General features: G+C 38.0%; 8 protein-coding genes and 1 pseudogene across 9 annotated transcripts; 5 read left to right on the top strand and 4 right to left on the bottom strand.

Annotated features, from left to right (window-relative positions):
* The first annotated feature begins 624 nt into the window (after positions 1-624).
* LOC117629025 lies at positions 625-9,541 on the top strand (annotated as a pseudogene).
* An 820-nt stretch (positions 9,542-10,361) lies between these two features.
* On the top strand, positions 10,362-18,133 carry LOC117627103 (ABC transporter C family member 10-like). The gene is made up of 12 exons (XM_034359016.1): positions 10,362-11,111; positions 11,502-13,593; positions 13,685-14,005; positions 14,086-14,172; positions 14,963-15,538; positions 15,631-15,795; positions 15,954-16,248; positions 16,351-16,565; positions 16,646-16,951; positions 17,129-17,192; positions 17,261-17,500; positions 17,596-18,133. Exons 2-12 carry the CDS (start codon positions 11,527-11,529, stop codon positions 17,715-17,717), a joined length of 4,458 nt encoding a protein of 1,485 aa, XP_034214907.1. The 5' UTR covers positions 10,362-11,111; positions 11,502-11,526; the 3' UTR covers positions 17,718-18,133.
* Positions 18,134-21,161: 3,028 nt separating this feature from the next.
* On the bottom strand, positions 21,162-21,711 carry LOC117629023 (cell wall / vacuolar inhibitor of fructosidase 1-like). The gene has a single exon (XM_034361554.1). The coding sequence runs from the start codon at positions 21,681-21,683 to the stop codon at positions 21,162-21,164; it is 522 nt and encodes a 173-aa protein (XP_034217445.1). The 5' UTR covers positions 21,684-21,711.
* A 15,756-nt stretch (positions 21,712-37,467) lies between these two features.
* On the top strand, positions 37,468-39,520 carry LOC117627922 (6-phosphogluconate dehydrogenase, decarboxylating 3, chloroplastic). Its single transcript, XM_034360239.1, has one exon. It carries the CDS (start codon positions 37,484-37,486, stop codon positions 39,272-39,274), a length of 1,791 nt encoding a protein of 596 aa, XP_034216130.1. The 5' UTR covers positions 37,468-37,483; the 3' UTR covers positions 39,275-39,520.
* A 1,105-nt stretch (positions 39,521-40,625) lies between these two features.
* On the bottom strand, positions 40,626-41,702 carry LOC117628358. Its single transcript, XM_034360786.1, has one exon. The coding sequence runs from the start codon at positions 41,608-41,610 to the stop codon at positions 40,687-40,689; it is 924 nt and encodes a 307-aa protein (XP_034216677.1). The 5' UTR covers positions 41,611-41,702; the 3' UTR covers positions 40,626-40,686.
* A 1,651-nt stretch (positions 41,703-43,353) lies between these two features.
* Positions 43,354-47,164, top strand: LOC117628586 (BTB/POZ domain-containing protein POB1-like). Its single transcript, XM_034361071.1, has 6 exons — positions 43,354-43,686; positions 44,550-44,684; positions 45,024-45,145; positions 45,230-45,293; positions 45,462-45,741; positions 46,136-47,164. Exons 1-6 carry the CDS (start codon positions 43,419-43,421, stop codon positions 46,932-46,934), a joined length of 1,668 nt encoding a protein of 555 aa, XP_034216962.1. The 5' UTR covers positions 43,354-43,418; the 3' UTR covers positions 46,935-47,164.
* Positions 47,165-57,626: 10,462 nt separating this feature from the next.
* Positions 57,627-59,311, top strand: LOC117629022. Its single transcript, XM_034361553.1, has 7 exons — positions 57,627-57,899; positions 57,992-58,158; positions 58,244-58,346; positions 58,445-58,561; positions 58,646-58,816; positions 58,957-59,080; positions 59,159-59,311. The coding sequence occupies exons 1-7, from the start codon at positions 57,627-57,629 to the stop codon at positions 59,293-59,295; spliced, it is 1,092 nt and encodes a 363-aa protein (XP_034217444.1). The 3' UTR covers positions 59,296-59,311.
* LOC117628191 lies at positions 58,907-60,121 on the bottom strand. 2 transcript variants are annotated; one of them, XM_034360577.1, is made up of 4 exons: positions 59,912-60,121; positions 59,511-59,649; positions 59,317-59,414; positions 58,907-59,185 (listed from the first exon to the last, which is right to left on the bottom strand). In XM_034360577.1, the coding sequence occupies exons 1-3, from the start codon at positions 60,073-60,075 to the stop codon at positions 59,358-59,360; spliced, it is 360 nt and encodes a 119-aa protein (XP_034216468.1). In that variant the 5' UTR covers positions 60,076-60,121; the 3' UTR covers positions 58,907-59,185; positions 59,317-59,357. The 2 variants fall into 2 exon arrangements, with proteins under 2 accessions (XP_034216468.1, XP_034216467.1); XM_034360576.1 differs by having other exon boundaries at positions 58,907-59,414.
* A 260-nt stretch (positions 60,122-60,381) lies between these two features.
* On the bottom strand, positions 60,382-64,244 carry LOC117628817 (uncharacterized protein At5g41620). Its single transcript, XM_034361350.1, has 3 exons — positions 63,823-64,244; positions 62,982-63,116; positions 60,382-62,374 (listed from the first exon to the last, which is right to left on the bottom strand). Exons 1-3 carry the CDS (start codon positions 64,231-64,233, stop codon positions 60,875-60,877), a joined length of 2,046 nt encoding a protein of 681 aa, XP_034217241.1. The 5' UTR covers positions 64,234-64,244; the 3' UTR covers positions 60,382-60,874.
* Between the last annotated feature and the right edge of the window lie 5,759 nt (positions 64,245-70,003).

Here is a 70,003-nt window from a genome sequence, read left to right as displayed (position 1 = left end):
TTTTCATTGATTCTACATCCTAAAAAAATCAAGGGAAATGGGTTTTGTGAAAACAATTTAAGACCTAAGGGGGTGTTCATGTAATTTTTAAAATCTCAGGACCTTTGTGAAAACACCGAAAACCTCAAGGATGTTAGTGTAAATAACTCTTAAAACATAAAATGTTACTTCTCAATCATTATTTTTTGTCTTGGTGTAACATGTGTTAGTTCTCATCTTAATTCTCATGCCAACGAACCAGACCATATGGTCCATACTTGAACAAAATGGGCCAGAATAGGAAAGCAAAAGATTCTTGAGGATGAAGATATTCCACTATTGCGACAGGCTGATTGAGCTCGAACATGGTACTTAAAATTTATGGAGCAATTGAACAAAAGGAAGGAAGGAAGGAGGTTCATCTGATACTAAAATTAAAGAAATAAAAAATAAAAATGAGTATCGCCGTGCGGCTATACTATTTATACTCATTTTTAAATATAAAAACAGATGAACCCCATCCATTAGGCGCCACGTGTCACCACAAGGTCCATTTTTAAAAAAAATAAAACCTTGGGTATAGCCGCGCGGCTGTACTATTTTAAAAAAAAAAAAAGAGAAGACCCTCTCTCTATTTTGTCCATAATGTTTTATTGCCAGAGGGGAGAATTTTTTATTTCTGGGCTATACGCACTGATCAAGATTCTCACAACCACAAGCAGTCCACTGTTTCTCATGGCCTTCATTAAGATTGTTGAAGGCAATGCAGCTTTTAAATATGAGGGTTATGCACTGACTCTTGCTCTCTTCATTGTGAAAACCTTGGAATCACTGTCAGAGAGGCAGTGGTACTTTAAAACTAGATTGATCGGGCTCCAAGTGAGATCATTGGTGTCAGCAGCAATATATCAGAAGCAACTACGACTCTCTAATTCTGTGAAGATGGCTCATTCGCCTGGTGAGATGGTGAATTATGTCATAGTGGATGCTTACAGAATTGGTGAATTTCCATACTGGTTTCATCAGATGTGGACCACAAGCCTTCAACTATGCCTTTCACTACTTATTGTTTAGTTCTCAGTGGGGTTGGCAATTGTTTCAGCTCTAATTGTAGTCATATTGAGTGTGCTGGCAAGCTCTCCATTGGCCAAGTTGCAGCATGAGTATCAAACGAAGTTCATGGTGGCACAAAATGTTGAAATGTAAATTCTGTTACTGGTTTAAGTTTGTTAGTTGACAGGTGTAAGGCTTAGATTTGTTTCTAGAGTGTAGGTCTCATAGGTCCTAGCTCATGCCAAGTGTGCAGCTCATATTGCTGACACTAAATTGTATGGCTGAGATCATATTCTCTGTTGTACAAAAGGAATGTTCTGTTAGAAATGAATACAGTGTGCTGATTACATTCATTTTGCCAAACAGATTCTCTCCCTCTCTTTTCTCTCTAAAACCTTGTCCCATATACTTTGTGTGCAAGAAATCTACTATTCTATAGAAACTTCAACATGGTATCAGTAGCGAAGGTTCTGATCTGAGACTGGGCGTAGTGAAATCAATCCAGTTGAAGGTAGCATTATCTAGTCTCACATGGCTGGATCTAGCATGAGTGAGCTTCGTGCTCCCATCTTCAATGGAAGCAACTACGATTTCTGGAGAATAAAGATGTGCACAATCTTCAAATCTCACAAGCTGTGGGATATGGTTGAGAATGGGTATGAGCAATCTGTGAAGAAGGAAGAAGGAGAAGATCTGACAGCAGCTCAAAAGCTTGTTTTGGAAGAAAATATTGCCAAAGATGCTAAGGCATTGGGTCTGATCCAGAATGCAGTTTCTGATGATATTTTTCCCAGAATTGCTTTGAAGGAATCAGCCAAGGAAGCATGGGAAATCCTGCAGCAAGAATTCAGAGGAGACAAGAAGGTAAGATCTGTGAAACTTCAAGCTCTTAGGAGAGAATTTGAATACACTCGTATGCATGATGATGAATCATTGTCTGGATATGTCACTAAACTACTTGAGCTAGTAAATCAAATGAAGGCTTATGGTGAAGAATTAACTGAACAGAGAATTGTTCAGAAACTCTTGATTAGTTTATCCAGAGAATATGATTCCATTGCTGAGGTTATAGAGGAGACAAAAGATACAGAAACTATAGGGGTTCAAGAGGTTATAGGATCTCTAAAATCTCATGAACAAAGGCTGCAGAGGCATAATGAGAGAGTGACTGAGAAGGCTTTCTCTAGTTTGAATGTGAGCTCTAAAGATCAGTCTAACACAGGGCAGGCAGGGGGTTCCAAATCCAAAAAGAATTGGAAATCTCAGAAAGGGAAGAAGTGGGACTCAAAGTCTGAAAACAATTCTAAAAAGGAATGTCAGACTGAGGGAGCAAAGGTGCCTTGCAAAACCTGTGACAAATTGCATTTTGGTGTCTGCTGGTTTAAAGGCAAACCTAAATGTTATAAATGTGATAGGTTTGGTCATATAGCCAAAGACTGCAAGGGAAAACCAGAAGCTGCTAACTATGCATCACACAAGGAGGAAGAAGGCAACATGTTCTATGCTTGTCATGCTGCTGCCATAGTGAAAAATAATGGTGTGTGGTATGTGGACAGTGCATGCAGCAACCACATGACTTCACAAGCATCCCTTCTAGTCAATATTGACACCAAAGTCACTGCAAAGGTAAAAATGGGCATTGGAGACTTAGTGGAAGCAACTGGAAAAGGAACTTTGGTGATTGACACTAAAGCTGGGCCTAGATATATCAAAGAGGTTATGCTTGTACCAGGATTGGATGAAAACTTACTTAGTGTAGGTCAAATGGTAGAGCATGGCTACTATCTTGTCTTTGGTGATTCTATGGTTGAAATATTTGATGACAGGTCAATGGAGAATCTGCTGGCAAAGGTTTCCATGACAGGAAACAGATGCTTCCCACTGTCATTGAAATATGCAAATTCAGTGGCTATGAAAGCAACAATTGAAGAATCCACTTGGGATTGGCATAGGAGGTTTGGCCATTTGAATATGCAGAGTCTGAAGTTGTTACAACAACAGGAGCTGGTCTATGGTCTGCCTGAAATCGGAAATGCAAACAGAATTTGCCAAAACTGTGCAATTGGAAAATCCCACAGAGAGGCTTTTGGTAAAGAGAAAATTTGGAGAGCTAGTTTACCTCTGGAGCTGGTTCATTCAGATGTTTGTGGTCCAATGCAGACCACATCAATAGGTGGAAACAAATATTTTTTGACTTTCATTGATGACTGCACCAGAATGTGCTGGGAGTACTTCATGCAATTCAAGTCAGAAGTTTTTAATATTTTCAAGAAATTTAAGGCTATGGTAGAACTACAAAGTGGATACAAACTGAAGAAACTTAGAAGTGACAGAGGTGGGGAATATACCTCTGCTGAATTTCTGCAGTTTTGTGAAGAAATTGGGTTGGAAAGACAACTAACCATGGCCTATTCACCTCAGCAAAATGGGGTTGCTGAGAGAAAGAACAGGACCATTGTTGAGATGAGCAAAACAATGATGAAAGAGAAGAAACTACCATACAAATTTTGGGGAGAGGCAGTGAATACAGCTGTCTATATCCGGAATAGATGCCCCACAAAAGCTTTAGATAATGTCACTCCATTTGAAGCTTTTAGTGGAAGAAAGCCTAGGGTTAAACACTTAAAAGTGTTTGGTTCTATATGTTTCTATCATGTGCCTAATCAGTTGAGGTCTAAACTGGAAGATGCAGCTGTTAAGTGCATTTTTGTTGGCTATGGCAAATGTGAAAAGGGATACAAAGTGTACAATTTGCAAACCAACAAGATCACTACATCTAGAAGTGTGATCTTTGATGAGAACTCACTATGGGATTGGGAAACACAAACTGTTGATTCTGTCACAGTTCAGATGAGGTCTGAAGACACTTCCAGAAGTAGTGAAGAGGAGCATGAAGAAACAATGATAGACATTCCCAGCCCACCTCAAGTAACTACAGCTGCTACTAATGTTGCTTCACCAAGTGATTCTCCAAGTTCTACACCTGTAAAGCTTAGAGACATCACTGAGATTTATGCTAGATGCAATATGAGCATCATTGAGCCAGAGAACTTTGCTGAAGCATCAAAGGATAAAGCTTGGCAAAAGGCAATGGAAGCAGAAATGGATATGATTGAGAAAAATGAGACTTGGAAACTAGTTGATAGACCAAGTGATAAACCTGTGATTGGTGTGAAATGGGTTTATAAGACCAAATTGAACCTTGATGGCTCAATACAGAAGCATAAAGCTAGGCTGGTAGTCAAAGGCTATGCACAAAAGCCTGGAATCGATTTCAATGAGACATTTGCTCCTGTGGCCAGACTTGACACAATTAGAACTCTCATAGCTTTGGCAGCTCAAAAAGGGTGGAAATTATACCAGTTAGATGTCAAGTCTGCATTCCTAAATGGTGTGCTTAAGGAGGAAGTCTATGTAGATCAACCGGATGGTTTTGTAACTACAAACTATGAAGACAAAGTGTACAAGTTGAAGAAAGCCTTGTATGGTTTGAAACAGGCTCCAAGAGCCTGGTATGAGGAAATCAATGCCTACCTTGTTAGCTGTGGTTATGTCAGAAGCACAAGTGAGGCTACTTTGTATTGCAAGACTAAGGAAGACTCTGGAACTCTAATAGTCTCAATCTATGTTGATGACATTGTGTATACAGGCAGTAGTGAAGAATTAATTGATGAATTCAAGACTGAAATGATGAGAAGGTATGAAATGACTGATCTAGGCCTTTTATATCATTTCCTTGGTATGGCAGTGATTCAAACTGAATCCTGCATTTTCATAAATCAAAAGAAGAATGCTCTGACTTTGCTGGACAAGTTTGGTTTGAAGCAATGTAAGCCAGTCAGTACTCCTCTGGTGGCAACTGAAAAATTGTGCAAAGATGATGGAAGTGATCCTGCAGATGAGAATGAGTACAGACAGATTGTGGGCAGTCTATTGTATTTGACAGCTACAAGACCAGACATAATGTTTGCAGCTAGCCTATTAGCTAGATTCATGCATTGTCCAACAAAGAAACACTATGGAACAGCCAAGAGAGTGCTGAGGTATATTCAAGGCACCATTGATTTTGGTATTGAATATCAAAAAGGAAAAGAAGCCATTCTAATTGGATATTGTGATAGTGATTGGGGAGGAAGCCAAGATGACATGAGAAGCACCTCTGGCTATGCTTTCTCTTTTGGCAGTGGAGTATTTTCTTGGGCATCAGTCAAGCAACATAGTGTTGCTCTCTCCATAGCTGAGGCTGAGTATGTCAGTGCAAGTGAAGCTACTACACAAGCAATATGGTTGAGGTTTGTTCTAGAGGATTTTGGAGAATTGAAAACTGATGCAACTCCATTAATGGTGGACAACACTTCTGCCATTGCAATGACAAGAAATCCTGTTTTCCATCAGAAAACCAAACACATCAACCGCAGATATCATTTCATCCGAGATGCTTTACAAGATGGAGTGGTGGACTTGAGATACTGCAGGTCTGAAGAACAAGTGGCTGACATTTTCACTAAAGCTCTGTCTAAAGACAGGTTTAACTATCTTAGAGGATTGCTTGGTGTTAAACCAGTTAACAATTTAGAAGGGAATGTTGAAATGTAAATTCTGTTACTGGTTTAAGTTTGTTAGTTGACAGGTGTAAGGCTTAGATTTGTTTCTAGAGGGTAGGTCTCATAGGTCCTAGCTCATGCCAAGTGTGCAGCTCATATTGCTGTACAAATTGGAATGTTCTGTTAGAAATGAAATCAGTGTGTGCATTGCATTATTCCAATCATTTCTCTCTGCAACAGATTCTCTCCCTCTCTCTTTCTCTCTACAACTTTGTCTCATATACTTAGTGTGCAAGAAATCTACTGTTCTATAGAAACTTCAACACAAAATAGGAGGCTGAAGGCCATTTCAGAAGCACCTTCAAATATGAAGATCTTGAAGCTGTATTCCTGGGAAACAAATTTTTAAGAATGTCATAGAAGGGTTAAGAGCAGATGAACTAAAGTTGATATCTCAAGTATTGTCACAAAAGGGATATCATTTGGCAGTATTTTGGTCAAGTCCTATTTTAGTTTCAGCTGTTACCTTTTGGACATGCTATTCGCTTGGATTTGAACTATCTGCTAGTAATGTTTTCACATATCTAGCAACTTTGCGCAATGTTCAGGAGCCAATTAGGCAGATTTCAGATGTTTTTGGAGCATTTATTGAAGCAAAGGTTTCATTATCTCGGATTGTGTACTTCCTTGATGCACCAGAGCTGGAGCACAGACAAACAAGAAAAGCAAGCATTGGCGTAGAATTTGAGCATTCAATTCTTATTAGATCTTCTGAAATTTCATGGGACACTAGTGCTAAAAAGGCCACATTAAGGAACATTAATTTGGTGGTTAAACCAGGAGAAAAAGTAGCAATTTGTGGAGAGGTTGGCTCAGGTAAATCAACCCTTTTAGCTGCAATTCTTGGAGAAGTTCCGCGCATCAATGGCATTGTAAGTAATCATTTCACTTCTAAACAATTTATTAAACTACTTTAGATGGGAAAGTCTTTCTAGTAAAGTTTCTGTCTGCCATACTCTACAGGTTCAAGTGCATGGGAAGATAGCGTATGTTTCTCAGTCTGCATGGATCCAAACAGGAACTATACAAGAAAATATTCTGTTTGGGTCTGTCATGGATCATGTTAGATACCAAGAAACACTTGAGAAGTGCTCTCTATTAAAGGACCTTGAGATGCTTCCATTCCATGATCTCACTCAGATAGGAGAAAGAGGTGTGAATCTAAGTGGTGGGCAGAAGCAGCGCATTCAACTTGCCCGTGCACTCTATCAAAATGCTGATGTCTACCTCTTGGATGACCCATTCAGTGCAGTTGATGCCCATACTGCAACCAGCTTATTTAATGTAATTCATTATTTGCATCTCAAACTTGTAATGGTTTTGTCTCTTTTCTCAAGCTAATATGGAAGTTTTTCAGGAATATATCATAGGAGCTCTGTCGGAGAAGACAGTTATGCTTGTGACACACCAAGTAGACTTCCTTCCATCATTTAATTCCATTTTGGTAGGTTATAAACATGCTAACATTTTTTATATGATTTTGATCTGCAGCTGAATCTCATATTTCAGTAGAATTAGTTCAAGTAATACATTTTTTTCTTCACAGTTGATGTCTGCAGGGAAAATTTTAAAAGCAGCTCCTTATAAAGAGTTGCTGACTTCTTGTCAAGAGTTCCAACACCTGGTCAATGTACACAATGACACTGCTGGGTGTGAGAGGCAAGTTGAATATGCTTCTAAAAGAAAACATAAATCCTCTATTGAAGAGATTGAGAAAGTTAAAACTGAGGTACCGCAAAAAGAATCTTCTGGGGATCAATTGATTAAAAAAGAAGAAAAAGAAACAGGATGAAGGAAGTTGAGGTTCCACCCCAAAACCAATTGGCAATGGGGAGAGTAACCCAACTCCTTATAAGCCCTTGCTAGGTTTCTTAACTTTCCAATGTGGGACTTTTTATCTTCACATTCTCACACAGGAGACACTGGTTTCAGGCTATACATTCAGTATTTGAAGCAGAGCAAGGGATTTTTGCACTTCTTCTCGTCAATTTTTATTCATGTGATATTCCTAGTTGGGCAATTAATTCAATCTTATTGGTTGGCTGCCAAGCTTCAGGATTATAGCGTATCGAGAGTCAAACTATTTGCTGTTTATTCTCTGATCATGAGCATCATGTCATTCGCTTTGTTTCTTCGATTCTTCTTTCTAGTTAACTTAGGATGTGGTGCATCCAAGTCGATTTTTGATACACTACTGAACTCTCTTTTCCGAGCACGAATGCTGTTTTATGACTCAACACCCGTGGGAAGGGTACTTAGTAGGGTAAGACTTAAGAATTTCCACACACAAAAAAAGCTTTGAATGTTCTACTGTGAAGTACCCTAATGGAACTTACATTTGCATGGCTATTTTGTGTAGGTATCTACTGATATGAATATCATCGACCTTGAAGTAGCTTTCAAGTTAGGAATTTCTGTTGGGTCAACTTTGATGACATACAGCACATTATTAGTATTGGTTTCTATTACTTGGCCAATCGTGTTTCTGATTATTCCAACAATTTATGTTACTGTACTACTTCAGGTAATACATTTAAACCAACCTTCTTGTTTAGTTATTTGACAGATGTATTTTAGAGGGCACATAGACAAGTTGCACACCTGAATGTTTTCCTTAAACTTTTTGCCTTTCCTAAACAACAAATCTTCTATTTGATGTTCTTTTCTACAATAGAATTACTACTTTGCTTCTGCAAAAGAGTTAATGCGAATGAATGGCACGACAAAGTCTGCACTTGCAAGCCACATTGCCGAATCCATTGCTGGAGCCTTGACAATCAGAGCTTTTGGCGAGGAGGACCGGTTCTTCTCTAAGAACTTGGATTTAATTGATGCAAATGCTAGTGCTGACTTCAGCAGATTTTCAGCAAATGAGTGGCTGATCGAACGTCTTGAATTTCTATGTGCTATTGTTCTCTCAGCCTCAGCCCTTGCCATTTCTTTGATTCATTTTGACGCCTCTTCCTCTGGTTGCTTCCACCATCAATTTCTTGTGCCTGAAATTGATTTCATGTAACCATCTATATTATATATTGTCTAACATTTTGCTTAAAATTTTGGCAGGTTTTATTGGGATGACACTGTCATATGGTCTCTCATTAAATGTATTCCTAGCAGTTTCTGTCCAATTCCAATGCATGCTAGAAAATTCAATGATTTCTGTAGAAAGGATAGAACAATACATGCATATTCCTAGTGAGGCTCCAAAAGTAATAGATGAAAACAGACCTGCCGACAATTGGCCTACTGCTGGTAAAATGGAAATACATGATTTAAAGGTTAGTATGAGAAAGATATACCAAAGAGTGTAACTCTATGAACAATGGTGCTTGTGTATGATATTGAATGAAACTATGCAGGTAAGGTATAGGCCAAATGCTCCACTAGTTCTTCGAGGGATAAATTGCATAATTGAAGGAGGGTACAAAATTGGGATTGTTGGCCGGACTGGAAGTGGAAAGACAACTCTTATCAGCGTTTTGTTTCGTCTGGTAGAGCCTACAGAGGGAAGGATCATTGTGGATGATTATGACATTTGTAAGATTGGACTTCATGATTTAAGATCGCGTTTCGGGATCATCCCTCAAGATCCAACAGTATTCAGTGGGTCTGTGAGATTCAATCTAGACCCCTTATCAGAGCATACTGATTATGAAATATGGGAGGTAAAGTTTTTGCTTGTCTGTGCTGGTTGTTAATAACTTACGTTTTGGATATTAGGATGTACACTTGTAAGATGATAGAGTTCTCTGAATCTTAATTGAAGGTTTAACAACATTAATCAGTTACTAACATTCTAATAATCTGACTTCCTTTTACTAACTTAAACTTATCATCCAATCTATGTCTAAAAGGTTCTTGAGAAATGTCAGTTACGAGACGCCATTCGAGAAAAATTGCTTTGATATACTTACCCCTTACTTTCAATTAATGATATACCCCATGTCAATGTCATCCCTGTGTTGTTGGTCGACTTTATCAAAGCAGATTTTTCATCTTGCATTAGTGCTTTGGTTGTCTGTGGCACTCACACCAACCAACTATATGATCCCTGCTTCAACTGAATGGACTACAGAATATAGAAAATGAGTTGAGATTTTGCACCCTTTTTTGTCGGTTGCGTTCTTGTAAGTTGTAATACTGAAGAGATCATATCTCATTAACCAAATAGAAAGGGTTTATACGATTACGATGTTGTTATCTTTATTAGTGAAGGAGACGGAATTCAAACTTAGAACCTCTTTTACCAAAAGACCTCATCATCGATGTGCTTACTTAAACGATGTGGGATTACTAGTATTACATCTCTCAATCTTGAAGATGTTGCCTACTCACAACTCATTTTGCTTTTTGATTCTCATTTGAAGACACTTACTAGAGTTTATCAGAAATGATGAGGTCAAAGTCTCAATCGTATACAGTCACCTTTAATTCCAACTTATTAGAGGCCTCAGAATTAAAGGCAACGTCCAAATAATCCATATAGCTCCATTGATGATTAAGAGTGACTGAGAAGGACTGAAGGAGGAACAAAAGCTAGTCGAATTTTCCTGTTACCAAATTGCCTGTGCTCTTTAAGTTAGTTCTGTGATATGTAGCACACAAGTTAACACTATTTTAACTCTGTTAATTGTAATTTGTATTAAAGAATATTATAATAAAAATAATTTTATTCACAAGCACAAATCCAAATTAAAATAATTTAACTCTGTTCATCTTCTTCGCCAACCACCCTACGGATAATTTAACTCTGTTAATCTTCTTCGCCAACCACCCTACGGTGCCAACAGATCCAGATCCAAATATGCCTTCACTTATTGTGGTCCCTTTATTTCAACACACACCCTCCCTTTCTCCCCTCTCTCTCTTCGCACTGCCGCACCAGATCCAGAACCCACATGTCCTCTGCCTCGACAACGCCGGCAAGCTTCATTGCGAGCTCGACATTCCCGCGGCTGCTCCATCGCGACCTCGAATTTCCCATGGTTGCTTCCTCCAAGGAAGAACAATGCATAAGGTTGATGGAGGATCTGAGTCAAAGGACATAAATATGTTCTGTTAGGCTATAAATTTGTTGAGAAAGAGGGGGAAAGGGAGCCTTGGCTGGGTTGTGGAGGATAGGGGGTTGTTGCCGCTGGGTGGTGGTCGGGTGCTGGGTGGCTGTTGCAGTTCGATGCGAGGGCGCTGAGATTTTATTCTTTTACTTCAATTTCTTTAATCAAACATGTATTTTAATATATTTTATATTTTTTTAAAGGGCTGAAGAGAGTTAACAAAGTCTTTGTTTTTTTGTTTTTTTTGTCAGGGAGTTAAATTAGTGTTGACTTGTGTGCCACATGTCTCGGTTATTTAGTCCTAAAAGATGTTCCACGTGTTTAGTGAAGTAGTTGTACATATTTAAAATACGGGTTTAAAGCCGGAGACTTCAAGAGCAATTTAGACCGGGAGGCTGATTTGCTAGTGAGCTTAGCCAGGGTAAGATTTTCTGGGTTTCAGAAAATGTCTTTTTTGTATTCTACATGTCACTGGCTCACTACTCTAGCTATATTGCATATGAAATTACGTTTTATTTATATATGCCAGTTCATACTTACTTGTACTCTATATGTAATGAACATTAAGGTAAAGCATGAATCATGATATAGAGTAGCTTTTCACTAGATCCTAGTTTTGAAGGAGAGATTAATCATTTGCCGGTCGACAGTTTCTTTGAACTTAATGGATTCAGAGATCATTCACCTTCTAAAGGCAATTGTGTAGAAAAGAACCCGGCAGACTATACTACAATAGATCTGCTTAACACCATGATTTAAGATACATATCTTTTGTTTGCTTTCAAACTTTTTTTCCCTTGCAAATCTGCAGATTTTCAACTTCACTCAAACACGACATGGGGGAGGTTTTCTGGGCCGTATTCTGCAATAATTCTGAGTGTTCAACTAAGGCTGGAAATGCATGCAGTTCTGGCCTTTTAGGCATTATCAATCCAGATTCATGTATCAACCATATTTTGATCATTGCAGCTGATATATTGCTTCTATTCATCTTGTTATGCATCTTCATATGTAAAATATCATCAAACAAGATTAAAGATCCATCAGTGTCTCAAAGCTTCTCTACAGTGTCAATAATCTCGGTCATTTTCAATGCTGGTTTGGCTTTGGCCTACTTTGGTTTTGGGATATGGACAATCATTGAGAAAGTAAATACATGTCAGACTGTCTTACCTCTCCATGGATGGCTAGTATTGTTAATTCAAGGGTTCACATGGTTGCTTCTGGCTTTTACCATAAGCCTAAAGAAGACACATAATCCACACCTTGTGATAACGAAAGTTTGTTCAGTTATTGCCTTGTTGATTGCAGTAGTTCTTTGCAGTTCATCGCTTTGGGAAACTATTGTGGATGAGACAGTCTCGTTTAAGATTGCTCTAAACATATTTTATTTCCCTGGATCAATTCTTTTTCTCTTTAGTGCATTTCAGGGAAGTAATTATTCAAAAGGTGAACCAGCAACTCATGATGATGCTTTCTACACACTTTTACTAGGTGCGGATTCTGATAACATGGGTGACCTCAGTTCAAATAACAATGTAACTCCTTTTGCAAAAGCAGGATTATTTAGCAGAATGTCATTTTGGTGGTTGAATCCATTAATGAAGACAGGTAAGCAGAAGACTCTTGAGGATGTAGATATTCCACTATTGCGACAGGCTGATCATGCAAGAACATGGTACTTACTATTTATGGAGCAATTGAACAAAGGGAAGGAAGGTGGTTCATCTGATACCCCTTCTATCCCGTCCATAATTTTTTATTGCCAGAGGAGAGAAATTTTGATTTCTGGGTTATTCGCACTGATCAAGACTCTGGCAGTGACAAGCAGTCCACTGTTTCTCATGGCCTTCATTAAGATTGTTGAAGGCAATGCAGCTTTTAAATATGAGGGTTATGCACTGACTCTTGCTCTCTTCATTGTGAAAATCTTGGAATCACTGTCGGAGAGGCAGTGGTACTTCAAAACTAGACTGATGGGGCTCCAAGTGAGATCATTGATGTCAGCAGCAATATATCGGAAGCAACTGCGACTAGCAAATTCAGCCAAGATGGCTCATTCTCCTGGTGAGATAGTGAATTATGTCACAGTGGATGCTTACAGAATTGGTGAATTTCCATACTGGTTTCATCAGATGTGGACCACAAGCCTTCAGCTGTGTCTTTCATTAGTTATTGTTTACTTCTCTGTGGGGCTTGCAACCGTTGCATCTCTAACTGTACTCATATTGAGTGTGGTGGCAAGCTCACCCTTGGCCAAGTTGCGGCATGAGTATCAAACAAAGCTCATGGTAGCACAAAATAGGAGGCTGAAGGCCATTGCAGAAGCACTTTCAAATATGAAGATCTTGAAGCTGTATTCTTGGGAGACAAATTTTAAGAATGTCATAGAAGGGTTAAGAGCAGAAGAACTAAAATTAATATTTCAAGCATTGTCTCTTAGGGGATGTCATTTGACTATTTTCTGGTCATCTCCTACTTTGGTTTCAACTGTTACCTTTTGGACATGCTACTTCCTTGGATTTACACTCACTGCTAGTAATGTTTTCACATTTCTAGCAACTTTGCGTAATGTTCAGGAGCCAATTAGGATTATTTCAGATGTTTTTGGAGCATTTATTGAAGCAAAGGTTTCATTATCTAGGATTGTGAACTTCCTTGATGCGCCAGAGCTGGAACACAGACAGACAACAAAAGAGAGCAGTGGTGAAGAGGTTGAGCATTCCATTTTCCTTAGATCGTCCGAAATTTCATGGAATACTAGTGGTACAAAGGCTACATTAAGGAACATTAATTTGCTGGTTAAACCAGGAGAAAAAGTAGCTATTTGTGGAGAGGTTGGTTCAGGCAAATCAACCCTTTTAGCTGCAATTCTTGGAGAAGTTCCACGCGTCAATGGCATTGTAAGTAATCATTTCACTTCTAAACAATTTATTTGACTATTTAAGATGGGAAGGTCTTACTAGTAAAGTTTTTCTCTGCTTTATTTTACAGGTTCAAGTATATGGGAAGATAGCATATGTTTCTCAGTCTGCATGGATCCAAACAGGAAATATACAAGAAAATATTCTGTTTGGGTCGGTTATGGATCGTGTTAGATACCAAGAAACACTTGAGAAGTGTTCTCTCGTGAAGGACCTTGAGATGCTTCCATACCGCGATCTCACTCAGATAGGAGAAAGAGGTGTGAATCTAAGTGGTGGACAGAGGCAGCGGATTCAACTTGCCCGCGCACTCTATCAAAATGCTGACGTCTACCTCTTGGATGACCCATTCAGTGCAGTAGATGCCCATACAGCAACCAGTCTGTTCAACGTAATTCATATGTTTTCCTCTCAAACTAGTAATGATATTGTCTATTTTCTCCAGTGAGAGCTAATATGAAAGTTCTGCAGGAATATGTCATGGGAGCTCTGTCAGAGAAGACAGTTTTGCTTGTAACACACCAAGTAGACTTCCTTCCAGCTTTTAATGAAATTTTGGTAATTTACACTCACTGCTACTAGTAATGATAGATTAGTTGTAATCCCTTTTAGTTTTAGGACCCTTTTGGGATTGCTTTTTTTTTTTTGTGGGTCCAAAAACTTGCTTCACTTTAAACAGTATAAGGTGTTTAATAAAAATAAAATATCCCGATTATTTTAAAAGCAGTGGCCTTTTTACAGCAGCTTTTAAAAGCATGCTATGAGTTACTTTTCAAAGCTGCTTTCAAAAGAAGCAGATATGAGCCTTTAATTAATTTTTAAAAAATACCAAAATAGCACTATTAATTTTAAAAAATGACACCACCGACCGCCACTGCCGCCGCCACCACCACCACCTCCACCACCACCTCCACCTCCACAACCGTTATCCCCACCACCACCACTACCCCAACCACCATCTCCACCTACCTCCACCACCACCACTACCACCACATAATTAGCTCATAACACTTTCAACATCATTAGCTCATAACACTTTCAACATCATGTCTATTTTAGTCATTATTCACAGTTATAAAAGTTGTTTTAGATTAAAATTTACCAAACGGTTTTGACACTACTTTTTGTACTAACAACATTTTAAAAATATTGTTTACCAAACATGAAGCTCCTTTACTTTACAACTAATTATTTTCAAAGCAGAACAAAATCAACTTTTTAAAAAAGTGACAGCAAGCCCAAACTAGCCCATAGTGATATCAGTTTTCTAAGTCAATTCAATGATCTGCAGGCTAAATCTCATAATTAACGAAATATTTCAAGTAATAAGTTTTTTTTTTCTCCACAGATGATGTCTTCAGGGAAAATTTTAAGAGCAGCTTCTTATAAAGAGTTGCTGGCTTCTTCTCAAGAGTTCCAAGACCTTGTCAATGCACACAATGACACTGCTGGTTGTGGGAAGCAAAAAGAACCCACCAGAAAACAGAATTCATCCACACAGGAGATTGAGAAGGTTAAAACTGAGGTACAACAAACCGAATCTTCAGGAGATCAACTGATTAAGCAAGAAGAGAGAGAAACAGGAGACACTGGTTTGAAGCCATACATTCAGTATTTGATGCATAGCAAGGGATTTTTGTACTTCTTCTTGACCAGCTTTTTTCATTTGATATTCATAGTGGGGCAATTAGTTCAATCTTACTGGTTGGCTTCCAAGCTTCAAGTGTTATCCAGAGTCAAGCTCTTTGCTGTTTATTCTTGGATCACATGTATAATGTCATTCTCCTTGGTTCTTCGATTCTTCTTTATAGTCGAGTTAGGATGCGGGGCATCCAAATCCATCTTTGATACACTACTGAACTCTCTTTTCCGAGCACCAATGCTGTTTTATGACTCAACACCCGTGGGAAGGATACTTAGCCGGGTAAGACTTGATAATTTCGAAAGAAAAAACCTTAAATGGTCTACTTTGAGTAACCTAATGGAACTTACATCTGCACTGTCTAATCTGTGTAGGTATCTACTGATATGAATATTGTCGACCTTGAAGTAGCATTCAAGTTAGGAATTTATGTTGGGGGAACTATGATCACATACAGCATATTTGTCGTACTGGTTTCTGTTACTTGGCCAATTGTGTTTCTAATCATTCCCACAATTTATGTTACTGTACTACTTCAGGTATGACACTTAAACCAACCTTCTTGTTTAGCATATATAATCATGGGTTGAGATTGAAACAACTTGATCACCACAGCACATGTATGCATTGAAATACCTTGGCCAATCGTGTCTCACTTGAATGATTTCCTCGCACTTTCTGCCTTTTCTACAAACAGAAATACTACTTTGCTTCTGCGAAAGAGTTAATGCGAATGAATGGCACGACCAAGTCTGCACTTGCAAGCTACCTTGCCGAATCTATTGCTGGAGCCTTGACAATCAGAGCTTTCGGAGAGCAGGATCGATTCTTCTCAAAATACTTGGACTTCATTGATGCAAATGCTAGTGCTGACTTCAATAGATTTTCAGCAAGTGAGTGGTTGATCGAACGTCTTGAATGGCTATGTGCTATTGTTCTCTCAGCCTCAGCACTTGCCATCACTTTGATTCAGTTTGACGCTTCTTCCTCTGGTTAGATTCCACCATTCAATTTCGCCCCATAACTCAACACCATCACAGTTTTTCATCATCCGTGTGATAAATTGTCTAACATTTTTCTTTAACTTTTGACAGGTTTTATTGGGATGGCACTGTCATATGGTCTCTCATTAAATGTATTCCTAGTCATTTCTGTCCAATTTCAATGCATGCTGGAAAATTCAATGATTTCTGTAGAAAGGGTAGAGCAATACATGCATATCCCCAGTGAGGCTCCAGAAGTAATAGAAGAAAACCGGCCTGCCCACAATTGGCCAACTGTTGGGAAAGTGGAAATACATGACTTACAGGTTGGTTGACAAAGATATACTAAAGAGTGTAACACGTAAAAAAAAGGTACTTGTGTTTGACATTGAATGAACTTATGCAGGTAAGATATAGGCCAAATTCTCCACTAGTTCTTCGCGGAATAAATTGCATAATTGAAGGAGGGTACAAAATTGGTATTGTTGGCCGGACTGGAAGTGGAAAGACAACTCTTATCAGCGTTTTGTTTCGTCTGGTAGAACCTACAGAGGGAAGGGTCATTGTAGATGACTATGACATTTGTAAAATTGGACTTCATGATTTAAGATCACGTCTCGGGATCATCCCACAAGATCCAACACTATTCAGTGGATCTGTGAGATTCAACCTAGACCCCTTATCAGTGCATACTGATCATGAAATATGGGAGGTAAAGTTTTACACATACTGATCAGCTGTTCAAAACAACCATCTAAAATGAAAGATGTGTCAACAATAATCTTTTATCACGAAAATTTTCAACAGAACAAGCCAAGAGGTAAACATGTTCATACTCTATTACTTTCTTTTACTAAGTTAAACTTGTCCTCCAACCAATGTGTCAAAGGTTCTTGAGAAATGTCAGCTGCGAGAGGCCATTGAAGAAACAGAAGAGGGCCTTGATTCTTTAGGTAAGAAACTGTTTACCTTGGGAGTGTTTTCCAAAGTCCGTGAAACAATAACTAAACCTGCACTGCAGTTGTACAAGATGGAACAAACTGGAGCATGGGACAGCGGCAACTATTTTGTTTGGGACGCGCTTTGTTGAAGAGGAGCCGGATACTAGTGCTCGATGAAGCTACTGCATCAATGGACAATGCAACAGATTCTGTTCTCCAGAAGACTATAAGAACAGAATTTGCAGACTGCACTGTAATAACAGTGGCCCATAGGATACCAACTGTGATGGACTGCACTAAGGTGCTTGCTATTAGTGATGGTAAGCATTGCATTATATCCAAAAGCTCTTGTACCAAGAATTGTGTTGTTTCATTTATTTGGTTTTGTAGCTAATTTGACAAATATGTTGGACAGGGAAATTAGTAGAGTATGATGAGCCAATGAAGCTGATGAATAATGAGGGCTCACTATTTGGGCAGCTTGTTAAGGAATACTGGTCTCGAGCTGCCAATGCTAGCATCCCCTCTGACGATTGATATATAGGGAAAGGTATTCTATATATTTGTAATAATCTCTGAGAATAACTTAGCAGGCAAGGTAAACTGGGGTGTTCTTGAATATGTAGCACAGTCTGCCTGTTTAGAGCCAATTAGCTTTAAATGCACAGTCTGCCTCGAAAATATGAGATATTTTAGAAAGGAACATATGGTTCTTTCAGGTTGTGAACAATGTGAAGTCCTGACTTCAAAAAAGGTACCTGATCCACAACTGGCTGATGGTCGACTTTATGAAAGCTGAGCTTTTTTCATCTTGCATTAGTGCTCTGGTTGTGTGTGGTAGATGTGACTCTGAATTGTTGCATTTTTTAGATTTCTAAAGCCATTAAATCATAATTACAATGGTGTATGTTTTTTCTTCTAGCTATTGGTAATATATTTCCTGGGTTTGATTTTCTGTTTTCTTCTATTGAAATTACCAGCTGATTATTCTTTGACGCCTAATGGGAACTGAAGATGAATCAGCCTAGGGTATTCCGGATCGAGTCTAAGTCCTTCAGTGTGAGGACTGACAATCTCTCTCAAGGGGGAGCTATCCTCATTACTGAAAAGAGTAGAGGCAAGTCTTTTCAAATTTCCCTTGAGGTGGATTGTGTGGTGTGGCTTAGAAACCAACTGCGCGATGCTTTCAAGGGTAGCGAGGCCCAGTTTTTCAGGCAGTTCAAGGGAGTTTCGTTCCAATTTTGGGTAGAAAGACACCGTAACAGTAAGGGTTGGTTTTTGCGTTTATCTAAATGCACTCGTGGTGTTGTGAGATCCCTGGTGATCCCTCAGGGCGAGAATGCAATTGGATGGAGGACTATGGAGGATAGTCTGGGAACTTTTTATAATTTTAATGGGAAGAGGTGCGGGTCCGATACGGGGCGCGACGCCGACGGGGGAGAACGTTAAGGGCGAGCAATTGGTTGAACGGTGGTCTTATTGAGGTCGCATTTTCCAACTGGGAACAAAGTTGGGGTTTGAATGATGCGATGCGAAGGTGGTTAGTTATGGGGGGTGGGTGGCTGTTTCTGGACTGCCCCTAAATTGGTGGACTCTGAAATTCTTTTCACAAGTGAGAGAGGCGTGTGGCGGAATTCTTCAAATCGCTCGGAAGACTGAATGCTTCCAGTACTTGCATGAAGCAAAGATCAAAGTCATGGAAAACGATTCTGGCTGCGACATCAGGGTTGGCAGAGTGGCCCCTACCTTTGCTGTCTCATCTGACAATGAGCTGGACTATAACTCTGTTGGGCCCAAGTTGGCTAAGATTGATCCAGGCAATCTTGGGGGTCCTGTTTTGGGAGTTGGGCCTAGTTCAAGTTTCTTCTTACCAAGTTCCAAACCTTCTCGCCACATTGATTTTGCCTTCTAAGAAATCCTCGGCCTCCAGCTTTTTTTTATTTTCTAAGTATGGTAATCGCAATTCGCGAGGGTGCTTCCAGTCTGCGCCGTCTGGATCCCACATGTTTTGGGGCTTACAAAGCTAATGAGGCCGTCGAATCTAATTGCTTTTCAGAGAATAGAAGATGACTTGAGATTTCATACTTGTAATCTATATGTAATCTATATGTAATGAACATTATTAAGGTAAAGCATGAATCATGATATCGAGTAGCCTTTCACTAGATCCTAGTTTTGAAGGAGAGATTAATCATTTGTCGGTCGTCAGTTTCTTTGAACTTGTAGATTCTAATGGAAGTAAATGTGCGCATTAATTTCATGGCAGACTGGAACTTGTAGATTCTTAAGGCAATTGTGTAGGAATACTAGGAGACCTTTTGTTTGCTTTCAAAATCAATTTCCCATGTAAATCTGCAGATTTTCTAACTCACTGAGACACAGCATGGGGGAAGTTTTCTGGACCATATTCTGCAATAATTCGGGTGTTCAACTAAGGCCAGATTCATGTATCAACCATATTTTGATCACACGGCGATACTGTTTTTGACATGTCAGTGTGTACTGATCGGGTTTGTTTAATTATTTAAATAGTATAGCCGAGCGGCTATACTCGGTTTTTTATTATTTTTATTTTAAATAGTATCGCCACCTGGCTATACTCCGTTCTTTAATGTTTTTTTTTAAAAATAAGTATACCCATGCGGCTAAACTATTTTTGACACGTGGGCACCATGCAGTGCGCGAGTCCCTTTTATGATAAATAGTATAGCCGCGAGGCTATACTCGGTTATTTTTAAATTTTTTTGAAAATAGTATAGCCGCCCGGCGTTACTGTGAATTTTTTTAATTTTTTTAATTTTTTAAAATAAATAGTATAGCCGCGCGGCTATACGATTTTTCACACACGCGGGTCCTTTTAAAATAAATAAATAAAAAGAAGAAGGATTGAGATTGAGCAACTCATTTTCTGAGAGTGGAAGAATGGGGCTAAGGTGCTGTCCACCTTGTTCATTGCGGGGTTTTGCTTCTTGGTTCTTATATCAGAAAAAGAAAATGGATCTCTTTGTTGGGCTTGTTTTTCTGGTTCTGTTGCCAATTAATTTATACTCATGTTTCAATTTGATGGATTGGCAGATTGCCACAAATTATTGTGTTCACTCGTCTTGCAGGCGGTTTTTTAACCATGTGCTGTGAGTTTCAATTGCGTCTACATTTTGTGTTGGTTCACATGTCTTAAAGTTGATCGTCATTCTGCTCACCTCTCACACCAACCTTTTTCAAGCCAAAGTGCTCAAGTAAAAACAATGGGAAAATTGAAAGAAACATATGCTTCAAACAGTCAGTGTCATTTTTTTTTTCCAACTTAAGCTTTGTGGCCTCAATGGAAAGAAACAAGGAACAAGGCAAAACAACAAACAGAAAAAACCAGAAACTAGAAACAAAGCTTGGAAACAAAAGTAAACACTGGATGGGGTAGGCCGTTCCTGTCAAGATGTGAGGCATGAAGAAGGCACATAAGTCAGCATTCTTGTGCCGCGTGGACGAGATATTACATCAGCACTAAAAAGGGTGGCTTGGACAAGAAATCACAGTAAACTCAGTTCATATCAGTATCACTCAAGGAATGCAATTGATTATCAAATTAGTCTGTAGTAATTTGAGTGTATTAACATCATTATGTAAATGATAACGATGAAATAAAGTAAGGCTCCATTTGGAGGGAGGAGTTCGAAATATGTGGATGTAGTGCAAGCATGTCAAGATTTGGACAAGCAAAAAAGGAAGAAAACAAATGGATTTCATATGATTCCTTGGATATAGTTGTTTCAAATCCATTTCAAATATATCGCATCTACTTATTCCAAATACATTTAATCTAATGCAGTTCTTGTTTTTTTAGCAAATTTAGCCTTATTGTCAAACTCAAATCCTTTCGAATCCCTCCATCCAAATGGAGCTTAAGGATTTTAGATCCTGAAATGATTTATTGATTTACCAAGGAAACTAACATAGTTAAACAAACCAACAACAAGAAACATATCAAGGCAATGTCCTGGCAATTGCTGCAGCCACAGCCGCAACATCAAGAAGAGCTTTGTTGTTATCTACCAAAGGAGAGCTGCTTGAAAAACCACTTTCACATGAATCTGCTTCCGTGGCAATATCATTCATGCCTTGCTCTGCCGACTTAGAATCACCTTGAGTGAAAGCTTGACTGCCTTGTGGGACATCATTTTGCAAAACCTCATTGTATGTTTTGACGCAAGAGAGTAAGGCTTGATCTCCTGGGCTCTGCTTAAGCAGCTCGTCGGCTTTATTCAGAGCACCGGTTGCCTTATCCTTAACTGCATCAACCATGATGAGGCCTAAGCCTTTGACATCTGCACCGGTGCTTCGAGGGTCTGAGTTAAGAGTAGAGACACAAACATCATAATTGGGTGTTTGTTTGCAGGTTTTGTCAATGAGACTGGCATCCATTGGCAAGTAAACCCTGCATTGGCTTGCTGGAAGTAGGGAAACTTGAATGAGAAATATGAACGCTAGAGAGATTAAATTGTTCATCTTTTAAAGCAAAAAGAAAAGATGAAGAAAATTGAATACTGCACATCTGCTAAGATGTGAGTCCCTTTATATAATTCTGTGAAGCTTGGTTGACTATACAAAACAAATATAGTTTCAGTAAACTTCCTAATACGGAAATCCAAATCCAACTTGATTTTCTTAGCTCTGCAGGAGATCATTCCGATAAGCTGCTTTTGGTACAATACCTATATAATATAAAATAGGGCTTGTCCGATATAGGTCCCTACAATTTCTATTTCCTAGACATATATCCATAATTCTATAAATCTAAGTGTAAAACCCAATTTCAAACTTAAATGACCAATAGGATATAAGAGGTCATAGTATTCCTATGTTTTTACATCCTTGCCAACAGACTTCATATTTTATTTATAATTTATTCCAAGCATTTCATTAACTGCCATAATTGTAACTAAAACTCCCTATTAATAGCATATCAATCACCCCATTTCTTTTGGTTGCCATTCCCTCTAACACATGGCCCCTTAAAATTGCACAAAAAAAAAAAAAATTGTAAATTACATATCCAATAATGTACATATGAAAAATATAAATATAAATATATCCATATAAAAATATAGGTATATTATTTACCAAAAAATATTAACAAAAATAGGTCAATTACTTTGTAATTGAAATTTTCATACATTTTTCATAAATTAAAAATAGGTACACAATAATTGATAGAAAATAGGTACATTATTTAGAAGAAGAAAAAAATTTCATTATACTAGGTAAATTGTTTTACTAGGTATACATTATTAGGGAAAAAAAATAGGTTCATTATACTAGGTAAATTATTTTACCAGGTACATTATTAGAGAAAAAAAAAAAGGTACATTATTTTGAGAGAAAAAATAGGTACATTATTTTGAGAGAAAAAATAGGTACATTATCTTGAGAGAAAAATAGGTACATTATTTTGAGAGAAAAAATAGGTACATTATTGCAGGAAAAAAAAATAGGTTCATTATACTAGGTAAATTGTTTTACTAGGTACATTATTAGAGAAAAAAAAATAGGTACATTATTTTGAGAGAAAAAATAGGTTCATTATACTAGGTAAACTGTTTTACTAGGTACATTATTAGAGAAAAAATAGGACATTATTTTGAGAGAAAAATAGGACATTATTTTGAGAGAAAAATAGGTACATTATTTTGAGAGAAAAAATAGGTACATTATTTTGAGAGAAAAATAGGTATATTATTTTGAGAGAAACAAATAGGTATATTATTAGAGAAAAAAAAAAAAAAAGGTTCATTATACTAGGTAAATTGTTTTACTAGGTACATTATTAGAGAAAAAAAATAGGTACATTATTTTGAGAGAAAAAATAGGGTCATTTAATAATAAAAAATTTGTTTTCATAAAACAAACAATAAAAAGATGATCAAATTATTTTTCATAAAACAAGAAATAAAGAAAAAAAATAGGTACAATATTTGGAGAAAAAAATAGGTTCATTAAAAAAAAAACAATAAATAGATTATCAAATTATTTTTCAACATAATTAGAATGTACACTATTATTCATAAAACTATAATAAAAAAGAATACTGGTCGTATAATTCATAAAAAGAAAACAACATTAATTCCTAAATTTAATATTGAATTTAAATTATTAATACTTTAAATAGATTACTAGTCATAATTCATAGAAGGAAAACACCATTAATTCAAAAATAGATTACTAATACTTTAATGTGGAATTTAATATTTAATTTCAAATAAGTTTCTAAATTAGTTCCTACATCCATTACAACTATTTGGAGATATTTTCAAATTGAATGGGTGTCATTAATTACACCCCCCATAACACATTAACTTATAAATAGGGGTAGTTTTGGAATCCTAAAAATACAATAAATCAGATTTTAAGTTATATTAGGTAACTTGCTTAGTTGGATCCTAGTCATCGGGTATTATTTGAAAAAATTGGGTATTTTAAATAGAAAACTAAAGGAAAGGATTGTAGGTGATTTAAAATGAATTTGATGGGTCTAAGCTCAATTTACTATAAAATATAAAAAAATCGAAATCAATTGCTTTTTAAGGAGACAATAGAGATTTTATACTTTTTTTTAAATAATATAGCCGGGCGGCTATACTCGGTTTTTTAAATTTTTAAATAGTATAGCCAACCGGCTATAATGTTTTTTAAAACGGTATTTAAAACGGTATAGCCAGCTGGCTATACTTTTTTTGACACGTGCACCTAAACGCTTGGCGAGTCCTTTTTTAAATATTTATAAATAGTTTCCCACGCGGCTATACTTGATTTTTTTTAATTTTTTTTAAATAATGGTATAGCCGTGCGGCCTTATTGGGCATTTTTGTTTTGTTTTGTTTTTAATGAATAGTGTAGCCACTCGGTTTTTTAATGTTTTTAAAAAAAACAAGTATAGCCTGGTGGATATACTTTTTTTGACACATGGACTCCTAAACGCTAGGCGGGTGTAAGATGATGGGTGGTTGTGTTCCATAAAAATAGGATTCATTATCTAAATTTTTTTTAAAATTTTTTTTTAATATGAAAAAGTATAAATTAACCATATTATCCTCATTTAATTAATAATTTTAATTCTAATGACATCGACAATAAGGTTTTCAAGCTTTGGGTAATGGATGAAGAGTTGGAATGTACGATTATTTCTAGTATTTGTGATGCTTGTCTTCAATTCAGGAGCAGAGATTTTGAAATCAACTCTAAAATTCCCGAGTATAGTCAAATGTTCAAGTACAGGGCACTTTGAAAAAAGTATCTCCATTGAGGCACCATCTCCCCTATCAAATCAAACACAGAGGTACTTGAGTCTCGGGAGATTATCCTACATGTAATGCCAGTGTACATAAGAATGGTTTCTTCCCCTATTCTTGTGTTAAGTATCTCTTTACAGATCGAAGACGACTTGAGAGACTTCTCGGCGTGGAAGCGATGATGCCTTCACCACAAGATCCTGAGCGCTTCAGCTTCTGGGTAACTTTATATTTCTCTTTATTAAAATTGAGTATATTGTGGGTTGTGATTGCCAGTATTAATGTATGATTGGATGCAACTTGCTTTTTTATCAAACCGACGTCCTCATGAAAGGTTGGATCTCCTACGCTTGCGAGATACAAGGAAGCTATTGCACTTTTCTCCCCTATTCACATTGGGAATTTCATGTGCACATAGGTATGGTATGTGTAAGAATGAGATGCTACTTCTCATCTAACACATGTTGTTTGAATTCTCATTTAGAATACTTTGTATATCAATGCCATATCACCTCTGATACCTTCAATTTATTTCAAAACAGAGCTGCAAAACTTCTCTTCGATGTCTCGTTGGACTGTTTTGTATCCAATTTTTCATTTGCATAGAATACAGCACGGACTAATATATCTCATAGCTGAAAAGCAAGGTTGTCTAGTGCAATGAGAAAAAGGCAGTAATTGGGTTTAGTTCATAATTACAATGGACATTTTAGAAAGTAAATTCCTATACAAGCAATGGTATACTATGAAATTCAACGGCCTTTCATCCACAATATGTTGGCGGATCACTGTTTTTTGTTGTTGTATTTATGGGCTTAACCCGTGTTATTTGTTATAAACAAAATCCAGTTTTTTATTCTTGCCTAATGGGCTAATAGCTGGAAATAATTAGAATGGGAGGGATTCGAAAGAATTTAAATTCTCATTTCCCAATATCGCTTATACAAATAAAATAATTGAAGAAATAACTCTAGCCCAATGGACTAAAGTGGTATTTTAGCCCCAAACCCTAAAATGATATGACAAAATTGTATATTTAAAGAGTATAGCTGGGCGGCTATACTCGCCAAATATATTACAATATTTTAAAGGTCTAGCCGGACGGCTATACTTTCTAAATACATTCGAATATTTTAAAAGTATAGCCGTCGGGCGATACGCTTGAAACATTAATATATTCAAATATTTTAAGAGTATAGCCGTGCGGCTATACACTTTAAATATATTCAAAACAAACACGAAGCTTGCACTCGCAGAGGACGGAGGTTGCAATCGAAGCCACAGCCATTTCGCTGAACCAAATCAAGCACCCCCTTCCTCCATCTCGGACATCCAAATTTGAAAAAGCGGTGCAGGAGCAGTTGTTCATGCACATCATCTCACATTCCTTGAGGTTCATACTTGTGTTATACCAGGATTGTTCTGTACTTGGCAATTTCACCCCAGAGTACTTCTTAAAGATGTCTCCACTGCAATACAGTTGGGTCTTTCTCACACAGCTATATGATCAATCCACCAAGTCCCAGTCTTGTTGAAAGTTCAGTATAAATCCTTTCAAGCAGCTACATACTGGGGACTTGTCAATACTACATGCATGCACCATTCGGACCACATATTCCATATTTGTCACAGATATCAGTCGTTGATATTAGATAAACGACCCAACCTTGGTTTCCATCACTCCCGATGCAGCTCAGCCCAAATCCATCTCGAGTTAACGCCAGCCTGAAAAGAGTTGAGCTGTTGAGAAGCTTATAACCATAATATACTTCATCATCATTATCCAACACAAAATCATATGTTGGATTTAAATTATGCATCCCACTAAATTGGATTCCATTCCATGGTGCAGTCCGATATTTTATAACAGAATCCTCCCTCAGAATTAATTCATGGTATCCATAAGGACCAAGTTGATATGCATAATGTCCTTGAAAAGGATCCTGGGGGCTTTTCCAGGTGTAAGATGCCAATTAAAACCTGTGATTTTGTTCTTAACAAGCTTCATACCTGGTATTAATGTATCACCTGGGTAATCAAAACTCTGCCATAAAATATTATCAGGGTCATTATGACCATTGCCATCTATCACAACAAGATTTCTGGAATCCAAAAGCTGTGCCACTGGATTCTGTGCAGAACTTGATGTATTGGAAGACCTGTAGTGTTCTTATGGTCGACAGGGACGAGAATTCCAGGGCTGCTCAACTTGAGTACACCTGATGAACCAGTGAAGGGTCTGTTTCTTTTAATCTGCACTATATCTGGAGACTCTGACTCTAATTAGAAGATAATTGTATTAGTTTGGTAAAGCTTTGTCTGTAACTGTCTCTCACCTTAAAAAATTTCACAATTAGCAGCATTGGCAATACTTGATTAGAGAGTAGAAACCCTACAGTACATAGTTAAGTTGAGTAGCTGGGAAGACAATTAGTAAGCTTTCAATACTAAAGTTGAATAGTGGGGAGACAAATTACTAAAGTTTCAAGGACAGATAAATAGGAAGAATTTCTCATAAAGGATCACTTTCACTGTAGCTTGGAGTAGAATTCGTTTTGACACAATATCAATTATCAATGCAAACAGGTTACTGATGCATTATCGACAATATTGATGCACGTCATACCAAATTTACGTGCGTAATTGAATGCAAATAAACATCACTCTCTCCAGTGTGAAATGGAGAAAATTCTCTTCAATCAAAAGTGGGCTTACTTCAAATTTAGTTCAAGAATGATAGTGAGCCTGACAATTGACAATTAGGAGCGTTCCTCTAGTAGAAAAATCTAAATCATTTGTGGTCATCCACTCACTTGGTTAGTCTTCCAGAATCAAATACCAAATCAACTCAAAGGAAGCTGCACTTTTCTGAATTGTATACTTGTTTTAATTCTTCCCATCTTTTTCTCTCTTTCAGTTTTTTTTTCTTCCTTAAGTTAATACTTAAGTGAGTTGCCAAATGGGGGGAAAAAAAGAGTAGAAGAGATGAACCCCACATTTGAATTTAATAGACAAATGCCCAAGAGAAGTACCAATAAGAGCATCTCCAATTGGGAGGTGCTATCCTATAATTTGACACACATTTCTTATTTTTATTCAATTCTAACATCATGTCATCTATATCGCAATAGGCCATTGTAGTTAAATTTTCAAATAACCAAGTTGCTCTCTATTTTCCAAAGAAGACTAGAAAACACCTTACCATCTATCTGGTGCTGCTTCTTCCAAACATTAGAAAAAACAGAGCTACACCCAGAGGAGCCCAGGAGATGACACGGTACTGCCTACTATGATTCTTACTTTCTTCACATTCAATGAGACTATAAAATATAACCCAAGTGGTCTAACCCCCCGGGGCGGAAATTGGGTTTAGCAGGTTTAGCACTGATTGTTGTATGGTCTCCATGATCTAGGCAGGAAATATATTTGAAAGCAAAAAGAGTGAGAACTTAGATATTGATAAAGAAAAAAAAAAAAATCTTCTGTAATGTCTATCATCCATTGATCTTAACAGACGAATTTTGAAAGTAGAGTTTGATAATTGTGTCCAAATCCAAAATTATAGAGTAACAACCTTTGGGTTTGATATGTTTTGACTTTACTTTTTGTACATGATCATGAAGAGATGGATAACTCCCAATTGACTGTTCCATATCCAAAGATGTTTCTTTTTTTCTCTTGTTTTCTTTAAAATTTGCATTAACACACTGACTTTTGAGATTAAAAATGACTCGATACCGAGTTCTGATGCTGCCATTCTAAAATAAATATCTTGCCCATTTTCAGTGAAATTTCTTACATCAATCAGCTCACTAAACCACAGCAGGCACCCACTTCCTCCGTCCCTGGTATCCAAGTTTCCAAAAGCTGTGCGGGAGCAGTTCTTCATGCACAACATCTCACATTCCTTGAGTTCCATACTTCTGTTAAACCCAGATACATCATTGCAGAAGATCCTGTTGATGTGTAACCCCTTTGAGCTGAGCTAAAACCCCTTGCCGCCTAATTGCATTTCGTTTTGAATGTCTCTGTTTTTAGTTTTAAAAGTTTTTCTGCTGTTTGTAATAAGGACCATTGGATTAGAGTCCAAGTGGCTTCTTAAGTGAGGTGTTAGATTGTGACAAGTGTAATCATCTTATAGGATGATAGTTCAATGGCTAGGATTAAATCTTGTATAGAGGCAGTTAGAGAAGAATCTCTCTTCTCTCTCCTCAACGGTTATATATTTTTTGGTTGCTGGTAATGAAAGAGAGAGTAGACTTCACTCTTCCAATTTTTCTGTTTTTTCACAGAGAGCAACGTTCTCTCATCCATTCTCTCCCAAATACATCCAAAAATACAGACTCACAAAACTATGAATTCTATCATGGCCTCAGAGCCAGGTTCGATTGTTTGAGCTGGGCGTGATCTGTGAACAGTAAAATCGAGCTCGATCTGAGCTATCGTTGAGCTGATTTGGAGATTGAAGTAGCGAGTTCTTGCATCCAGTGTCTCATATGGCAGGATCGGGAGCAGCTGAGCTTCGAACACCAGTTTTCAATGGAGAAAACTACGAATTCTGGAGTATTCGAATGAAGACTATTCTGAAATCGCATGGTCTGTGGGATCTGGTCGAGAATGGGTTAAATGACTCAGACATGAAGAAGGAAAAAGAGGAGGTTGCAGATATTGAGAAGTCCATGGTGGCTCATATTCTGATGAAGGATGCTCGTGCACTTGGATTAATCCAAAGTGCAGTTTCAGATCAGCTATTCCCAAGGATTGTGAATGAGGAGACCTCGAAGGGAGCTTGGGATATTCTGAAACTGGAATTCAGAGGAGATAAACAGGTACGAAATGTCAAATTGCAAGGGTTGCGTAGGGAATTTGAATATACTCGCATGAAGGATAGTGAATCTTTATCTATCTATCTGGTTAGATTGTTTAATATGTTGAATCAAATGAAGATTTATGGTGAGGAGCTATCTAGGGAGAGAATTGTGCAGAAATTATTGTTTAGTCTGCCAAAGTCATATGACTCTATATGCTCTGTGATAGAGCACTCTAAGGACCTTGAAACTCTGGAAGTTTAAGAAGTGGTTGCCTCCTTGAAGAGTTTTGAGCTCAGATTGGATAGGCACACTGAGAATTCTTCAGAAAGGGCTTTTGCTAGTCTGAATGTTGAAGAAAAGAAGCCTAAGAATGAGAGTTTTTCTGGAAATCAGAGTTTTCAGAAAAGTGCTCCTGGAACTCAAAGCTTTCAAAAACTTTGGAAGCCTAATGATGGAAACATAGCAGCTTGTAAGCATTGTGACAGGTTACATTATGGCAAATGCTGGTATGAAGGCAAGTCTAAATGACAGGACCCGATCCCAATTCCACTTTGGAATTCGAACCCGGCCCTGTGCGTGTCCGACATCTGGCAACTGTCGGGCACAAATGACTATTTTTCCCCTCCTGCTACTGTTACTATAAAAACTCTCCCTAGACTCCTGCCGAAAATCCGGCAGAGTCTCCCCTGTAATTTGACCAAGCCAAAATTTTTCCACCTGTCAAACAATCAAATAAATCAACACCAACTGCCATAATTGAATCACCAAGAATTCGCCAGCTCCAGTTTTCCACTAAAACTAGATATTATAGCATTTTCTAAAGTTTACAGGGTTTCAAGGGCTTTTCTACAAAACTCTACCTTACTTGGTGGCGCGGAAGCTATGACTGGCCCGGTGGTGGAATCCCTGCACTTCTACGGCCTGGGGGCGAAAAACAGGTTGAAAATGTGAGTGGACAAAAAGAATGTTCTCAAACTAGTTTATAAACATAATAACCCCTGTAGTCACAATAATTATGTATGTAAATCTAAAGTTCATCGGTAATCAATTATATAAAGCATGTAAATCAACAAGTATACGTATATGTGTATATATATATAGATATAAAACGGCACGAATGTTAAGAAAACTGATATCAACTTTTCTGAAAACAATAATTTCATAAAACACTGAAATTCCTTTAAAAGTACCACCTAGAAGTACCCCTGTAAGTCCGTCAATTCCCCTGGCAGGTCTCGGATGACACGCAGTCTATCCGAGCCTCAAACTGGCAGGATACAGGGGACTATGGTCAGCCTGATCCACCGGCAGGTCCTCGATGACACCAAGTCAGCTCGAGTCGCCTTGGCAGAATGCAAGGGACCGTAGTCAGCCTGATCCGCAATCCTGGCAGGTCTTGGGGACACAGAGTCAGCCGAGCCGCAATCCTGGCAGGTCTCGGGACACCAAGTCTGCCGAGCCGCAAATCCTGGCACTCACGGTCCGAGCGTCCCCGAAACTCATGAGGCAAAGTCAAGTGCACTGACTAAACTGTAAACAGACTGGATGTCCGTAGACATCGGTCCGTCTGAGGGTAATCACCAAATAAAAGGCGGGTACATGGTGGTTCTAAAACAACTATTTTAGAAAAACCTGATAATTCTCTGTAATCCGATAAATCTGAGTTAAGCTGCTATTCTGAAACCAATCTCAAATTTACTGCTCAACTGAGTAATATAAAAATAAGGATGTTTTACGCTACATTTCAGAAACCATACCTTACTCGATCGATTTGGTGGAGAACGAAGAGCTGGAAGTTTAGATGACAATCCGGCGAAGATTTGCAGTTTCCGGGGAACTCCAGCCACGGCAAGGGTGGCGACGGGTCGGGGAAGGACGGCGAGTGTGTCACGGTTCCAACGGTACCCACGGCGGAGATCAAGACGTCCTGTGGTGGCTAGGGCAACGACATGAAGGGGCGGAGGTCAGGGAGGAATCGCGCGGGAGGAGAGAGAGGGAGGAGAGAGAAACTGACGGGGAGGAGAGAGGGAGAAGAGATAAAAATCTAACTTTTTCCCAAATTACCGTTTTGCCGTTCGCGGTATTTTGACCGTATTTTCTTCGTTACAACTCCGATTCGAGTCTACTCCGTGTCTACAGACTCGTTTCGCCGTGCTCTACTCAACGGCGCAAGCGGAATTGCCAAATTCTTTCTCGATCAAAAAGTCAACTTTTTCCCTATTAAAATATATGAGGGCAAAGTTGTCTTTTTGCTAGAAGATATTAATCCTACTTTTTAGATATTTTATTTGTTTTTAGATATTTTGTTTTGGGTTATTACATTAAATGTCATGGATGTGGAAAATTTGGACATATGGTCCGAGATTGCAATGGAAATAGGAATGCACATAGGGTGAATTATGCAAATGAGATGGAAGAAACTGGTACTCTGTTCTATGTCTGTAAAGGTAATCACATGACAGTGGGTGGAACAGATGTAAAGGTAAATCACTCTTGGTACATTGACAGTGGGTGTAGTAATCACATGACAGGAGATGAGAGACTTTTAGTGAATAGTCAAAGGGATTTGACCTCTAAGGTGAAGATGGAAACTGGAGAAGTGGTTTTAGTTGCTGGAAAAGGAACCTTGGTGATAAAAACCAAGTTTGGTAAGAAGCACATTCATGAAGTAATGCTTGTACCTGGTCTTGAAGAAAATTTGCTCAGTGTTGGGCAAATGATGGAACATGGCTACCATCTTGTGTTTGGAGAAAATACGGTGAGAATCTATGATAATCAATCACTGGAAAATCTGATTGTGAAGGTGCAAATGACAAACAACAGATGCTTCCCATTGACAATGATGCCTGCCAGTGAGTTGGTTCTAAAAGCAAGTGTCACACATTGCTTGCAGACATGGCATAAGAGACTAGGACATTTAAATGAAAGAAGTATGAAGCTGCTTGAGAATCAAGGGATGGTTCATGGATTACCTCACTTGGAGCAAATGTCAGTGGTGTGTGATGGTTGAATGCAAGGAAAACAGCATAGGGATTCTTTTCCTTTGGAATCCACTTGGAGAGCTTCAAACCCCTTGGAATTGGTTCACATAGACATCTGTGGACCAATGAAAACAGAATCCCTCTCTGGAAACAGGTATTTTCTACTGTTTACTGATGATCATACTAGGATGTCTTGGGTGTATTTCATTAGAAACAAATCAAGTGCATTGGAGTGTTTCATGAAATTCAAAGCTATGACTGAGCTGCAAAGTGGGTTCAAGATAAAGAGTTTGAGAAGTGACAGGGGTGGAGAATTCTTGTCAGGATAGTTTAACAGTTTTTGTGAAGAATCTGGCATTCAAAGGCAATTAACAGTGGCTTACTCCCCTCAGCAGAATGGAGTAGCTGAGAGGAAGAATAGAACAGTGGTTGAAATGGCTAAATCAATGCTGTATGAGAAAGGTGTCCCTTATGAGTTTTTGGCAGAGGCTGTAAATACTGCAATCTATTTGCTGAATAGATGTCCTACCAAGGCTCTCAATAAGGTAACACCATTTGAGGCCTATACTGGCAGAAAACCAAGAGTTGCACATTTAAAGATATTTGGATCCCCTTGTCATGTGCTTATTCCTTCAGCATTGAGGCATAAGCTTGAAGAAAACAGTCACAAGTGTATTTTTGTAGGCTATGGTCTCTGTGAAAAGGGATATAGACTGTTTGATCCAAGCAATAGGAAGATTATTCTGTCAAGGGATGTGAAATTTGATGAAAAAGGCTTATGGAAATGGGAGAATGCTAGAGAAGGAGAAATGACAGTGCTTGTGCCTACTAGAAATCAAGACTATGCTCTAAATCCAGACTTGAATGCACCACTGCAAATACATGAAGAAGTCATAGCACTAGAAGAACCAAGTCAAAGCTTGGATACACAAACACAAGCAGATGAAGATACTACTCTGCAGGATGAAAGCATTGAAGGAAGTTCTCAAGCTATTGATCATACACCAAAGAAATGGAAGAGCATTAATGACATTATGGCTCAGTGTAATATGTGCATTATGGAGCCTGAGAATTTTGACGAGGCTGATCTATATGAGTCTTGGAGAAGGGCAATGGAAGCTAAGTTAGAAATGATTGAGAAGAATAACACTTGGCAGCTTGTGGAAAGACCCTTTAACAAACCGGTCATTGGTGTCAAATGGGTCTATAAGACCAAGCTTAATCTAGATGGCACTGTACAGAAGAATAAGGCCCGATTAGTGGCTAAAGGCTACTCACAAAAACCTGGAATCGATTACAATGAGACTTTTGCCCCAGTGGCAAGGTTAGATACCATTAGGACTTTGATAGCTCTGGCTGCACAGAAGGAATGGCATTTATACCAACTGGATGTCAAGTCTGCATTTCTGAATGGAGTTCTAAAAGAAGAAGTATATGTGGAGCTGCCGCAAGGTTTTGTGAAAAAGAATGAAGAAATCAAAGTGTATAAGCTGAACAAGGCCTTGTATGGATTAAAACAAGCCCCAAGGGCATGGTATGATGAGATAGATTCCTACTTCAACAAGGCAGGATTTAAGAAAAGTCCAAGTGAAGCTACACTTTATATTAAAACTGATGAAGGCTCAGGTATTCTCATTGTCTCTCTTTATGTGGATGATATTGTTTATACTGGAAGTTGTGTAAAAATGCTTGAAGAATTCAAAAATGACATGATGAAGCATTATGAGATGACTGATCTCGCGCTGCTCTATCATTTTCTTGGCATGGGAGTAGTGCAGACCGATAAATACATATTTCTCCATCAGAAGAAATATGCAATGAAAGTGATTGAGAAGTTTGGTTTAAAAGGTTGTAAGTCTGTGGCGACCCCCTTGGTTGCAAATGAAAGGCTGTGCAAAGAAGATGGAAGTGAGATGGCAGATGAGAGTGAATATAGGCAGATTGTAGGCAGCCTGCTATATCTGACAGCTACTAGACCAGACATAATGTTTGCTTCTAGTTTGCTTGCCAGATTCATGCACAATCCTACCAAGAAACACATAGGAACAGCCAAAAGGGTGTTGAGATATGTTCAAGGCACACTGGATTATGGAGTTGAGTTTAAAAAGGGCAAGGCAGCTACCTTAATAGGCTACTGTGACAGTGACTAGGCAGGCAGTGAGGATGACAGAAGAAGTACCTCAGGATATGTGTTTACTCTGGGATCTGGTATGTTTTCATGGGCCTCAATCAAACAGAATACAGTAGCTCTGTCCACTGCTGAAGCAGAATATGTGAGTGCTGCTGAAGCAACATCACAAGCTAAATGGCTAAGGTTTATACTTGAGGATTTTGGAGAAGAGCAAGTGGAAGGCACACCAATTCTGTGTGACAACACCTCTGCCATAGCAATGGCAAAGAATCCTGTCTTTCATCAGAAATTCAGGCACATAAGCAGGAAATTCCATTTCATCCGAGAAGCTATCCAAGCAAAGGAGATTGAGCTAATCTACTGCAAATCTGAAGATCAAATTGCAGATATCCTAACCAAGGCCTTTATCCAAGGATCGTTTTGTGCATCTCAGAGACCTGCTTGGAGTTAAATCAGTCAAAGGGTTAGAAGGGAGTGTTGATGTGTAACCCCTTTGAGCTGAGCTAAAACCCCTTGCCGCCTAATCGCATTTCGTTTTGAATGTCTCTGTTTTTAGTTTAAAAGTTTTTCTGCTGTTTGTAATAAGAACCATTGGATTAGAGTCCAAGTGGCTTCTTAAGTGAGGTGTTAGATTGTGACAAGTGTAATCATCTTATAGGATGATAGTTCAATGGCTAGGATTAAATCTTGTATAGAGGCAGTTAGAGAAGAATCTCTCTTCTCTCTCCTCAACGGTTATATATTTTTTGGTTGCTGGTAATGAAAGAGAGAGCAGACTTCACTCTTCCAATTTTTCTGTTTTTTCACAGAGAGCAACGTTCTCTCATCCATTCTCTCCCAAATACATCCAAAAATATAGACTCACAAAACTATGAATTCTATCAGATCCATCATTTGCAGTCTGTTTTGTTCACTCTTAAGGTTTGTTTCCCGTTTCAGCTTCAAGTCTTCAGCTTTCAAGTATATGCTAAATTGAAAGCAAATATATAATATTTGGTTGCATTTGTATTTTGTATGTCACAGAGAGACTCATTGGCTACTGATGAGAGGCTTAATGCTCTAGAAGAAGAGGGTCACATCTTTTTCAATTTATTTTTTGCAATTTTCAATTCAATGAAAAAGTAGCAGAAAGGGTTTGTTGGATTTGAGAAATGGGCTTTGCAATGCTTATTAGGTACGGCTTCTGTGGGCTGCATCAAGAAAGTACAACTTCGATCTTCATGTTTTAGAGTCTAAAGCACAAGATGCCGAGGATAGACTCGAAACAGTTGCCTCTCAGGCCCAAAAGGTCATGCACTGATGTACTCAATCCATCTTTGGTCTATGGCTATGTGTGTGTGATGATGTTAGTGTGGTGTTCATTTTGCCATTGGCTTCTTTCTCTTTGCTTTCAAATGGCTGACATTGTTACAGAACAATGGATTCAAATTCAGCGGCTTGAGCAGGCTCTTCATATTACACAAGTAAGTTTTTTCTGCTTGAAACTGGCTTCCGGTTCTTTAATTCATAAGTTTTGCTGATTTACTAATATTTGCTAGTTTCTTTTTGACAAAAAATAAATAAATAGATGAGGAATATGAGGGTTCAAAGACAATTAACAAGATGCACTTTCTTGAAGGTATTATTGGATATCCCACACTCGTAGTATTAGTTCAGAACTTCAGATGGGTTGATATATAGTCAATATAATATTCTGACCATCTGTGAACCGTTGCGGGAATTTAAGTCCCGTCAGCACTGACAGCATCAAGTCTTTTCAACAATTGACCTATTTTGCTTTTTACAAAATATAATCTCACATTAACTCAACAAATATGATGGTTTGTAGTTCATAAGAGCAACTCCACCCATTTGCCCTTAGCCATGGTAAGGGGGAAGCTAGGGTAGCTACTATTCACGTGAATAGTGGTTGCCCTTGCAAATAGTATTTTGTGTTTCCATCCATTGCCATGGCTAAGGGCAATTACTATTCATTTTTTTGTTTTTTCCCCCTATTTTTTAAAGAAAATAATTAATTTGGATAATATTTTCAGATAAGATTTCCGAGTTCTTACGTGTCAAGACTATTCATAATCGGATAAAATTTTCGGATAAGATTTTTGGATTCAAATTTCGGATGAATTTCAAAATTCAAATTTCAGATAAATTTTTGGGTTCAAATTTCGAATGAATTTCAAAATTCAAATTTCAGATAAATTTGGGTTCAAATTTCAGATAAGATTTTCATCCAATCAAATCAAGCCACGTGACATGTCTATCTTGCCAAAATTTTTTATAAAACCAGAGGCTCAGCTCATACTTCTCACACCACATCTTTCTATATTTTCATTTCTAAGAGTTTAGAATTCATACTTCATTCATTCTCAATGGAAGATTTTAGGAGATGCTTGGAGAGGCAAGAGCGAGAAACAAATGAGAGAAACCGTAGAGCAGATGAAATCAATGAGTTGTAGAGACAAGTCGATGAACAAGTTCTCATAGCAGTGGCTTTGCAAGATGAAGAGAACCAAGGTCGCCGCCGTGGTTCACAAGTCGGCCGCCGCTAGAATGTGGAAAGACATAGGCGTTCTTGGGGTAAGAATCTTTTGGAAGATTATTTTATCTCAACTTCTTTGTACTCTGATGTTGATTTTCGAAGGCGATTTAGAATGCAACCTCATTTATTCAATAAAGTCATGCATGATATTTGCAATTATGATGCATACTTTGTTCAAAAGTGTGATGCTACTGGGGTTTTGGGGCTTCTTCCGGAGCAAAAGCTTACAACTGTTATACGAATATTGGCGTATGGAGCATCTGCTGATCAGGTTGATGAGATTGCCCGGATGGGGAAGTCCACTACGTTGGAGGCTTTGGTAAAATTTTTGTCAAGCAGTTGAAACTCTGTACACTAGAGACTACCTGCGTAGACCTACTCCTAATATGCTTATTCTTGCAATCATATTATGTCTCGTGAGCATAATCCTCTATTAAAACCTAAATTTACTATTTGTAATGTGATCATTTGGAAATGAAAGTTGTGCAAAGTGATCATCTCCGTATATTTTCCCTTTTTTAACTACCTTATAACCGCCCAAAAATAAAGAAGCAAAAACTAATGGACGGATTATGTTGTTTGAGAGGACAAAACGTGGCGTTTTGGTTATACCTCGAAGTCATCGACGTCCACGGCACCCCCTCGTTGGTGGTTAGGTCACTGTCCCTTCGCTACCTCGACGAGTCCGTCAGTTCCCTCCCCAGCCCAACTCACCAACCCACTTGCCAAAACCGAAATACAAAAAATATCCTTCCATATATCTCTCCGCTCCATCAACCACCCTTCTCCATTTTCTTTCCTCCAATCTCTCTCTTCACCAAACCCCCCTCTCTCACTCTCTCTTTCTCTTGTACAGCAGTAGCCATGGAAGCTTCACCTGCTCTCTCGCGCATCGGCCTCGCAGGCCTCGCCGTCATGGGCCAAAATCTCGCCCTCAACATCGCCGAGAAAGGCTTCCCCATCTCCGTATACAACCGCACCACCTCCAAGGTCGACGAGACCGTCGACCGGGCCCACAACGAGGGCAATCTTCCTCTCTTCGGTCAGAACAATCCTCGCGACTTCGTGCTCTCCATCCAACGGCCCAGATCCGTCATCATCCTCGTCAAGGCTGGTGCTCCGGTCGATCAGACTATCGCTGCGCTCTCCGCCCACATGGAGCCCGGCGACGCCATCATCGACGGCGGCAACGAGTGGTACGAGAATACGGAGCGTCGAATTGCTGAGGCCACCGGCAGGGGACTTCTCTACCTCGGGATGGGAGTCTCCGGCGGCGAGGAGGGGGCCCGCTACGGCCCCAGCCTCATGCCCGGTGGGTCCCACCAGGCCTACACCAACGTCCAGGATATTCTCCACAAGGTTGCCGCCCAGGTCGAGGATGGTCCCTGCGTGACCTACATCGGAGAAGGGGGTTCTGGTAATTTCGTGAAGATGGTGCATAATGGGATTGAGTACGGCGATATGCAGCTGATTTCGGAGGCGTACGACGTGTTGAAGAACGTCGGGGGGTTGAGCAATGAGGAATTGGGTGAGATTTTTGCAGAGTGGAACAAAGGAGAGCTGGAGAGCTTCTTGATTGAGATAACGGCTGATATTTTCAAGGTTAGGGATGATTTGGCAGATGGGTTTTTGGTGGATAAGCTTTTGGACAAGACTGGGATGAAGGGGACTGGGAAGTGGACTGTGCAGCAGGCTGCTGAGCTGTCTGTAGCTGCGCCCACCATTGCTGCTTCTTTGGACTGCAGATACTTGAGTGGGTTGAAGGAGGAGAGGGAGAAGGCTGAGGAGACTTTGAAGCAAGCTGGGTTTAAGGAAGTGATTGGGAGTGTGACGAGTGGGATTGATAAGAAGAGGTTGATTGATGATGTGAGGCAGGCTTTGTATGCTTCTAAGATTTGCAGTTATGCTCAAGGGATGAACTTGTTGAGGGCCAAGAGTGTGGAGAAGGGTTGGGGATTGAATTTGGGGGAGTTGGCTAGGATTTGGAAAGGTGGGTGTATTATCAGAGCAGTGTTCTTGGATCGGATTAAGAATGCTTATCAGAGGAATCAAAGCTTGCCCAACTTGATTGTTGATCCTGATTTTGCTAAAGAAATGGTGCAGAGGCAAGCTGCGTGGAGGAGAGTTGTTGGGTTGGCTGTATCAGCCGGGATTAGCACTCCCGGAATGTGTGCCAGTTTGTCGTATTTCGATACCTATCGGAGGGGTAGGCTTCCGGCCAATCTTGTTCAGGCGCAGAGGGACTTGTTTGGAGCTCATACTTATGAGAGGGTTGATCGCCCTGGAGCTTTTCATACCGAGTGGACCAAGCTTGCTCAGAAGAGTGGTTCTGGTGTTGGTGCTCTCAATTGAGCGCTTGTTTACTAGTTTGGTTGGTTGTTGATTTGGATTGGATGCTAGTTGTTTTGATACTTGAATTGGAATTGTATGTTTCTTAGAGGCTTCTTTGCTTAGGCATAGCGAATAGCGATCATTGCTTACCCTTGTTAATAAGGAATGCATGCCTTTTGAGTTCAATGAGCTAAATTGTTGTCTTATGATTTCTTTCCATTGTTCACTTTTGCATTTTGAAATGGCTATTCTGTTCCTTGGATTTCAGTGGTGTTCCTTTGTTGAATGTTCTGTCAATCCGATTTATTGTTTCAACTCGAAAAATGGAGATTACTTTTGGTTTATAAGCTAAAAAGAACCTTGCTTTAGGTTCCATGTAGTCACTTTCTTGTGCATGTGTAATTCTGCTGCTTGAACTGGAAACTAGTATATGGATGGATTTTTAATTGTTATATTCAATGAATTTAACTATTTCTCTTATCTCATTAAGGTTTTTTGGGTGGTAATTATGAGTTTGCATCCCCTTCTGTTTCTCTAACAACTTGAGTTAAGAAATTAATCTCAGTAACTTTAACAAGTCTAAGCATAATTTTCCTCGGGGATAAAAGGCTGGGTGTCATCGTGGTCGGCGCATGCTTAGTTGAGAAATCTATTCTTGTTGTCTCAGAAACTGGGCTTTGGTTATCTTAAGACTGGCAATGTTAGTCCCCCTCAGGAGCCCTGATTTTGCTTTTGCATTTACCTTGCGTTCTTTTTCAGTCATGGCTGCCTTGCATTGTGGTTTTGGTTCACAATTTTCTTGTTCAGCGGTCAGCTAACATTGTTGTGAGGTTGAGGGCCTTGAGGCTACTGTAGAAAGGGAGGACATTTTAATGTTATTTTTGTAATGGTGTGAAGCAGTCTGAAAGTCGTTTTATGAGTTCAGACAGACTTATTTTAGGGCTCTGTCAACTGCTCTTGAAGATCTAAGGATGTTACCAAAAAAAAAAATTACTTTGTTCATTACCTACCTCGACTCTCAAGGTGACACGACACCAATTACTCTATCTCATGAAGAGAGTCCAATACTGCATTTTTTGTGGTGTTTCATATAATTATGATATTTCTTTTCTTTTCTATTTTTGGGTAATGCTTGAGAAAAACTTGGCCCAGGCACCTATTAAGGCGTAGCATGTCACTCAACTTGTCACGTTGCTCAAGTATCTTTCAATGTTGCTCAAGTATCTTTCAATGTTGCTCAAGTGTCTTTTGAATATTTCGAATATCCCGAATAAATGCAATCATTTGAAAACCGTATGAGAAAGAATGATGTGAAGCTGGGATCATTAATGACCATCAGAGAATAATATCAAGCAGAGATGATGCAGTTTAAATCTTAATGCTTATTTTCACGACAATAAGAAACTTCATGTTTCACAAGTTCACAATTTCACTCAATAGTTGTTGCTTTTGGCCAAACCATAAAAAGACAAGTGATCTGATGAACCATGGCATGGAGAGCCATTCTCAAGGGCCGGCAGAGTTCTCGTTACTGCAGCAGAAGGCATTTTACTACCCAGAACCCATCTATTTTCAAGAACCAAATCCTCCTCAGCTTGTTTCTCCATCACCTGAATCTTCTTCGCCTTTAGACGCTTCAGAGATGCCATCCCAACATAACCCACCAAAACTATCATGGGAGATGCAAGCACGAACCCTACAACCCACAGAAACTTCAGGCTTCTTTTTCTCTTCAATCGAAGGACGATCGAAAAATGACCTTGCTCTGTGGCGTAGCATACACCAGGGTATCTCATTTCAGTGAGGGAAACTGTCCCATTGGTAGCAAATGATGCACACTTTGCCTTGGAGATCGTGCCTTGATCCAATGTGACATTGGGGAATTGAACCAATATAGGCTTCCCCATGGTTTTGAGACTCAGCTTTGTGGTGCTATTATAACTTGTATTTGATGCATCATAAACCATAAAGCCAACAACAGAAGAGACTAGGGAGTAACCTGGAAGAGTGTAGTAGTGAGAAGACCAATTGCCCAAATTTTGATGGACCAAAGCCAGCCTTTTCACATGAGGCATAGGCATGGTTCTTGATGGGATTTGAAAACAGCTGAAATTAGCAGCACCTCTGTTCCACAATCTCCGGCTTCGAAGCCTTACAACGGAGACTTCCATGCCAGATAAGTTAGCAGGCAGGATAGCCTTGTACAGAACACCAGTGTGAGCCCGGCGCTCAGAAAGGGCCTTGAAGGCCAAATCTCTAGCAAACCCATCTAAAGAGTCACTTGTAGAGTTGGACAAGCAGCACAAACATGAACTCAAAAGAAAGGTGAAGAAAAAACACAAACAATTTATGCTCATTTTGGTTCCTGTCAAGACTTAACCCAGAAGTCAGATTGGTCTAAACAATGCAGCAGCTGAGCATATGCTACTTGAGGATTATGATAAAAGGGATTGCAATTTAGCTTTTTCTGAAAGTGGTTTTTGTGAAGGTGTGTGTGTTTTATGGTGCATTATGATGTGTTTCTGCAAAAGATAGTCAGCATGCCAAGTGGTCCCTCAAGGAAAGGACTTTTTTGAATTCTTCAAACGTTGGTCTTGACTTTTGTCAGACTGATAAACAATGGAAGAGCGCAGTTTAGGAGAATCCAATCCATTTCAATTTTATTCAATTACTTTTTGACAACTAATTGAATGTTAGATTATGTGTAAAGAAACAAGAAATCTAAGGCCATTGAATGCGGGTGGAACAATTAGTGTTTGGTACTTATTAGCATAAACGACACGCGTTGATTGCTCTGGTAATTTGGTGGCAATTTAACCATGAAATTATTCAGACCAAAGAAAAGGGAACGAAAAGACTTTCTTTGACTTTGCACTAGTTTTGTCATGCATTTGACCGCTAAGGACTTTCTTTGGCATCCAATTTGTTCTTCTTTTTATTTTCTTTTTTCCTTTTTGATCTGAGGTTGGAAAGAAATGGGCTAACGAAGTAAGCCCTACTTAATAGGCCTAAAAAACACAGAAGGAAACCAACATTGGGCGAAAACCATGCAACATAACAAAAGATGACTAACAATGGAAAACCGACGTTACGCAAATAATATTCACTACTTTCCATACAAAACCAATTAGACAAGAAAATCCGTCATCCAATCCAATTATGTCAATTTTGAAATTTAGAGTTCTAGTCTAATAAAAACTAAATTTGATTAAATTATATTAAATCGATCCGTTAAGCGAATTGAATTGAATCTTGAACACTCAAAAAGAACAATGCCATGGCAAACGACTAATCAAAGTAGTGGAAGGAGGTGGTGCTATACACCCTGCCTAACAGACTATACACACCTTCCTTTGCTTCAGTGTAAACACACTTGAATTGTTGGCCATTGCAGACCTATAACATGTAACCAACCATTTGATTTTCTATTTTCAAGTCCTATTTTCTCGTTAATCAAATGCACCATATATCTGATATATGGTACTCAATCTTAGTCTTGGATTTGAAATCCGAAACCTATTAATTTGTATTTAAAATTGGATCCCAAACAACCGAACGTGATTGGGATGTTTGTTTCAAACCCAATCCCACCAAAATGAACTGGTTGACTCCCCCAAAAAGGTCACCAGACAACAGGGTAGCAGCCGGCACTTACACTTCTCTTCCAAGCCTACTTAACAACCACATTTTTCTAGTCCATAGCAATCGTCTAAGTGGATTTAGAAATTAAATTAACTTGAAATTTTATGTATGCTTACATTGTAATTCGAATAAAACTATTACTATTTTATACACATGCGCCCTAACCTAACCTAATAGTTATCACATTTTTATTCTCACTTTCTTTATTCAATAATTAATTATTTTATTTTTAATCTAAACTAGACGGGCAGAAGGGAGGCGGACAAACCTATTATTTGTAAATTATTTAAGTTCGAGTTCCTCCTTCCAATAATTAGATTTTTTTTATTTTTTTATTTTTCATTTTCGTGAAAAAAAAAACTTATCTAATTTTTAGAAAGGAAAAAAAACCCGGACGACCGCCCGTGCGGGTTAGCATTCTTTTTCAATTGAAAGATAAGCCCCCCCCTGTTAACGTTATATTGTTTATTTTACTCGTTTAATTTTAGGCATTTTGAATTGGGCAAAGGGTTTCGCAGTGGACATGACGAAACCGAACGTCGATCTTCTCCGTCGTCGGACGATTACGGACTCGGACCAATCGCCGAGTGGGCTTGGCGAGTCGGGCTCCGACCCGGAGGCCCAGGACTTCACCTTTGCGTTCAATGATATCAATTTCTCCGATCGGATTTTGAGGATCGAAATCGTACCCGATTCCCCCGAGGCCAAACCCGACGGTGTGGGATGTTCCACAGCCTCTGACTGGGAGCGTAACAAAAAGAGAAGGAGGGCCGATATTAAGAGAGACAGTGGTAATTTTTTATTTTTTATAGTTATTTATTCATTTAATTTTGAAAATTTTCGGTTGGTGGTTGGTGGTCTGGATGGAATTGGGTTTTGTTTGCTTGCTGTGAAAACGAGGGAAATCGAAGGAAAGTGGAGGTCTTTAATGGTTTCTTTATGGATCTTTGAGTGGAACTGATGGGGAGTGTGTGTGCCTTAATAGTGCTCAAGTGGGTGCGTGTGCATTTGGCTTAATTTTGGTCGATAGGGTTTAGGGTTTGAAAATGTGAAGTGTTTGTTAGTTTCTGCACAACCCCATAAAGCATAGTTTCTTGAATTTAGGCAAAAAGCTACATTTTTTTTGTGCATGTTATGTTGGCTTGTTGTTTTGTTTGTGGTGTAAGATAGTCTACTACAGTGAGAGAAAACTACATTTATGGCACTTTGCCGTGTCCATGATTGTTGATAAGTTTTTAAATTTCAGTTAACGAGGTTAATTTAATTAAGAGGATGCTATTTTTGAAGAAATGGGTATTAATATAAATACTTAGCACCAGTTATTGAATTTGCGGTATCTAATAGCATGTGTGTTTTGTAATACCTTATTGGTTAACATATAATAACAATATGATGGTGTAATGGCCTTTGTATGTTGTCTCTGTTTAACAAGAATTCTTCCTATTTCTAGTTTTTATTCTTTCCTTTTTTTTTTCCTGCCACATTTCTTTACTATCTTGAGTTTGAACTGTTTAGGCATTCCGTGCATCAGCACACGTATTTTACTTACTCTAGTTTTTACGTTACTAGAAAAGAAAATGTGAACTTTTGCTTTTAGAATCCATGTGAATATCCATATTACTGATTTGGATTATAATTGCTCTTTTGCTCTTAGCTGAGGACATTCTTGCGCACAGTGAGGAGCAGGTCTTAAACTGTAACATACCAGATACAGTGGATGATGTGGCATTTGAAAATCAAGATGAGGAAGCTGCGGCAATGAACGAGTCACCTTCTGGCGTTGGAAGAGGTACATCCTTTTGGTCTCTCTTGTTGTTACTCGCCAATCTGCCTGTACTGGAAAAATTGTATGAATTTTGTTGCCTTCAATCTAAATTAGCTTACCCTACTCATATGTACAGAATATGAAGTTTTGTTTTCTTCCTACTACTAGTATACTGCGTTGGTGATTTCTCATGCAAATCTACTTTATTACATTTGAAAGAGCACACATTTATGTATCATCATTGTATATCAATTACTTCTGTGGCTTGTGTTATTTCTGGGTCACCATCGTGTACTGTATTTTAATATCCAGTTATTGAATCGCTATGGTAGGATTTTGACGATTCACTAGAAACTTTTGTAGTTGATGAAGCTGTGCATAGCAATGACTCGTCCTGGAGCATGGACTGTTCTACAGTTCTCAAGGTCAACACCATACATGTCAGTTCTCCAATTTTGGCTGCAAAGAGTCCATTTTTCTATAAGGTGAGGGATCCTGTCCTGGTGATTGCTGCTTTTGTTCAATGGCTATCTCCAGTCACTAACTTGTTCATTTTGTGCCTCCTATAGTTGTTTTCGAATGGGATGAGAGAGTCAGAACAACGGCAAGTAACTTTAAGAATTCACGCATCTGGTAATTGCTCCCAAATTGTATTATCAGATAGTTAAAAATGTTGATCTATCTCCGTAAGGAAATTTGCAAACTGTAGTTATGCTATTTCTTCAAAAAAAGAAAATCGTTAAATTTTGTGATAGCCTTCTCTAACAATAACTACACTTTCTTTCTTTAATCCAAATGCAGAAGAAGCTGCCCTCATGGACCTTATTAATTTTATGTATAGTAACACTCTATCCACGATAACACCTCCTGCTTTGTTGGATGTGTTCAAGGTTGCTGACAAATTTGAGGTTGCATCTTGCATGAGATATTGCAGTAGGGAATTGCGGAAGTTTCCTATGACTCGCGAGTCTGCTTTGCTTTATTTGGACCTTCCGTCTAGTGTTTTGATGGCTGATGCAGTTCAGCCACTGACAGATGCAGCAAAACAGTTCCTTGCTGGATGCTACAAAGAGATATCCAAGTGAGCTTCTTTCACACAACTCTAGTCTCTTTTGGAGATATATATATTTTTATTTTTTATTTTTTATTTTTTATTTTATTTTTTTTTTACTTGAAGTTTTCAAGTGTTCTAATCCTTTTCTGTTTCCACCCATTTGTGAAGGCCTCTTGTTTATGTTTGGGTAAATAAGTTTTCAGAGCCTTTTTATTTCCTAAACATGCAACCACCTTTTGTTTTCCCTATTTTTCTTCCAGTATTAACATTTACTTATATGGCCTGAATTCTTGTAAAGCGTCCATTCCCTCCATTCTCGGTTGATTAAATCAGTCAATATTAATTGATTTAATCCATTATCTTTATTGAGTGAATTGCATATTCAACAGTATGATTCTTGAACTGCTATATTTCTTATCAGGTTCCAGGATGAGGTGCTCAACTTGCCCCTGGCCGGTATTGAGGCTGTACTGTCTAGTGATGATCTCCAGGTGGCATCAGAGGATGGCATTTATGATTTTGTGCTAAGGTGGGCTCGGTCCCATTATCCAAAACTGGAAGAACGACGAGAAGTCCTTGGCTCACGCCTTGGTCGGCTCATTCGTTTTCCACACATGTCGTGCCGGAAGCTTAGGAAGGTCCTAACCTGCAATGACTTTGATCCTGCACTTGCATCAAAGATAGTACTTGAGTCTTTGTTTTTTAAGGCTGAGGCACCATTCAGGCAGCGCTCCCTTGCTCTAGGGGATCGTCGCTTTGGGGAGCGGTCTTACAAATACCGGCCAATCAAGCTGGTGGAATTTGAACAACCCCATGACCAATGTATTGTGTTCCTGGACCTAAAGCGTGAAGAATGTGCACGGTTATTTCCAGGTGGTCGGGTGTACTCACAGGCTTTTCACCTTGGTGGGCAGGGATTTTTCTTATCAGCCCATTGCAACATGGACCAACAAAGCTCATTTCATTGCTTTGGGCTGTTTTTGGGGATGCAAGAGAAGGGATCGGTTAGTTTTACAGTTGACTATGAGTTCTCAGCAAGGTCAAAGCCCGGGGAGGATTATTTGAGTAAATACAAAGGAAATTACACTTTCACCGGAGGGAAGGCTGTTGGCTATCGCAACTTGTTTGGTATACCCTGGACGTCATTCATGGCCGATGACAGCATCTATTTCATCGATTCTGTTCTCCATCTCAAGGCTGAGCTCACCATCAGGCAATGAGTTCTTTCTAGGCGGAGTGATTTGGAAGAGCTTTGATTGCCTTGTCTAACACCCCCTGTAGTTTAGATGTCTGGCAGGTTTAGGTACATTTTGGCATCAAAGACTGGGTTGTAGTTTAATTTACCCCGGTCAAGCTGTTCTCATATCTTCAACTCTTCGTTCCCAAAGAAATGAAAAACGTAGGGTTACTGAAAACCTTTTGTTTTTGCCTTTATCATTTTCTTTTTCAACTATCTTTTCAGTAAATTACTGTTTTTTTGGCTCTATTGGTAATGGAATATGTAGTGAAATGGGCTTTTTCGAGACCAAATTTCAACTCTTCTGCCATTTTTTTTTTATAAAAAGAAGTCCAAATTTCGTGCACCCAAAAACAGGCCAAGTTTCAACTCGGCCCAATTCCAATAAGAAATTGGCTTATGCTTTAGAGTGGGAATGTATATCTGGGACACGAGGCAAACAAAACAAAACCAAATTTCCGACCCAAAAAAAAAAAACAAAACAAAACAAAACCACATGAGATTCTATTAATGTTTGTTTGTATCTTTCATTTTTCTATTTACGTTAGGTGCAAAGATAACTAGGCAAATCAGATGGCAATTTTTGTACTTGTTAAGCTATTTGGCACAGTAAACTTCGTGACGCTTGCTGCTGTTTACAAGTCCACCTGCTCATCATAGCTTAGCTTGGAATGATGAAACTGTAAATTTTAGAGTTCAAACAGTATTGCTTCTTATCGTTCGAACATCCAAGTATGGTATATGCAGTTTTTACCTTTCTGTGGAATTGGAATAAATAATCCATTTATGTACGAGGGATATTTGGAGAAACCTCTTTTTGGTTTTTTTGCTATGTAGACGTTCGGACGTTATTATTGTGCATATGTCATGTACCTTTTAAGTAAATTTAGGTTTTAGCCACAAAAAAACTTTCACTTTTGGAAAAAGCCAAAGCTTTTTCAAAATAGAAAAACCTCTCAGCTTTTAAATCAAAGACATACAAATGTAAAGGATTCCTTAAGAAATCCAAAAATAAATAAGGACAATTTTGTCTATTTTGGCTTCTTTTAAAAAATTTCTCTCTCATTTGGCCTTTTCCAAAGTCTCTCTATTTTTTACTACCCCTCTCTACTTCCTCTATATTTGCGTTATATATATCCACAAGAAAGAAACAGTCCCATCAAAATTAATCAACCATCTATATAGTACTTTTAATCAAAATGGGAATATAACTCATTGAATTTTTATATTCTTGATTCTGATTTAACCCCTAAAAGAAAAGAAATGAAGATTATGTTCGTGTTGCTTCCTCACTCCAAGTCTCCAAGTACATGTTATTGAGACAAACAATCTTAAATATTTTGCTCATGTGAAAGAATGAATCTTTGCTTTGTTAAATCTTCATCACTAGCTTCATTAAAATTGATTAAATATACAACGTTAAATGGGTGCTTGTGCTTCACCAGAGCAAAGTTAAATTCTGTCTCCTTTAATTAGTTTGTTAAACAAATTGAAAGTAGCAACAGCTATGGATCATTAACTTGTTAATTATATTAATTACGAAAATCTTTGCTTTATTGCCGACCCCGGCATGAGGAATTGAAACCATGCGTACTAGTACGTAACACCAAAAGTTTGATCTGGCTTTACAAATTTTATATGAATTTATTAGCAGCCAAGGCATCCCAGCATTACAATTTACATGGGATCTGCTTGCTTTGTTCAGTCATATCAACAAAGCTAAGGCAACCTTTTAACCTTTGAACAGTATTGTGTCTGCCTACATGCTTAGAATATGCATCTATCACCACCATAAGGCATGAATATCACACCTCAAAGAGGCAACTCTCTATCCTATTATTGTTATTTTTTTCCTACCTCCTCTGTTGTTCATGTTTTTCTTCTTTATATCACCACTTAACGATGCCTTTGTCATTCAATCTGCCACGTGATACATAAGTTCTCATTTCCAGATTATTAGATAAATAATTAAGTCGTGTTATGACACGACTTAATTAACTTTGATTATATTAAGTCGTGTCATGTCATAGCTTGTGATTCGTGCTTTTTTATTTTTTTGTGAGTAAAAATAGACTTTATTAAGTAGATAAAAAGTAGGAGACACAAGTTCATGCTTAACCAAAAGATGCAGTGCCTGATTATACTCACTATTCGTGTTATATGTCATGTCATAATTAATTATAATTTCACCAATTTAACTTATCATATTGGATTATTTGACACTAATTCGACCAACGATGAAAAAGAAGAGAGTAATGAGCTCACATGTACAAGATAAGTTTGGTAGCCATATTCAATACAAAAAGCACACAGAATTTACTCGCAAATTTGTTTCCCCGATATTATCTTCAGCAACATAACCCGAAGGTGTTTTTTCTTCCCAACACACTGCTGATTATTTCTATAAGTTTAAGAAAATGAACATTGTAGATTCCCTAAACCCTACATATTATTATTCTCAGAACTCATCAGAAGAGAAAAAAAGTTTAAATATATAAACACACACATATATATATATTATAATTTAAAAGAAAGCATTATTCTCTGTGAAGGCAATGCTTTGGATTTCAATATCACATCAAAGGGTTGAAAGACGAGAAAGAAAGAAAGAAAATGTAGAAAACCAACAAAACCGGCAAGGCCAGAGCATAATTGCAGAGATGAATAGACAGTCGGCAGATAAATATCATATTTATGAATATGAATGATTCTTGCAAACCCCATTGTGACAAAAAGATGGACTTCAAAATTTGCATGACAGGTAATGGAAAAATACAGAAACAAACAGCTGTGGAATGGAAGAGGCATGGATCAATCAACCCTTTTTTCTATAACAAATATCTGCATGAAATGAAATGAAATGATCGAAATGAAATGCCCTCTGCCTGCCCACTGCTGATCAGTGCTGACGTACCTTGTCTGTTGCTTGAGACTGCCTCTGCATTATTATCTGAGAAACCCTCTTCGCTAAATATAGAAAATGCTCCATTAAAGATTTTATATACGTTATGGATTTCTAATATCATTCATTGAATTGCATGTGTACGGAAAGTATAAAATTCATTAACGCATTTAATGAATGGTTGAGATTAAAAATCTTTAATCAACGGTTAACATAAAATTCTTTACGGATAAGTTCCCTATTATATGTACTGTGATTTGTGGATAGTTAGTTACTTATATTAGAAGCTTGCCTTCAAATTTTGTACCCAATAAAGAATAAATCATGATACTTTATCCAAACCAAACATTGATATATTAATATTTGATATTTTCTTATTGATTACTACCATTTGCTAATACACATAAATGGATATATTAATTTGATGTGTGATTTAATATCTTTCGTCGCTCCTAATTTAAGTAGGTCTAAATTGAAATTTCATAATCAAACGAGGATTCATTTATCTCGTTGAATAAAACCTTAATGCCATAAAATAAAAGATAGAACAAAATATGAGAAGCTTCCGAGTACTTTTATCTCGAGACTCATGGTCATGGATGGACATTTTTACTTGGGAGGAAGGACTGACCATTAAAACAAACCAAATCCGCAAGAAAAAATATGATCCAATAATACGATTAAGAAACACTTTGGACAGAGGTTATTGGTCGGATTAAGGAAAAAAAAAAACAGTACAGGTGCAAGCAAAGCAGTGCAATAAAGGGATGCCATTAGAAGAGAAGAGATGGATAGAATAGAAAGATGGATGGACAGAGGAGAGGAGAGTAGGCAGAGAAAGTAGTGAAGTGATTGGACAAATGGAAAAGAAATGTTATAGTAAGAAAATGGTGAATAGAAAGGAAAGGAAATGGGGGTACCATTTCTCATTTTTCAGGGCAGCCTTTTTGGGTTGATAAGACCCCGATTTCAGCAAGTGACTCAGAATCTGATGTGATTACAAAATTTTCTTTTAATTATTTCCGCATTCCCATCATATTCCCGTTGGCTCACGCTTGGTTCCCTCCCCCAACCCCATCCCCCTCTCTCTATGTCTGCTTCCTAATTATTTCACCTTTGAATATCTTATATATTCCTTTCCAAAAAAATAAAATAAAATTTATTCTACATTATTGGGGCAAGCTTAATTTGTTGGTCTGCACTTAGCTAAGTAATTCAATAAAATGTTGAAATCCCATCCAAAAGTAATTCTTCCATAACAGTAGGCATATTTGATTGATTTTATTATGATCCAACGCAATACTAAAAAACCTTATATTCTATGCAATGGCAAAACTAGCATTACTAAAAATCTTGAAATGCCTCTTGTTTTTTTAGTATAAGCGATAGTCTAAACTACATAAGAGAGGATTTCTCACACACACACAACTGATGCCATAGGATTCGAGCCTGAGATCTCTCTTGTTTTTATCCAATAAACTATTCATCAAATGTTGCTCCATTACTTTGGTTACCTAATCAATTGCATTGCACCATTTATTAATTACATCGAAGTGGCATACAAAGTATGGCTTCCATTAAGGAAAGAGGAAAGGGAAGATAGGAGATTAAGTTAAATCAATACATGAAGTTTGAGAGCTATGTGTAATTGATTTGCCAAACAAGGAAATTAAGCAATAATTTGAAGGCTACGACAAGTGTTGACACTTCCCAAATCAAGCAAGAATTCCCAATGATTTTTTCCACATGGCGTGCTAGGAATCTTCACTAAAAAGATTAAATGTTTTGCTCGCTCGAACGAGCTTAAACTGAAACCACACTTTAATCTAAATCCGTAACAATTTCGAGTATTTTTAAATTCAAACACTCCATTCATAAATCAAATCAGTTTGCATCAGGCCAAACCTAAAATCATGCACACTTGCTCTTCTTTTAACGACAAACTATTCAATGAAAGAAGAGTCGACAACGATAAGGGTTTGAATATTTGACACCGAAGAGGATGGAAAGAAAAAGCTAACCCAGGAATGCTAGTTATTTAAAAAGTTTCAGCATGAGAAATTATTTTGGGGGATTATATATATAATTATTTATTTATTTGTAGAAGCAGTGGTCTAAATTACTCTAAATTAATTTAATTTATAGGAAGAGAGACTTTCGAATTTGGGTGTAAATGGGTGGGTTTACCGTCTTGTCCAACTGACCTGACGTAAGACTTTTATAATTTAAAAATGAATAGTTTACGGTTATAAACACAAATGAGTTGTTCAGCATTTTAAAACAAAAATGAGTATTGATGAGTCTCTTTTTTCTTTTGTGAGATCTTGAGGTAAAGTGACACGAACTATACAATTTATTTCCAACTTTTTTCAGTTCGTTCATTTACCAACTTCGCTGTGGTTTTCTTTTTTGTATTAATAATTTTTTTTCTTCTTGAAGCTCAAGAACTGGGGTTTTACGTTTTGGACTTGAATTGACACACAATTTATTACGAACATGTCTCGTAGGGACGTTCGTTGTTCAATTGTCTTTTCGCCGATGAAAAGATATATAGTGACATATCAATTTGGTTTCTACTACTGATCAAAACTTGAACAGCTTTTAGTCGTATAATTTTATGTGCTTCAAAATATCAGTATGTAGAATAAACTTGTTTTGTTATTTTATGCGCTTTCAATAATCTAATTACTTAAGGTATGACAAGTCAAATTCCAAGTTAACACCGTCAAGTTTATATAAATTTTTTTAAAAAAATAACCAACTAAAATAAAATAAAAAACCTCCGACAACGCCCCTACACCCACAGGCTTCCCTCTTTGACGTCAGCCAACCTCCCCTCTTCTCTCTCCCCTTCTATCTCCCCTTGTAATCACATGGTAGGGGATAGAGGCAACAGAGTGGTGGATCGTCCCCTTGGTCGATCCTAATGCCCCACAATCACCACCCCAACACCCAATTTGAAACCCATCAGGAAAGCATCAACCTCTCCAAAACCAAAATTGAAGAGGAGGAGGCAGGTTGGTTGTTGGTGAGAAGGAGGGAGTTTCCTGTAGCGTGGGTTGGTGGTTAGTTGAATTACTAGGAAAGACAGAAAGTGGGGGCGAGAGAGGAGGGGAGGTTGGTTGGTCGTGATAGGCGGAGGGAGCTGCCTAGGTTAAGGGGTCGACCATGGTGTCGTGTAGTTGACCGATAGGTTTTTTAATGTTGTTTTTTAAATATAATTTGGACTTAACATTGTTAACAGAGAATAGTAATTGGAATTTGACGTGTTATATTATAGGTGGTTAAATTATTACAATGATCGAAATTTGACAAAATAAGAATAAATGCACGATTATTAAATGCAGAAGCTCAAAATTCCCTACCCATACTCCAGGCCCCACAGCGTGTGTGTAGGCAAATCAGGAACTCGCACAATAACAATAGGATTCGAACAGCTGACCATTGAGTTTACAGTTGGCCCCAACTCGTCCTTCTCATGGGGCAGAAATTATATTGTTGTTCCCTCAAATAATGAATCTGCATTGTTGGACCCAAAAAACTGAAGTTAACTAAACCTTAAACCCATATTATATGAAATGAAAGGCATGCACTGATGTAAAACAGGACCAGTTGTCCGTCCAGATCTAAGTAACCCACACAATTGCTAACACGTGGCACACATATATACATATGATATTTAATTAATAACATTAATCAGGTTTGTACAGTTCTTTTCTTTTGGTAAAGACTTAAAAAAAGACCATATAATATATCGGACGGACCTGCATAGATTAGTATTAAAATAGAAAACAAAAAGGCTAGTAGGATTTTGTCAAATTAGGCTTGTATCCATGAAACCCTAGCTAGGAAGATTTAGGTTTTTACTGGAATCTCTAGCTATAGGGTTCAATCAATCAGCATTTCTCTTTTCTTTTTTTGTACTTATTTAGCTTCATAGTCTCACTCCCTGTAGCAACTTTCTTTGTCAACAAACAGCATAATTGGGACTTTTTCCCATATATAATTGGCTGTTTAATTTTGTTTGTATGTCAGCCAAAGATAAGTTACGTATTCCCTTTGAATTTGACAGATTAATACAGTATTAATACTGTAATTGAATAGTTCCTCATCACTAACATATTATTTATAGAGAACGAGGAGTAGCGCAAGTGGTTCAGGCACTCTCCTCATCACCCAGTGATTCTGGGTTTGAAACCCCCCACTCCTTGTAAATTTGAACAAAAAAATAATAATAAGTTGTATAGAATTTTTCATCTATCTTGTCAAGTTAGGATTAATGCTTAATTAACTCATAATGTTGTACGGAATCCTAATAAGGATTAGGATTAGAGTAGAGTTCATTGTTTCTTAACCTTTTTTAAAAAAAAATAATGAAATAAAGAAATCTCCAGGGCATATGCAAAGGAATAACTAAAATAAGTGATTGGCTTTTCATGACTATTGGTAGAAGTTTTAATACATGGCAACATGAAAGGAAGAAAGAATATGAATAACTTCCCTTCAATTGTTTAAATAAATAAATAATATGTAATGTCCAATTAATATATAATAAAATATTATGTGGGGTCTGACATCAGCCTTTCTTTTAGCTTATATAAAGCCATCACCTCCATTTGAAGATCCATGACTCGTTTAGTTGAGGTGGCAAAGTAATAGCAAGCCTATCTTTTCTCTCTCTCTCTCTCTCTCTCTCTTTGAAGTTTTGTAGTTTTGTAGTTATGGGTTGAGAGCTAGGGTTACCATGGGACATGGGAAATCTTCCTTAGATTTCATTTCATATTGACTATTTAGTTTGGTGAAGAGAGCTTTCTTCAGTCCACTCATGGGTGGCAGTAGGATTTAATTAGCTGCCGAGTCATTCATCCAAATACTGGGTAAATTAGCTCAGGACACCCAGTAAATGTGTGAATGAAGCGGGAGACAAATTGGATCTTAAGCTTCCTGTACTTGGACTGAAGGGAGCTCCCTCAACTATATATTTCAATATATTCCTCTACTTAATTATCCTATTTATGTATTTGTTTACCATATCTTAATTGATTTGCTTCAACTGCTTATCCACTTAAGTATGCTTAGCCTATATCTTAATTCATAATTAGCTTCACTTTTTCTTATGTTTATCTTGTCGGCTACCCTCGAAAGGGAGCTATATATATTTAAGCCTAATATCTTAGGCTTGTATCTATCTATTCTTGTAGCTTGGCTTCCCTCTTTTTTTTTTCTTTTTTTTTTCTGTGTATAAAATAATCATTGCCTTCAGTTTCTCAAGTAGATTGCCTTCAGTTTCTCAAGTAGGGCTGAAACTCCGAGCTCTACCCTGTGTTTTTTTTAACCTGTAAATCTAACTCAAAGGGATTTTATTGGTACACAGGAAGCACTTGTATTTGTGATTTGTTTTGCAGTTAGGGTTTTGTGAAGTTGCTAATCGCTGGAGTTGGAGAGGAATAAAATATTGAAGCAGGCAACGCATGAGGAAGAAGAAACCTACAAAGCTCACACGCTTTACAAAACATTAGCTTCTTGGTTCTTGCTTTCCCACAGCAACAAGTTCCCAGACATGTCTCTCCTACAGGCTTTGCTCAATTACCAGAATATCCTTGGCGTACATAGTTCAAACAACTTGAGTTGGCCAGAAAGTTGTGTTAATGAATGTTTCATGTAATTTTTTTTTTTTTTTTTTTGGGTGGCTTTGTATACATTTATTTGTAACCTTCAATGCAAAGGGTGAAAAATGTATATATGCTATATCTTTTAGCATGCATAGTGTTCTTTCTGTCTCCATGTCAATGGTCGGGATCTTCTGTCTGGAATTTGTACATCAGCCTATTTGATGTGTTTCTTGTTGAGCTGGATAATGTTTCTGTTTCTTTTTGTGTTGATTGTGTGGTAGTATTTCATCAAGTAACCGCACCATGGACTCCAATAAAAAGAGTGGTGAAGAGGCGAGTGGTGGAAACACTTACCTCCACTCAATAGTAAATTTACACCACCCCACTCACCTCCACTCAATAGTAAATTTACACCACATAAACGCTGCTCTCACAATAAATAATCATGTAACGAACATTTATCCCAAAATAATTACTCACAGGACGAGCCAATCAACGATAATATTGTCATTATTTTTGGGGTAACCATATTGTTATTTTAAAGATGTAAGTTAAGTTTCTTCTAAGATTGTGGTCTGGCCCTTAGCTAGGCGAATGAGTTGCTCTTATACTTTGCCTTCCTCAAAACGAATCTCTGAATAGAAAATATAATCTCCAAGTCCCAATCGCAGTTGTTTCTAGCAGTGTGCCTTTAGTTTTCTTTTCTTTACTTCTGTCATTTTATGATGTTTTTTCCTTTTCTTTACCTCTACAAGCATACAAACACAATACCAAATTTGGATGCAAGCTTTACCTCTCTTTCTCTCTCTCTCTCTCTCTCTCTGTTTCCCACTTTTACAAAATCCAACGGTTCTTTCTCGTGCTTTTGATGGATTATTGCACCATCTTTAACAAACATGAGTGCTATTGTTTTTGTCATTACTGGAATGCAAACATTTGGTGGAATTATGGGGAATTTTCCACGTGTCAATTTCCCACTGATATATACTTCTCAAGGGGGTCTATATTTTGTGCTCATCATATAGTTGGGATTGACGAGGAGTTTTGCAATAGCTTTATTAAAATCCCAAGTATTATAAAGTACTATCTTCCCTTTATTCTCTGGGTCCTGGATGTTCCAACCCATTTGGAAAAAGGTTTAGTGTTGGTGAACTTGATTTTGATTTCTTAATCCCAATTAATTTTCCAGCTTCTCTCTTAAGATTTGTCGCAAAATCTTTCTGGAAAACAATGAGATAGCGATGCTTCTTCTGTCTTTGTTATATGATGAAGAGTCTGCAATACGACCAGCTCAAGATCTCAATATAATCATTTTATAATTAATGCATTATTAACTTTTTTTGTTCTAGCTAATGTCAGATCCTAATCATGTTCGTTTTTATACAGATGGGTTCACATGCTTAATCAGCTGCTGTGGAAGAATCCAAATCTAGTCAGCATGATTAGTAAGCAAGTGAGGGTGATTGGGATTTTTTTTTTTGAAGATATAGTTTAAGATCTTTGTTTTAATCAAGGGGTGCAAGACCCATCCACTCATTGTGTTTTGATATATTAAGCGTAATCAAATCTTCATCTAGTTCTCTCTTATTCGATCTCTTGCCTTTAGTTCTTTACACTTATCTATCAGATCTCATTAAAATCTTTCATGGTGTACCACCATCCTAATTTACATTGGCTTTCTTGCTCTCAAAGAGCATACTCAAAATTATATATTTTGTGGTTTATAAGAGACTCGAGGCCTACCAGGGGTGGGTCATTGTCAAACTCTCGCTTTAAATACGGGCTAAATACTCTACCACTAAAACTATAAGCTCTTACGTATTAAAATGCATAAGAATTACAAGACATCCATTTAACATCGAAAGGCTGCATAATCATTTTTTTCTTCTTTTAACTTACAGCTTTCTCTCACATAATCACAATATAGCTGTTTTTCTTTTTTAAGTCATCACAATCAAAGCTGTTTTTCTTTTAAGTCACCTAAGAATGAATGTCGTTTCTAAACACTGGCCGTTCTGTACGGCATGGAAACAGAAAATACGACAATGGAACTTCAAAACCAATAAACGACTGCACATGTAAATATAAGTTAGGGGTTGAAGATTAAAGAAGATAAGGCCCTCCTCCCTTTATTGAGTTCACTTTGCATGCAGCAGCTGAAATGGTGGAAGCAAAAGGGTTGGAGATATTTGAAGTTGGGCCCTGTGAAGATGCATACAGAATGGGCTTCCTGATAGGCCAGAGGTTTTCAAACCAGATAAAGAGCAGGTTGGCCAATGACCTCATTCTTCAAAACCAGCTCCTCCCTTTTGCTCAAACCCCAGAAGCACAGCAACTTCTCCAATCTCTCACTGAAAATAACAGAAACAAGTTTCCAAGATATTGGGAGGAGCTCATAGGAACAGCAGAGGGAAGTGGGGTGCCAGTTCTTCAGGTAATACATGCTTATATGCTTAAAAATTAAATTGTCCCATTCATTAATTGCATTAATTGGTCACATTGTGGTTGTTTAATTATCATGTGCAGATTATACTAATCAACTTCAGGAAGGAGATTCTTGCATTTCTTCCTAAGATGGTGATAAACCAGGGAATCGATACCCCAGATGACTGTTCTGATGTTCTTGTTGCTAGTGAGTCCATGGCAGTTGTGGCACACAATGAAGATGCAAATGTTGCTTTGGTTGGCCACGCGTATGCTCATTCTCTTTCTCTTGCATTTTTTCCACTTTTGCAAATCTTGTGACAATAAGTCAACGCCTTGTTGACCATTTTGCAGCTATTTGATAAAGGGAACTCTGCTCAATGGGCTATCGTTCATTGCTTATACTTATGCAGGGGACCTCCCTAGCTGTGCATTTGGGCTCAACAGTCATGGATTGGTAAATTTTGTTTTTACTATTTTGCAGTGTTTGAAATCAAATGACAGGAGCAAAACCAAATTGTATGCTGAAAAAGTTATCCAATGCATAACCTACAGGCTTTTACGCTGAATTCGGTACCCCCTTCTGAAAGTGAGATTGTTGCTGGAGGCATAGGGAGGAACTTCATCTCACGAGACCTCCTCGAAGCAGCAAGCATTGATGACGCATTATGTGTAAGGCATGGTAATGTTGAGTTCTTTAAGCATCTGTGTTTGCTTCATTGTCAGTTGTTTTAATGGCTTGAATTGACTCTTCAGAGAATCAAATCATCAGAAGTTTCCATTGGACACAGTTACAATCTGATTGAGACCAGGACACGCAAAATTTCGAATGTAGAAACTGCGTCAAGAAACCGGGTTTCAGTTTATGAGGTTGGTGCAACACCATTCTTCCGTGCAAATATGTATCTCCATCTGCAGGTTGATCAGGTAAAGCAAAATTGTATGCCAAACAGATTGGTGGTACAATGCAGTAGATTCTACACAGAAAAGTAAAATCAAATAATTTGAAGCCGATCATTCAACTTGCTTCAATTTCAACTAAATTAAAATAATTGGTTTCTGTGAAGGTACATGATGAGAACTCAAAAACAAGGCAAAGCAAAGCGGCTGTGCTACCTAAAAGATCAAAAGAAGATTTCCTATCACTTCTAGGAGATACAGATGACCCAAAGTACCCCATCTACATGATAGGTGATTTAGAACATAGATTAAACTTCCTTTTTGTCCCCTCCAAGACGTTTGTGGTAACACTGTTTGCCGTGTTTCCAGGTCCATTGCTTTACACTCTGTGCACAACTGTGATCGATTTGGATGAAAAAACACTGTCAATTGTTGAAGGGAACCCAAGAAAAGGAGAAATCTCTCACATCTTCTCTCTGTGTTCAAAAGATTTCAAAATGCCATAACAAAAGTTCCAAGCAGCCTACTATTTCATCTAGTTGCATTTAAGGGACTTCTTCTGGAGCTCCTAGGCGGGTTCGTAGAGGCCTAACATGTGCCCATCAATATACCGCATGGATGCAACCTGGCCACAAGATTGTTACATGAAATTCTGCATCCACAAAAGCAATAATAGAAAAATAAGTTACATCAAAGTTCTTGTTAGAATTTCGGTCATCACCTTGCCATGGATTTCATATTTGATAGGGCCATCTAGCTCAGCTCCTAAAGCCATTAGTTTTGTCATTGTTTGATTAATGTCCTTCACTGTGAAAGACAGAAGTGAAGAGTATCCCATTCCCTTCTGCATGACATGATCACTGTGAAACTTGATTAACAGCTACCATTTTCGATCAAATACTCCACAACCATAATTGTTTTATTGTTAAATAAACAGAAAACCCAGTGACACCATGTTAATAGGATCAAAGTCCAAGAACCAGAACTTCATTTTTATGTCAACACACAAACTTATACAAAAATGTAATATTTCATGGCAATCGGTGAGTAAACAACTCTTGTAGACAAATAAGCAAACAGGTAGTGTGCATAAAACTCCCAGTCTTGGGCAGAGAAAGTTACTTGGGGGATTGCATGAGGGCAAGTTTGAGTGGGCCGGATTGAAGCTCAGCCCAGCGAAGAGTACATACATCGACGGTGAAGTCCAAGCCTTCGGAGTAGAACCGAGCAGCTTTTGGCACGTCCTTGTGCAGCTGTAGTACCCACCTAAACGACGCCGCTGCCATCTCTCTCTCACTCTATGGAAAGCTGAGAGGGACTATATAATATGTTGATGAGTAGGTAGTTCTTGTCTTTCTTTTATTTTGCCTATACTTCACTAAATAAATATGACCAAAATATTGAGATAATTTCAAATAATTTTGTTAAGCTTTATTTTTGTTTCATCATATGATATGATGACAATAATTTTATTATTATTTTATACAAACGATATTGGAAAGAGAAGAATTGAACCTAAGACCTAAAGTACAAGATATATACTCTTAATCACTTGAACTACAGACCCCTTCTAAAATTGGCAATTTTTTACATGTCAGTTTAACTTCAAGTGATTCCATAATGTGAGTTCAAAAAACTTATTAAACATACAATTTAGGGCTTTTTTATAATCATTGGAAGAGGATTCGAACTTAGAACCTCTTCCAACATGAAGAAAAAAAGTACCACTAAAGAAAGAGACCTATGATTTTCTTTCCTCAACTTTCTTAACTTTCTTTCCCAACCTACATTACATGGCACATTATACGGCCAGAAAGCATAGCTCAAAATTGTTGTTGGTCTTCAACTCTTTATGATCTGTGTAGGCTATGGAACGTTTTAACATTACACTCATATACAGACTTCTCTTTGAAAACCTACCACAGAGAGAGAAACAGAACTCCAGTGAGTGAGGACAAAGATATCCATATCAAAAGACTCTGTCACGGAAATATTCACAAGAAGCAAATCCCCACTACCAGCAGGCAATCAATGCAGGATCAGCAAACCCTTTCAGAGTGTTCAAGCCAACATCTCCTAAGAAGATCAAGAGGTGTTTTTGGAAGCTTTCGAACGCGGCCGTTGTCCCCTCGACCTTGCTTCAAGAAGCTTTGCCTTCAAGGTGTTCTCCCTTGTCCGCAGGGGCAACTTTGAAGAAGATTCAGGCATGTCACGAACCGGGGATGCCAGTCGTGCCATCCACTGTCTTCCTGGACTTGGCTGGTTCCTCCATCCAGTATTACTGCAGGAAGCCTCATTGTAGTTATTTTCAGAATGTACATGCCCAACATCTGACATCAAAAGTTGACTTCTTATACGGTTTTCAGCCATGTGATTCAAATTGGAAACCTGGCTTTCATCTTGTTTATTTCCTTTTCTGTAAGTCTCGTCTTCTGTGGCTTCACAATGTTCAGACTTTTGGGGTATGCTTATTTCGGTTGGCTTCCCTTCTTCTGTTTTCCCCTGCTCTTTATTTACCATCTGGGACTTATCATTTTCATTGCACGACATGGCCCAAGCCATCTGTTCTTCAAACTTAACTTGCAAGCTGGAGGGAGTACGGCTTCTTACCCTTTCAGGTTTTTTCTTTGAGGGTTCCAATTTCAACTTTTCATCCACAGCTTCATCCCCATGCAATTTGAAGTCACTGTTGGTTGGCTTATTGAGCTCAAAACAATTTGAATCACTGCCTAAAGAATCATCTTCTCCACCCACGTCTTGAGGCGCACTCACAGCCTCATTCAGAGGGGCAGATTCCAGTGAGTTCTTACGATCCCTTGGCAACAAGTTTTCAGTATTCTTAAGAGTGCTCATATGTTTAGCTCTAAGGAAGGTCTCTATTTCAAGGCTTAATTTATCCACTATTGAGTTCTTTCCTGAAAAACCACACTCGGCTTCTTCTAGCTGCATCTGCATCCGTTCATCCATCCATGATTCAGAAACATGGAGAATCAATCGATCACAATCAGATCTTCCAGTCCAATCTTTGTCAGATTTCTGTTTTAAAAAATGCACCTCTTGTTCGTATTCTTTTATTCCCTTAGCAAACTCATCACATAGATCTTCCAACAACTTCCTTGATTTTCTCTCTCTTTCAAGCTCTTTCACAGAATTGGAAAGAGAAGATTTCAGCTCAGAAAGCTCCCGCGCTAACTTCCTGTGTAGGCTTTCTGATCGTTTTCTTAACTTCCTCTCATCCTCTAGCTCATCCCTCACAGACTGAACTGCAGCATGGATTCGATCCTGTTCTTTGCTCTTCCTAACTAGTTTATCTTCTCCAATTTGCTTCATCAAATCATCTAGCTCATGTCGATCAGCTTGCCGCACCCGAACCAACTCTTTGATCTTGACACGGGCATGATCCAACTCTGCTTTCAACGCTTTTATTAATGCTACATTGGAGGTATGCTGTTCCTCCAAGCTCCAAATTCGGTTCAAGACTTTCAGAAGTTCCGTAGATGCTTTAAGATTATAGTGTGATCCACCAATCCTTCCCTTAAAGTCTAAAGAACTGCTAGGAGTGACTGCAGGGTCATAAGGAGCCACCTGAAAAAGAGAGGTGAGAAACCGTGCAGAAGGTTTGAGAGCATAGAAAGATTTGTTATAAATGAGGCACTAATGAAATTTTTTTGCGAATGATACTAATAAGACATGCTTCACAGATGATAAGCACAGCTTCAATCATCATACACACTTTACAGACACCTGATTCATGCAAGAAATATTGGAATACTATGTGTTATGTGGTTCCCTCATCAAATCTTGAATGAACACAACACAACGCTCATGGAACATAATTACAGCTTGTGTTTTCATAACATTGCTTCTCTCTACCGGCACAAATCTAGGTGCAACTTCTTGAAATTTCAAGAATACTTAGTTCCATAGTTTTCCATATAGTATAAGGCCACAAATTAGACAATCTCAGTTCATGCATTATGAGTTTGTGTGGGTCACATCATACTATCCTAGTGAGCAGTAACCCAAATGAAAACTGCCTTCTTTCTACTAAAAGAAAATTTTGTAGTAGTAGCATTGCCAGAAGAAACCAAATTGTCTTATATCAAAATCAACTTTGCTTACGATCTCAATTTATATATCCTTCAAAATAAAGGCCCAAAAAAGCATTTGACTAAGCATAAACATTGCTTACCTCCATGGAACTACCATAGCTTGCAGGGGATACAGGTTGCAAGATGTGATTGTTCAACTTGTTTCTTTCGATGGTTCGATGGTGTTGCATCAATGATGCAGCAATATGCCGCCGCAAACTGCTTGCACTTTCTGGCTGGATTAGGTAATCACAGAAAAATCAGTTGCTAACCGAGAAACTTCAAATTCCACTGTTTCTGAGGATGGATCAAACATGAAGGTATTGCAACTACAAGTGCATACTTCTTTGGATAAAGTCTAGTTCATTGTGTTTTAGTGTAAAAGAAGGAAAGGGGAGCACAATCAAGTTCCAGAAATCCTACAGTTGGCATCAACAAATTCTAATCTGGTGCTGAGTGGGCAGAAAGGAGCGTTTTATCAGTATGAATCTATTAATGAAATAGCACACTGAACTAAAGCACTAAACTTAGAACATATAAAAAAATTCTAAAAATTATATATTTCTTTGGAAATAAAGAAAGGAAGAAATAATAATAAGCATTGACCATCACTCACACGTAACCCTAAGGCTCCATAAATCTCATAGAAACAGCAATAAATCAACGCAAGCAGCAAAAGGACAGGATGTATCCATCAACATAAATATCATTCCTTCACATGATCTGGCCTCTTAAAAAAAAAAAAAAAAAAAAACAGAGCAAATAACAAACAAAAAACACAGACCGAATTTTTCTTTTGGTATATAAAACAGACCCAATTTCAACATCAATCAGAAACAAAGGAACAAATTTACACAAACACAAAAAAAAAAAAAAAAAAACTCAATTGAAAACAGACCGAAAACTTTGGAAAGGAAGAGACAACAAATTCAGAACCAGTACCTGGTCAGGAGAACTGGGAGAATTATCAGCCAAAAAGTCAGACAGATCAAGACCCTTGTCCTTGCTGAGGTGGTGGTGGAGCTGAAGATGTCTCAACCTAGGAGGTGGAGCGGCAGGACCACCATTATTGTGAGGAGCTCTGTGCATCTTTGAGAGGGGAAGATAGTGGTAGTTTTGAAACTCCCAAAGAGCAGCAGCTAGCTTTCTAGCTGAGACAGAGGAGGTGGTAGTGTTACTGGTAAGGTGGGGGTCTTTAATGATGGTATTATGGCCAAAAGGGCAAAGTCTCCATGAGGACACTACTGGAGTACTTGGGCCACTTCTGCTTTTCCCTCTCCTCCTCCTCAACTTTTCTCCCAAATTTTCCTCCTTTTCTGCTCCCCCTTCCCCACTTTCTCCTTCCCTTTTCATCTCTTTCTCTCTAGGCTTCCTTTCCCCAATGCTTCTTTCTCTCTCATCTTTCTTTTCTCAATAAAAATATTCCTTTTAGGTTTGGAACTACAGTTGCACAGTGGTGTTTATAAAAATGTTCATAATGTTTGCAATACAATGGTTTTCCCCCTTTTTTTTTTTTTTTTCATTGCTCATATGTTGTATTTCTTTGTTCTCTCTACTTAAGTCAGTCCGTGGCTTGTAGTTTGAGCATTTAAGAGCATTTATCGGTCACTTCGCTGGTTATTTAAGCGTTTAAGAGTATTTATTAATGTAATTGAGAACCTAAGTTTGATTTCTTACCCCTCCAATACCGTTTATATATATATATATTATGCTAAATTATAGCAATGATCCTTGGACTAAGACCAAACTTTACTTTTCGTCCCTCCCATTATTTTGTTGTTACCGTAGTACTTCAATTAGCTCTCATGTTGCATCATTGGTTTTTCCGTCAACTTAGTTAAATTTTCTGTCAAAATTAAGGGCAAATTGGGAAATTCAAATTTTTTTTTTTTTTTCCTCTCTCTCTCCTCCCCTCCTGTGCAGTCTCCCTCTTCCCCCGACGATTTCTTCTTCCCCCATTCCACATGACTACCACCTGCAAGCTCCAACCCTCAAACTATCCCACAGCCACCCTCTACCATAGCCGCAACCCTAGCACCCACGAACCCAAAACCCGAGCCCTCATCCTCCACCCCAGATCTGATCAAAACAGAGAAGCAGAGGGTTGATGGGTATCTAGGTGGGCCGCTTGCATTGTCTATCCCATTTTCATATATTCTTCTTGCATTGGTTTTTGATCAAAATACACCATTTTTCAAGGCCCCTTCTCACCCATATTTCTTCTCCCGCCCACCAATTTCTTCCCAGCCCCCACCAATCATTTAAACATGGCTTTAGCTAAACAGCCCACCACCAACCTCCTCCAAAATCCCTTCTTTGGTCTCTATAGGTTACGAATGGATAGGTTGTTACTAGATTCTTTTTGCATATATGGTGTTTTGCAGTGCAAATGGATATTGGGAGGAAGTTTTAGAAATTCTACATAGTTGAGAGTGAACCTCCGACCTAATTGGGAGGGGGGGAGGAATCGGGCTGGAGAGAGAGAGAGATATATATATATATATAATTTTATTTTTTTAAATTTTGTGCTAAAATACATTTTTGCCTATGTCAAATAGGACTTGTCAATGCCATATCATCATTTTTAACAAAAAATTTGACAGGTATGACGGCAAGGATGGTTTCTGTAATTGGAGGCATAATTAAAGTACCACGATAACAACAAAACAATAAGAGGGACAAAAAGTAAAATTTGGTTTTAATCCAAAAACCATTACTACAATTTAGCCTATATATTATGAAATGTCAGTTCATCATATGTGTTCTCCCATTACCAAAAAGAAAAAGTTGTAAGGGAGTGGTTGGTTGGATAACATTTAGGGAAGTTACCTGCCAAGATTTGATTGATTGTACAGATCAATTGTTTATACATAAGTGTTAAATTGTAAAAAAAAATGTAAAGAAAAAAAAAGTGTTAAAAGCAAAGTATCCAAACTCTCTATGTATGAATTATACAAGAATTACAGCTTAAGTTGTTCAGTAACAAAATACTATTTTTTTAATCTTTTGGATATTACTATCTGTCCAATCTATACAAAATCGAGAAGACCTGTCTCTGGTTGAAAACTTGAAACCGGAAATTCCAAACTATCCATTGCAAGTAGGAACCCACCCCCCCAATCATAGGGTTTACCTCCAAAATATAGGGATCAGTGTCTTTAAATGGGGCCCCCTCTTTATTTTCTGGTCAGTGACCTACTAACAAATTAACAGAGGCAATTCATTTGCTCATTCTTTGCATATTTTGTTTTTGGTCATCTCATTTCCTTCTTTTTCTATGTCCAGAAACCCATACTTCTACAGCAGCATAGCATCTGCTGCAAAATGGGCATATATTCTACAGAACAGTATAATTGGGTTGGGTCCAATCAGTTTCTTAATCAGACGGTGCAGAGAATAAAAGATATGTTGCGTGCATTTTCATGCCATATCTTTCCTTGGCGTGTTGGAGTTTCACTTTGACAGTAACTACTCACCTACTACATCTACATCTCAAACTCACATTTACTGAAGCAACAAAATGCATGCCTATTAATTCTCGTCGACAGGGAAATCGGAAATGGGTCCTTGAGTTTTGATCCAATACAGACGTGGTCCGACCGCCTCATGCAAAAAAAAAAAAAAATTCTTTAACTGGATAGGGAGAAGTTAAGTGTCCAGTGGGCTTTAGAATTGCTCAGCACACAGAATCCATTGAAACTCAGCCATCACCTGATTGGGCCACAACAATTGCAAGGTGCCCAAGGGTGGAAAGAGTACAATGAGAGGTACGGGTGAGGGGATTAATCCAACCATTAAACTTCAATAATTTTAACTTGCACATGATTGAATTGGACCCCTGAATTTAGCCCCCTCACCATACCCCTTCATCGTAGCAGCTCCCGCTAAGGGAAGCCTATATATCTAAAAATACAATATCTTAACCGTAAGTACCAACATCTTACCAGTAAGTTATAGAGTAAAAAGCATATTATGTGTAGGCCAACCAAATGGCAACTCCTAGACAACAAACAAAAAATGAACTTATTCTGGATGTCTGTTGTATATCCAGTGAGTTTTATTCATTGAAACCAAAATGTGCATAATTAATTTATTGAGTGTTGGCGCACCTAACTAATGCCTCCTCGTGGCCACTTATTAGAGCGATTTTCCATCGGTTGCTAGGGCCAGGGCAAGGGGGGGCCCAAGCGAGTTCCAACGAGCCTTTTTTGCCCGAGTTGGGTGTGGGACCCACGAAATTGGGCTGACCTGAAGGCAGGACAAGCCCCAGGGGGGATGACACAAGCGCTGAGGCGTCAGCGATTCCTTTCCGCCAACGGCTAGAAGCCACGTGGCGGCCTCTGGGCACTTCGATGGGTTTTTCTCCTCCAATCCAATGGGTGCCTTTTTTATTTGCAATACAATTTTGAAATTTTTTTTCTATAAATACCTACTAATACTCTTCACTTTTAACACCAAATCCTCATACATTTTCTTCTCCTTCTACTATTATTCACTTTCTACTCAACATTTTGTTCACTTTCAAATTTTAATTTTATTTATCATCTTATGGTTTCTTCTATCGAAATCGGGAGGCATGGAGCAATATGGAAGATGTTTTGCTGTGTGAGTGTTGGGTCCAAATTAGTCATTGTCACATCACGGGCAATGAGATAAAATTCTCTCATATGTGGAGAAAAATTCATGCCGAATTTTCTGAAAGATCGGGATCGACTCGTACGGAAATGACATTTTTTAGTAGGTGGAAAATTCTCCATAAAGAGTTGGGGAAATGGAGAGATGCCTTTGCAAAAGCGAAGGACAACCATAGAAACGGGGAAAATTTTAACAATTTGGTAAATTATTTATAATTTTCGTTTGATTAATTTTAATGTCCTAATAATTTTTTATTTATTTTTTTATGTTTCTTGCATTTTCAATATTTTGTTAATATTTCTTGCATAAACAATATTTTGTTAATATTTCTTGCATTTTCAATAAATTTTTTTAACATATTATGCAAGCACAAATGTGGTTTGGTGCTATTGGGTAAGGCAAAAAAACTTTCAACCATGACCAATGTTGGGAGGTGGTGAAGAATTGCTCGAGATTCCGAATTATTCCAACGGGTTCGATCGTTGTGTTGAACGAGACGCCACTCCATGATTCACGGGCATCGAATTAGCCTTTAGATTCCCCGATGAGTCAAGACTCACCCATTGAAAAGGAGGCGCAAGCAGGGAAAATGTTAACAATTTGGTAAATTATTTATAATTTTCGTTTGATTAATTTTAATGTCCTAATAATTTTTTATTTATTTTTTATGTTTCTTGCATTTTCAATATTTTGTTAATATTTCTTGCATAAACAATATTTTGTTAATATTTCTTGCATTTTCAATAATTTTTTTTAACTGATTATGCAAGCACAAATGTGGTTTGGTGCTATTGGGTAAGGCAAAAAAAACTTTCAACCATGACCAATGTTGGGAGGTGGTGAAGAATTGTTTGAGATTCCGAATTATTCCAACGGGTTCGACCGTTGTGTTGAACGAGACTCCACTCCATGATTCACGGGCATCGGATTAGCCTTTAGATTCCCCGATGAGTCAAGACTCACCCATTGAAAAGGAGGCACGGCCTATTGGCCGAAAGGCGACGAAGGCAAAGAGATGGAGTAATTCTAGCAACAATGCATCAAAAATGTTGGAGGAAATTGCAAGGCATAGTGCCATGAGAATTGAAATAGACATGAAAACCCAAGAAGATGAGAGGGCAATTCAAGCAGAATATGCAAAAGAAAGGGAGTATGTACGCAAAGAAAACATTGACAAGAAGGATCGGGAAACCATGGTCATGGATACAAGCCATATGTCCCATGAAACAAAACAATTTTGGAAGCTAGAATGAAGGGATGTTATGAGAAGAAGACTTTTCCGTGACGATGGACCTAGCAACATGGATTGGTTAAATGATCAAAACCATTAAGTTAGTTTGCTTGCCTTTTATTTCATTGTATCTTAATGTTTTGTATTAAAGTAGTTATAATTCATGTATTTTATTTAATTAGTAGTAATTCTTAATTACTTGTATTGGTTTTCTTTGATAAAGAAAGCATTCAATAAAATACCTTTTTATTCAACACATTCCATACATCAAACAAAATATAATTAAAAGAAAAAACCACAACCAAAGCATAACTAAAAATAAAACATAAACAAAGCATAAATAAAAATATTCTCCAAGTTAATTGTTTAGGTTATAAAAATAAAATAAAAATAAAAACCAAAGTGAATATTATTTGCCTTTTGCCATGGCAATGGGTAGAAATACACATTGCTTTTTACAAGGGCAGCCACTATTCACTTGAATAGTGTCTGCCCTAGCCCCCCTTATCCTTTGTCATGACAAATGAATAGAAATGCTCTTACATATCATGTTTTATACAAGACACATGCAGCCAGCCATGTGAATGATATAGAGCTTACGCTAACGCTAAGCATCTATTGTTGTTCCCATTTTTAGGGTTTCCGTAACCCAATTTTTATACTTCATTCAGAAATACAAAGGGAAAAGAATCAAAGAAAGTCTTTCTTTTTTATTGGTTGAAAACTTGAACCGATGAGCTCCTCCAACGTTTCTAATGGCATATTTGTGAACCCACATTCACATTTCACTATGTATATATAGTATAATCCAGGTTTTTTATGTCCAATATTAGGGCCCTTTTCTTGATTTCACTCAATTTTTCTGTATTGATGAAGAAAAAAATGCTTAATGATGATGGCACCACCCACCAAGCCGCCAAACAAGGATTGATTTGAATACATTCACACTATAATTATACGTATAAGTGATCAAATGAGGGAGGTCATCACATTTCGAATATATTTTGGAATCTTTGGTTTGCTTAAGCTTTTGGCAATTTTCATATAATCCGAATTAAATCAAGTTTCCACATGCTATAGAATATAAAATAATAGTTAGCCGACATCTTGTTTGGGAGCGATTTCGGAATATACCGGAATCACTTATATATGAAGGAAAGCACATCCCACGTGCTTTTCCACAAAACAACCACTTGAAGTGAATATTGACATTTCTAAAATCACTCATAAACGAGCCATAGTGGTATCAAAAGCAAT

The sequence above is a fragment of the Prunus dulcis genome, chromosome 5 (assembly GCF_902201215.1).
Source record: "Prunus dulcis chromosome 5, ALMONDv2, whole genome shotgun sequence".
In the NCBI taxonomy this organism is placed as follows: Eukaryota; Viridiplantae; Streptophyta; class Magnoliopsida; order Rosales; family Rosaceae; genus Prunus; species Prunus dulcis.
This window is presented reverse-complemented; position numbering and strand designations above follow the sequence as displayed.

What these genes read in the sequence shown, in the direction of transcription:
- LOC117627103 (XM_034359016.1), top strand. Translation starts at nt 11,527, where the DNA reads ATGGGGGAGGTTTTCTGGGCCGTATTCTGCAATAATTCTGAGTGTTCA. An exon ending in CAGCAACCAGTCTGTTCAAC is followed by an intron (nt 14,006 to 14,085) that starts GTAATTCATATG and finishes AAAGTTCTGCAG; the next exon opens with GAATATGTCATGGGAGCTCT. An exon ending in AGAGGGCCTTGATTCTTTAG is followed by an intron (nt 17,193 to 17,260) that starts GTAAGAAACTGT and finishes CCTGCACTGCAG; the next exon opens with TTGTACAAGATGGAACAAAC.
- LOC117629023 (XM_034361554.1), bottom strand. Translation starts at nt 21,683, where the DNA reads ATGAACAATTTAATCTCTCTAGCGTTCATATTTCTCATTCAAGTTTCC.
- LOC117627922 (XM_034360239.1), top strand. Translation starts at nt 37,484, where the DNA reads ATGGACGGATTATGTTGTTTGAGAGGACAAAACGTGGCGTTTTGGTTA.
- LOC117628358 (XM_034360786.1), bottom strand. Translation starts at nt 41,610, where the DNA reads ATGAGCATAAATTGTTTGTGTTTTTTCTTCACCTTTCTTTTGAGTTCA.
- LOC117628586 (XM_034361071.1), top strand. Translation starts at nt 43,419, where the DNA reads ATGACGAAACCGAACGTCGATCTTCTCCGTCGTCGGACGATTACGGAC. An exon ending in CGATATTAAGAGAGACAGTG is followed by an intron (nt 43,687 to 44,549) that starts GTAATTTTTTAT and finishes TTTTGCTCTTAG; the next exon opens with CTGAGGACATTCTTGCGCAC. An exon ending in TTTAAGAATTCACGCATCTG is followed by an intron (nt 45,294 to 45,461) that starts GTAATTGCTCCC and finishes ATCCAAATGCAG; the next exon opens with AAGAAGCTGCCCTCATGGAC.
- LOC117629022 (XM_034361553.1), top strand. Translation starts at nt 57,627, where the DNA reads ATGGTGGAAGCAAAAGGGTTGGAGATATTTGAAGTTGGGCCCTGTGAA. An exon ending in GCATTGATGACGCATTATGT is followed by an intron (nt 58,562 to 58,645) that starts GTAAGGCATGGT and finishes TTGACTCTTCAG; the next exon opens with AGAATCAAATCATCAGAAGT. An exon ending in TCCATCTGCAGGTTGATCAG is followed by an intron (nt 58,817 to 58,956) that starts GTAAAGCAAAAT and finishes GTTTCTGTGAAG; the next exon opens with GTACATGATGAGAACTCAAA.
- LOC117628191 (XM_034360576.1), bottom strand. Translation starts at nt 60,075, where the DNA reads ATGGCAGCGGCGTCGTTTAGGTGGGTACTACAGCTGCACAAGGACGTG. An exon ending in GCCCTCATGCAATCCCCCAA is followed by an intron (nt 59,650 to 59,911) that starts GTAACTTTCTCT and finishes CAAGTTTCACAG; the next exon opens with TGATCATGTCATGCAGAAGG. An exon ending in AATATGAAATCCATGGCAAG is followed by an intron (nt 59,415 to 59,510) that starts GTGATGACCGAA and finishes TCTTGTGGCCAG; the next exon opens with GTTGCATCCATGCGGTATAT.
- LOC117628817 (XM_034361350.1), bottom strand. Translation starts at nt 64,233, where the DNA reads ATGAAAAGGGAAGGAGAAAGTGGGGAAGGGGGAGCAGAAAAGGAGGAA. An exon ending in CTCCCAGTTCTCCTGACCAG is followed by an intron (nt 63,117 to 63,822) that starts GTACTGGTTCTG and finishes TACCTAATCCAG; the next exon opens with CCAGAAAGTGCAAGCAGTTT. An exon ending in GCTATGGTAGTTCCATGGAG is followed by an intron (nt 62,375 to 62,981) that starts GTAAGCAATGTT and finishes TCTCTTTTTCAG; the next exon opens with GTGGCTCCTTATGACCCTGC.